Source organism: Epinephelus lanceolatus, chromosome 2 (assembly GCF_041903045.1).
Source record: "Epinephelus lanceolatus isolate andai-2023 chromosome 2, ASM4190304v1, whole genome shotgun sequence".
NCBI lineage: Eukaryota > Metazoa > Chordata > Actinopteri > Perciformes > Serranidae > Epinephelus > Epinephelus lanceolatus.
In genome coordinates, this window is record NC_135735.1 from 28,427,505 (window position 1) to 28,499,593 (window position 72,089).

Here is a 72,089-nt window from a genome sequence, read left to right on the forward strand (position 1 = left end):
CCATGTCTTAAAGGATCAGTGTGATTTGCATTCAGGAGAAACATTAGACAGATCCTTACCTCATCTTGTGACCCTAAAGCCAAGAGGAGACGAGGAACACTAACTATTATTTACCAGCAGACAAGGACGAGGAAGTGATTGTACAGGTGGAAGTAAGGAAAGAAGAAAAATCACAATCAATGACAACTGATTGATCATTTAAGCCTCAGTGAGTCTTTGGTCACTAAACTGCCGAACTGCCTTTCTGTAGCTGATTATATATCTGGCAAATTTACGTAAAAGGATAAACTCAGGTGCACTTAAATAAATCTACAGTTTTATGAGCATAAAGGAATACTTTACCCACAAAATTATCATCTGTATATCAATTAGTCACGCCTTGTTACCTTAAAACTATGAAGAAAACTGTATTATTCTCACACACCTCCACAAAATATGGCAAACATTTTGAGCAATTAATTGGGGACCACCAACAACAAAACTATATAAAAGAAAATTTGTTAAAAAAAAAAAAACTCAAACAGGTCTAATTTATCCAGCCATATGCCCAGTACTTCCCAAACACATGCATTTTTGCTAAAATCTTAGAATATAAAATTGAACAGAAAGTAACAGAAACATATCTTTGTCCTCTTCAAAGTCAGGCTCCAATACAAAGGATTTTTAGTGAAAATGCATGTGATGGGGAAATTTACGCCCGGTCTCACTCTGAAGTCGTTGAAATTTGGCACTTGGGCGGTGACTTGGGTCATCAGAAACCAATAGAAAAAGGCGTCCTTTAAGGTCGGCATGATGCACAGCTGGTTGCTGTAATAGTTTAACTGGGCCCGGCGGCATCAGGGGGAAACACGCGGGACAAGACAAAAGTTAAAGGAAATGGCCACTTTAGAATGAAAATACAGACAGTACTTACTCACCCTCATGCTGACAAGAAGTCCAGTATGGTTTTTTAATCCACAGAACTCGTTCAGGGTATCGGAGGATAACAGCTAGCCGGATTTTTCCATACATTTGAAGTGCATGGAACCCACGTCCAAAATCATTTTGAAAATGTAATAAAACTCTGCTAATGCATTTCAAAAACATCAGAACGGCTCGTCCGTCATAATCCAAGTGCCCTGAAGCTGCGGCATGCAAAATTGACTTGAAAAGATGTAATTTACTCAACTTTTATAGCATCATTTCTCACCGTGGTCAGTTAGCCTGCCCTGCAGGAGTGCTGTGTTTACATGGCAACTCGCGCGAGACTCGAGAACCTTCAGACGTTCTTGTTTGGATGTGGGTTCCATGCACTTAAAGTGTATGGAAAACTCCGGCTAGCTGTTATCCTCCGATACCCCGAACGAGTTTTGTGGATTAAAAAACTACACTGGACTTCTTGTCGGCATGAGGGTGAGTAAGTACTGTCTGTATTGGCCATTTCCTTTAAGGTGGCCAAAGTGCGTGTGTGGTGTTCACGTCCTGTAAGATTCTAAAGCCAAACCCTGTTCTTTTTTCCTAAACCTTACCATGTGTTTTTGTTGCTTAAACCCAACCATGTGCATTAGTTGTTGAAGGAAAATTTGTAGTGTTATACCGACATAGTGTGTTTATTTTGAAAGAGACTATGTTAACAGTTAATTTCCTGTGAAAATGGAAGTGTATTTTGAAAGAAGACGATGCATGTAACAGGCAGAACTTGACACGGCATCCCAGAACATCAGCAACCAATGTACCCAGGGTACCTTGCATGTCGTACGTGGAAAGTCCATGACCAAAAGTCGATATGTGATGAGGCCGGAGTGAGAATGTGCCGGAAACATTGAGCTTACAACCGGATAAATGAGACTTGAATTATACTGCATGAGTTGTGTGAGAGTTGCTGTTGTTAAATAAGGTCCCCAATCAATCAATGAGTCAATGTTTGCCACTTTCTTAACAAATTCAAGGTAACACAGCATGAGTAACGAATTTACAAATGGTCATCATGTGGGTGAAGTATTCCTTTAAGTTTTTTTTTTTTTTAATTATAGTAGTTTTTAAATAATTCATCAAACTATTAATCATACCCTGTAGTTAAATACAACAGATGACTGAAAATCAGTAAACAACACCATGGAACACTGACACTGAGTCTTATATACTTGAAATTGACAAATCTGAAATACAATAAAGATCATTTTATTGATCATCCATTCATACCTATACATATATATATATATAAATTATCTGACATGACTTTGATAATTTATGACAAAATAATTCATCTGTTAATGTCAGCTCAAGAGGTAAACATTCACGTGGGAATAGTGTTTACAGATTTTGAATTTGAAACTATATATGTATAAATGATCTGCCCCATTTTCTTCTTTAAAGTTTTTACGGAATAATTTAGAAAGAGTGATTGACAGAGTCGTGTGGGCGTCTGGAGCAAAGGAGACAACGGCAATGGCACTGCACATCCAAACAGTTATCTCAAATAAATACAAAAATAAACTGCACCATTTCTAACAATACTTACAATGTTTATACAAAAACATACCCTGAAATACCAGGTACTTCCACAGGCAACACATTCATATGTACAGTATATTACATGCAAATAGTTACACAAACAGTCCACATCATCTATATATTATCCTGTGCTGCATGTGTACCACTGCAAAAATGGACAAATATCTTCTGAGTTTTACAAAACAATTCTCACAGACCTACTTTTATTTTTTGGTAAAACAAAATAGATCCCTACATATAATACACATCGCGATATATAAAATGTCTGGAAATCTTGAATCATCACATGCAGGTAAGGACAAAGTCGACTCCGGCTACACGACTGTTGCATTTCCACGATATATAGATCACTGACAATTAGTGTAGTCACAACATGATTAACTGGAGGACCAACAATTATCATCTCTTTTTGTGTGCTCGCAAAAAAATACACAGCTAAGAAATGACTGTCGGGAAATATCAACATGATGATCACGCGTTTCACACAATAACTGGAAGCCATGTTGTACAGATGAACCACCACAGTACTGCATGTGTATGTAGCTCTAACTAAAGGGGATCAAATCCATGTGCCACCAGTTCAACCCCAAAACACCACTTTATTATTAACGGACATTTTGTATATTTAGTGCTGGCATTCCCATTAAGCTTCCACTGTTCTCTAATCCCACTCCAATTTGCATTTCAATTCCAACAAGTCCACCTTAAAAGAAAAATCCTGACCTCAGCTAGACTGTATTCGATAAATAAAAGTTAAATAAACGCTTGCCAGTTTGTTGCAGGAGAAAATACCTAAAGACAAATGGATGTTGACAATGTGACGATGATTTTTTTATGTACTTGTAATCACCAGACGGTTTCATTAGCACGTAAGCATTAATCTTGATTTCATGCAACAGGAGCAAATTTATGGTGATTACGATAATGATGACCAAATTACTGGCAAACACGATGCCTGTTCTGTGTAATGAAGACTTTAACAGTAAGAATAATGAATAATCATTAAAAAAAACAAAAAGTCTTTCGTGACGTTTCACCGCAGTCGCTGACTATGATCCGCTGACATGAACGAGCATGTGTGGCCAGTTCTCGTCTGTCCGTACAGAGAGGATGGAATGTGCATGTAAGGAGCAGGAAACAGTGTCCTCATGCAAATTTACACTTCAAAACAAAAAGCAACTAAAGCAAATCCTTATATTCAGAAAGCAACTCTTTTACACGCTTGAAATAAATATATATTAATATATATTATCACCTATTTATCATCCTGTGCTATCAGACACATACTGATTTCATACATCCTGATCATATCAAGTCTCTCATATGTACAAAACACTCTGTACCTCCCTGAAGAACCACCTTCAGTGTTTATGTGTTTAAGCAATGCACATTTGGCTCTTTGCCTCCGAGAGAACAAACATCTGGACAGCTGTGGGTTTAATAAATATAAAATATAAGTTGATTTACAAGAGAAGATGATGAAGTTGTTGGTGGTACACGTGGAAGCAAACAGGACTCCAGTGAATCCCCTCTGCTGATGGATGGAAACAAAAATCCTTTGCTTCAGTCTGAGATCACACCGTCATCATCCTGCACATCCCTCCGCAGGTAACCTTTGACCCCTTTGACCGATGGCTGTGGATGCTCACTTCTCATACGCTTTGTTCTGCAGGTAACTGAAGAGTGCCTCCAGTCCTTTGGTTGAACACCACAGCTGCTTCAGCATCTGACACTCCTTCTCATTCACCTCCTCCAGGACTGACATGAGGATACTCCTCACCAGGCATTTGGACTCTTCTAAAACCTTTCAGAACATACAGAGAGGGGAAAGGGTCACTCATTAGGGTCAGGTATATTCGGGAAAAAGCTTTGCCCTCTGAGTCGTCTAGATCAGGACCTACCACTGCATTGCATGACGCCATTTCCTTCACACGCAGCATCACCTCTTGGTTAAATGTGGTTGGCCAGAAGACCTGTGACACCAGACCTCGACTGCACGCCTCTTGTGCTGTGAGCTTTCTTCCACAGAACAGCATCTCATTGGCCTGCCGTTGGAGAAAGAAGGGGGGGGGGGGGGGGGGGGGTCACAAATGATTTTCAATATGTCAGGCAACCAAATTGGGTTTGATTTGGGTAAACAAAGGGGAATCAGGGAGTTTTAAGCAGTGACGCCCTGAAGGTGGGATGGGGGCACAGGGGGCAATCCACAGGCTCATCTTGTTAGTGGTATCTTATGAAACTAGACAACCTAAGGCATCCATTGGTACCAACCATGTCACAGCAGTAGAAAGGGGGCTAAATAACGCTTCTGCATTAGTTTAAAGTTTGCCAAGAAAAAAACTGGCATGGCTATTTTCAAAAGGGTCCCTTGACCTCTCACTACAAAATATCTGAATGAAAATGAGCTCTATGGGTGCCCACGAGCAGTGTCTGAAATTAACTTTTTAACTCACTGGCCAAGAGGACCAGTAGTTGAAAAAATCCACCAGCCAAGGATTTTTTTTTTTCATAATAATAATAAGTTGCCTTTTTTGTCACATATATGTCACATATAAAATGATTTTTAATACTTCAGCATGTGGATAAGTTCCCTCTGGTAAGTAGTGATGTAGTGTCTGTCTAGGGCTTTTATTGTGAAAGGTAAGGATGGAAGAAGTAAAGATAATTAGGGCTGGGTGATATGGACTAAAATTCATATCTTGGCATTTACAGGCTGAATGGCGATACACGAGATATATATATATATATATATATATATATATATATCTGTTTTTTTGTATAATATGGGCTGCATGTTCAGCTGCAAGTCAAGGTCACATTTGAGATGTCACAAGCATTTTTATATAAACACACTGATATAAATAAAATGCAAGGACAGGGATTTTTTCCCTTCTGTTTTTTCCCCAACTTCTACATGAAAAAAATTATGTAAAATTAAAAGCAGGGCTGTACGTTAATGTTTTTGCACACAGCACTGGAGCTACAGAGGTTTAAAGGTTTGCCGATGACTATACAAGTATCAAGGTGTCCTAAATCCATTGTAGTTTGAAACCATTAGAGTATTTTTGTGGGAGTTAAAAAGTCTTTTTCCACGGCCTTTAAATGAATCTAGTGCTGGAAAATTATTTAAATGTTTTTATTCATTTAGGCTATTAATCTTAGTTATGTTACACAGCATCACCAGAGAGGCCGAGGGAGGGAAGGAGCGAGAGACACTTTGTCCTTGTTATATACGTCTTGTATATGAAACGTCTGTGTTGTTGCTACATTATTTTTTTTAAACACATCGGTTGCCTGCATCCAGGCGCTGTCTCCATGTCACACAATGGACTGCAACTACCAAGAATAACAGCAACACGCTATGCGCTGGGTTGCACGTGTGCTACTGCGGTCATTTCATTCATCTCACAGACTGATTTAGCGTAGCATATGCAACATATAGGCCGAGTCCCATTGTAGACTAATTAACAGACAGATTAAACAGAGGAGCAGCTCTGTGTCTCTCCGAGTGTTGCTGGAGAACTTGTGAGTGAATGAGTGGGGCTGAAATGTGTGGAGAGGAGAGATGCACACTGGTTACATTATATAAGGCAACTTGACTCTATATTGATATAAACGGTGTTGTCTAAATTTATATCTTGCTTGAAAATATATCGATATATCATAAATAGTCATTATATCACCCAGCCCTGAAGCTAACATGCTGCTGCTGACACATATAGTTATGGCTTTCAGTTTAGGTGTGACACCCAAAGATTTTCAGTGGGCATCTGGCCACCCCAGTGAAAAATTTCTGGGGGCGCCACTGGTTATAAGGGGAATCAAATTACAACAAGCCTCGATATAGCTTTGACCCACCAGAGCTACACCCAGGATCTGTGGGAAGGTGTAAGAGGAGCATCCAGAGGGGGTGAGATGGAGGGCTGCACACGGAGTCTGAAACCAGGCCCTCTCACTGGCCCACACCACATCACACAGGGGCAGGATGGAGGCCCCTAAGCCCAGAGCAGGTCCATTTATTGCTGCCACAATGGGTTTCTTGAAGTGGATGAATGCCAACACAAACTCCCTAAAGGGGTCACAGAACGATCAGTGCCAGCTCTGTAAAGTGTAATAGCAAGTGAAAAGAGAGCCAGTGTTAAGAGCAGAAACATTTCTTCTTACCGCACAGCGTCAGAGATGCGGCTGCTCTCTTTTCTGCGGTCAGTGGACAGCCGACCTATCAGGTATGACGGCTCCAGGCCACTGCAGAAAACGGTCCCCACAGAGCTGAGCAACAATAATTTACTGTCATCAGCAGCTGCATTACCCAGAGCTCGACACACTTCCTTCATGATCTGCAGAGAAATAGGAGGAGATGCAAATTACAGTCTTACCTCACCTGACACACGAAGAAAGGTTTTAAAAAATAATAATATATAGAAGTTCAATCCTTAGAGCAAAGCTTGACATCCACTGAAAGATTCGGCAGACAGACATGTCTCAGAAATAATGATAAACACTGGGTATGAAAGAATGATTGCTTTTATTCCTACAATACTGACAGTGACAGCTAATGGGGAAAGTGCATTTACAATAGCACTACTCATCTAATGTACCAAGGCACCATATGATTAATATTTTCAATTTAGGGGCCACAGATTTGCAGGATCTAATTTTATAAGTGCTGCTGCTAAAGTTACTCATAATGTAGGCTTTCAGTCTCTTGTTACTGTTACAGGTGCAGTGGTGTGTGTGTGTGTGTGTGTGTGTGTGTGTGTGTGTGTGTGTGTGTGTGTGTGTCTCTTGTGTGTGTCAGCCTTCCCTCCTGCTTATGGTTTCTGTGGGTGACACACCGGTGTTCACTCACTGATTTAGGACCCCAACAGTTAAAAGACCAGGAGACACAAGCAGATGGTGAGCCATTTGGCGGTTTGGAAGCTGTGTATTGGTTGTATTACTAGTCAGAACTCCAGTTGTGGAGGGTCGGTAGTTCTCACACTGGAGAGAGCTTGTTTATTGGTTTGATACACTGTGTTGAAGCCTTTGTTTTATTAGTTCATTTTGTCATGTCTATTAATTTGTTCCGCTTTCTTCTTTTTTTTTTAGAAAGTAGTTTTTTAGTTCACATCACAGACTATATGAACTAATTGACATGACAGCTCCCTAAAAGTTTAGCCAATACGTCACGATCGCCCCCTGGTGGCTGGCCACAGTATAGGTCATAAGCCCTGCCCCCTCAATGTTCATGGATACAACATGGGCTGAATTTAATGTTCAATGTACAGGTTACATTTTTCCCAAAGACGGTTTCTGTCATTTTAGATTTTTTTAGTTTTTTTAGTTTTTATGATGTATGGTCAAGTGTTTATTTTTCTGATAACTTTGGTTGTAACTAGCCAATAGGTGTGCTCACATTCAGTAGGGCTGCCTGAGATTGGTCAGACAGGGGTTTGGACGGGAACGCCATACCGTGGAGATAGCTACTGTGCAGACTCCAGCTGAATCCAAGTATCCACCATGTTGACTTGCAGACTGAGCCCTTGCGGACTTCAGTTGTACATAGTGTGATGTATTTACTGTCATCACGTAAAGTCTGCAATGGCAGAGACTGCAAGCTGCTGATAGACAGCCCTTGAGATTGTTTTACTTGTTGCCCTGGAAACGTTCAACTATCGCTGCTGTCATATTCATATATATGTCATATGAGTTGATAATTAGTTCCTACTCATCTGTTCCTGAAGAGAACAAGATATAAATCCCATGTATTGCCTTTTTTGTGACTGAACAAAAATTATTAATACATCTCTATATAACAGGCTACAGGGGTTCAAAAACAGAAATGTTCTTAAATAAGGACAGGACTATGACTCAATAAATTGGGCATTACTTACATTAGAAACCTTCTTTAGTTTAGTAATTTTTTAACCTATTTCACTGCACAGCCGGAAAGGCTGCAATAATAAAATGCATTTTCATTCCCTCTATAGCCTATACTTCAACATATTTCTGCATCATGATGTGTTTGAATATTATTTCTGCCCTATGCAATTCAAATAGCATTTTAATAGACCTAACTATCAATAACTATTTTATGCATTAAACTGTTTTTTTTGGCACCTGAAAAAACCCCAACGTCATGTCCGTATTGCAGTGGACTGGGTTATTAAATCAGTGAAATCTGTTGAAGTCTGCACCCCAAGTGGACTCTCTGGAAGTCTGCAGAAAGTCAGCTTGAGGCCCCTTGTGGACTGGCTGAATTGTGGATTTGGACGGCCCTCAGCACTCCCAGACTTCCTGGGTACGCGCCTGCAAAATCCACGAGTCCGCAAGTGCGGTGAAGTCTGGACATTTGGATTCAGCCTCAGGCTCCAAATGATACTGCCAGTGCAAGATGGCCGCGGCTGTATCTGGGATATTTGGGTTTCAATTTCGTACAGTGGGAGTAAGAGGTGACGTGTTATCTGTCTTTCTATACGGTGTGTGTTTTATATCTTAGACCTTGTTTTAAGTCTTTATTTTCTAAGTATATTAAATTCTACATTTTTGGGTCATACCCTTCTGTTTGCCTTGTTTCTTTATCTATCTTGATCGATTTTACCATGACATCTACAAACAGCAAGTTCTTTCAGCAAAGTGGAATGAATAATAATTGAATTAAACAGAAGCAAACTTCAAAAGAAGCCACATTCCATTAAAAAATAGCTCCAGAGCACAGTGGGGTTTTAAAGGAGGCTTTGTCTAAAGTTACAATGTCTTTATCATGTCTGTTTTACAATTTAAAGTATCACAGACTCATGTGTTGTCAGCACAACGCATTGACTGCCAATGCTAGTTAAAATGGTACCTTTTCATGGAAGTCAATGGCTCATTTCTTAGATATAGTACATTTAAAGGAACAGGGTGGAGGATTTAGTGGCATCTAGCTGTGAGGACTGCAAATTGCAACCAGATGAAACTTCCAGCATGAACTCACGGTAAGAATTCCTTCACGGTTCTATGTTCAGGAGCTTTTCACCAGGAGCTGAATTATCTGCAGAGTTCTCGTCCTGTCCAAAACAACTGGGCCAATGATATAAAACGGTAGTGTTTTACCGGCACTGCTAGTCAGAGCTGATGCAAGAACACAAAAAATGCGATTGGCCCTATCTAGAAACAGTGTCACCGCACAATCTGACTTCCATATTTTGAAATTTATTTTATATACGAATACGATACCAACATTGTTTTCCAGTGAAAAGATGATACTAGCTATGGACATTGAATTAACATAGTTTCTACATCATCAGGGTCTTAAATGTCCAGTGTGAAGGATTTATGGGAATATGTATGCTGAAATGGAATATGATATAAGAAGTATATTTTTTTTAGTGTATAATCATCTGAAAGTGAGAATCTTTTTGTTTTTGTTACCTTAGAATGAGCCGTCTATATCTACATAGGAAGTGGGTCCTTGTCCAAGAAGTCCGCCATGTTGTTTCTGCAGTAGCCCAGAATGGACAAACTAAACACTGGCTCTAGCTAGTTAAGGTGACTTTCTGAGCAGCTCAGACTGCAGGTGAGAGGTTTACATGAAAACTTTCTGGGTAGCTTGTTTCCCTGACCAACCACCCACCAGCAGCAACTGACTTGACTGTAGCAGCTACTCCTGCTGGCTGCAGTTTTGGACCAATAGGAAGAAAAGTTGTTAATGTAGATGCGATGTAATGACTCAAATACAACTTCAGCTGTGAAAGAGTTGAGATGCTGTGTAAAACTTAAATAAAAACAGAATGCAATTATGTGCAAATCCTTTTTGACATATATTCAATTAAATACAGTCAAGACACAAGATATTTAATGTTTAAACTGATAACCTTGTTGTTTTTTTTGTTTGTTTTGGGGTTTTTTAAGCAAATTTTCACTCATTCTGAATTTGATACCTGCAACTTGTTCTAAAAAGGTTGGGACAGGGGCATGTTTGACACATCATCTTGTCTTTAAACAACACTCAGTGAGCGTTTGGGACCTGAGGTCAATAACTGTTGATGTTCTGAAAGTGAAATTGTTTCCCATTCTGGCCTGATATACAACTTCAGTTGCTCAACGGTCAGGGGACTCTGTTGTATCTTGTGCTTCCGCCATACATTTGTGATAATAGTCAGGTCTGGACAGCAGGAGGGCCAGTCTAGTACCTGTACTCTTTTACTGCGAAGTCACACTGTTGTAACATGTGCAGAATGTGGCTTGACATTGTCTTGTTAGAATAAGCAGGGACATCCCTAAAGAAGACATTGTCTGGATGGCAGTATATGTTGCTCCAAAACCTGTATGTATACCCTTCAGCATTCATGGTGTCCTCACAGATGTGAGAGTTATCCATGATGTCATGGGCACTAAAACACCCCCATACCATCACAGATGCTGGCTTTGTACTTTGTGCTGGTACCAGAATCTGGATGGTCCTTTTCCGCTTTAGCCCGGAGGACACAGCGTCTATGATTTCCAAAAATAATTTCAAATGTGGACTCATCAGACCACAGCACACTTTTCCACTTTTTGTCAGTCCATCTCAGAGGAGCTTGAGCACAGAGAAGTCAGCGTTGTTTCTGGATGTTGTTGATATGTGGCTTTTGCTTTGCACAGTAAAGTCTTAACTTGGATTTCTAAATGCAGCAACAAACTGTGTTTAATGTCAATGTTTTTCCAAAGTGTTCCCGAGCCAATGCAGTAATATCCTTTAAACAATCATGTTGGTTTTTAATGCAGTGCCGCCTGAGGGGTCAAAGGTCACAGGCATTCAGTGTTGATTTTCAGCCTTGCCCCTCATGTGCACAGCTTTCTCAAGATTCTCTGAATCTTCTGATGATTTTATGGATTGTAGATGATGAAATCCCTAAACTCCTTGCAGTTGTGCTTTGAGAAACATTCTTAAACTGTTGGACTATTTGCCCACGCATTTTTTTTTATAAAGTGTTGAACCTTGTGCTGTCCTTGCTTGACAACAACATAGCCTTTCGAGGATCCCCTTTCATACCCAATCCTTATACCATCATCTGTTACCAGTTCACCTATGGAATATTACAAACAGGTGTTTTTTGAACAGTCAATAATTTTCCCAATCTTTTGTTGCCCCTGTCACAATTTTTTCGCAACATATTGTAGGCATCACATTCAGAATGAGTGTATGTTTACAAAAAGTTCATCAGTGTGAACATTAAATATCTTGTCTTTGCACTGTATTCAACTGAATAAAGGTCAACGGGATTTGCAAATCATTGCATTCTATTTTTATTCACACTTTACACAGCAAAGCATCCCAACTTTTTTGGAATTGAGGTTGTACATTTTTCTCTTAAATAATCAATTAATCAATGATCAGCCTTCAGCTAAGTACACTTGCATTATTGTACTTCAACAAATGGGACCAATAAAGCATTCTGTGCAGAGAGTTTCAGCCTGCCAGCAGTGCATCATTCAGCATTAACCGACAAGCGTTTGGCCTTTGCCTCATGTGATGAAAAAGGGAGCAAGCCTACATCGTCAGACAGCCGACCTGATAAGAAGTCATCTGGAAACCCACACCGCCACATCACTGCCTGCAGTCAATCTGCCCACTCTGTTGCTGCATTTTAATCAGATTATCACCCTTGACCCATATTAACCATTCAACCTCAAAGTGAATTTAATTCTGAATTTAATTGTCTCACCAAGCGCATAATCTGTCCCCAGTTTTAACTGGGTGTGGTGTGTGTGTGACTGTGGGTGATGATATTCTAGCAAGGTGAATTAGAAATCCTGCTCAAATAAGAAGCAGAGATAGGCAGATTCTGGTTCCAGTCTGCGATACAGAGGAAGAAGAGAGCAGTCAAAGTGACATTCCTGTGTGGTGAGCAGACGCCTCGAGGACATTTGTAGACAAACAAAGTCTTGCAACAGCAAGCATCAACTCCTTTGAAATGAAATCACCACATCTAGGGGTCAATTAATCATATGTTTTAAAATTCAAGTAGGTCTGACAAACTTTTTTCATGTTTAGTTCTTTATAATTTCCTTATGCCTTTTTGATATTGTAAGCTAAAGATACTTTTGGGTTTTTCTGTTGGACAATTTTTGATTTCACAAAGCATAAATAGCTTGCATTTTTCTGGGCCTATATCCAAAACCACTCCCTTGTTCACTGAGGCCTTGGTCAGACTGCCAGCCCAAATCATGTTGTCTGGCATATCCACATTGTATCAAGACTGATTTTAGGAAGTCTGGCAAGAAAAAAACCACATGAAATGTGACTTTCAGTGTGAACACTCTGGCCGCCCAAATAGGATTTCAAAGTGTCTTTGAACGCAACACACAATGACTATGTCAAATCCAGAATGACGGAAGTGCTGAGCAGATCTTTGCTGCTACTAGTGGAGCACTAAAGAGGAGGACATAAGGGACAACAGCCCGTGGACAGACGCCAAAATAAATTGTTTGTAGGGCAAATTTACAGACCTCCATTTCTCATGCTTCTGTATTGGAAAACTGCATCACCAGCATTGCTACATAGCTACTGATGCCTATATTGTTACCACAGCAACCCATGCAGATAGATTAGTAATGTCTGGACACACAAAAACAATCTGATTACTTGCAAATAAGAGTGCGGTCAGTCTGTTTTCAAGATCTGATTTGAGAAACAAAACTGATTTGGCTGCAGTCTGAACGTAGCCTTATTCACTGCTCCCTACAGTGCAGACAATAGTTTACTCTAGAGAGCGGTAGACACCACAGACATACATAAACTCAGATAAAATTACAGACAGTAAATTTCATTCACTATGCGGTAAATGTTGAACAACTTAAGGCAGAGTCAAGTAGGGGTGTAACGATCAACATATCAAATCAATGATCAACGATCCAATATCATTGATGCAAAGTGAAAACATCGATTTATATCATCATCTCCAGGTTACACCTTTATTTTGAAAGTGTGTGTAACCGTCAAACAGCAGCAGGCAGATGGGTAGCAGCCAAGAGAAACATCTTGAGGATAATGTTATTTCCTCTACTCTACTACAGGTCAACAGACAGAGCACATGGCGTATGTAAACAATGCAGATATGAGATAAAACATGATGTAAGTGCCTGGATGGGCATCTAACTCTGCTAACTTCTTGAAGCAATACAGCTGCTCTGTTTCAACAATGTTCGGCTGAAAAAATATGCATGCAGGCTGAAATTCAGCCGTGCTATTCTATCAGGAGATGTAGAATTTAACAGCAGGTGGACAGATTGATTTACTCTCACCGCCAACGCTGCAAAGTTAAAATACCAAATAATCATAAACAGCCCATTGCAGAGGAGCCATCTTGTGGTAAAACAGATTTCTGAATGCTCATTTAGATCTATTTTTAATGTTGATAGGTTAATTTACAGTTGCAATCAAAATTATTCAACCCCCATTGCATATTAGGCTTATTGGCAAAATGTACAATTTTTCAGCTGTTTGCAATAAACAAAGTAGACAAGAACAGTTGAAATAGTTTAATAAAACTAATATTACCATGGTTTTTATCCAAATTCAACACAAAATGCTACTTTTAATCACTACTGCAGTCTCAAAATTATTCAACCCCCTGTCTCAAGCACACCTGATGCAACTAATCACAATTATTCAACCCCCTGTTTCAAGCACACCTGGTGCAACTAATCAAGGGCTTCATTAGTTCAGGTGTGCGTGAGACAGAACACATAAATACCTGGACTGGCTAGGGTTTTGTTGAGAGTGACGTTTGACTGCATGTTAGAAATATGGCTAAGTCAAAAGAATTGTCCAAAAAGTTCAGAGAAGAAATCATTGCCTTGCACAAACAAGGAAAAGGATACAAAACGATAGCAAAAGCCCTGAATGTTCCTAGAGATACAGTTGGAAGCATAGTTCGCAAGTTCAAAGTTAAAGGAACAGTGGCTACACTACCTGGACGTGGCAGAAAGAGGAAACTATCAGCGGCTGCCACCAGATTCCTGAGGAGGCAAGTCGTCAAAAACCCTCGAGTGACTGCAAAACACCTGCAGCAAGACTTGGTGGCAGCAGGCACTGAGGTTTCAGTTTGTACAATAAGGCGCATACTAAACACCGAAGGGCTCCATGCCCGGATTCCAAGATGTACACCACTACTGACCCAAAAGTACAAGAAAAGTCGGCTCCAATATGCTCAAAACCATATAAATAAGCCACAGAAGTTTTGGAATTCTGTTCTGTGGAGTGATGAAACAAAACTGGAACTTTTCGGGCCTATGGAACAGCGGTATGTCTGGAGGAAGAAGAATGAAGCATATGCTGAAAAGAACACCCTGCCTACAATGAAGCATGGCGGTGGCTCAGTGATGCTCTGGGGCTGCTTTGCTGCCTCTGGCACTGGAAACCTGCAGCGTGTGGAGGGCACGATGGATTCAGTCAAGTATCAGGAAATCTTAGGTAAAAACGTCGTGCCGTCTGTGAGGAAGCTGAAGCTTGGGCGTCATTGGACCTTCCAACAGGATAATGATCCCAAGCATACCTCAAAGTCCACCAAGGCTTGGTTTCAGAAGAAGAAATGGAAGATTCTAGAGCGGCCATCACAGTCGCCTGACTTGAACCCCATAGAAAATCTCTGGTGGGATTTGAAGAAGGCGGTTGCAAAACGCACACCCAAGAATATTACTGAACTGGAGGCCATTGCCCATGAGGAATGGGCTAAGATTCCTCAGGAACGCTGTCTGAAGCTGGTGTCTGGCTATGCATCACGTTTGCAGCAGGTCATAACAGCAAAAGGGTGCTCTACTAAGTACTGAAGATGCTTGTCATGAAGGGGTTGAATAATTTTGAGACTGCAGTAGTCATTAAAAGTAGCATTTTGTGTTGAATTTGGATCAAAACCCTTGTAATATTAGTTTCATTGAACTACTTAAACAGTTCTTGTGTAATTTTTTTTTTTGCAAACAACTGAGAATTTGTATATTTTGCCAATAAGCCTAATATGCAATGGGGGTTGAATAAATTTGATTGCAACTGTAGGCTTAAAACGCAGTGTTACAATAAGGCTCGGATATGTTTGGCAGATTGAATTATTTTTGGTCAAAAATGGCTCTTTTGATAGATAAGGTTGCAAAAACCTGCCTTGAAGGTTAACTTATCCAATGTGCTGTTTTATGTGTGGTAGTGGAGTCAATTAAAAGTAAACATTACTGCACTTAAGCAATTACAAGTATTTACATTGTGTATTTGTAGTTTTTATCTTTTATGGCCAAAGGCAAATAAGAAAGGTGTAGCAGCTTCTTCTGTAACATATTGTGTTAAATGGGCATATTATATTGACTCATATCGATCGCAGGCCCCTGAATCGCATCGCATCGTAATCGTATCGTGACAGACTTTGTAATATCACCAAATATCGTATCATTGTCCAAAGAATCAAAATAAAATTGGGATTTACACCTAAAGTCAAGGTGTCTCAGAGAGCTCCACTTAAGTCATTCATTTTTGAATCACTGTAAATTTCTAGACCTTCATTATATCAGAAGTCATTTTCTCATGTCACAGTAAGAAGATCACAAATGTAAATAATGACATTACTGATGGCTGAAGTGAATTCCATTTAGCTGCTTTAGTTTCAGGGTGCTGACATTGTGCACGCTCTCTGTCACACTGTCACGGCTCACTGGGACACTTAGAACAGAGCAAGGCGTCGTTAATGTTATTAGTAACACCTGTGCATTTCCTGTTATGACAAGTGGAAATGTCTGCTGTACAAAAGGCCTATTGGGACTCTTTCCCCCCCACCTAATTAGTGTTTATTAAAAGCAGGTGTGCAGGAATTTGGCTTTTTATATTCAAATAAACTAAGCACAAAAAGTAATGAGATTATTTCTTTGTTGTAACAATGCTTCTTGGCAATAAATCTTATACCACTGGGAAGCCTGTTTATTTCCCTTTTATATTGTGCCACATTTGTAAGGTACATTTGTGGGTTGCGCCCATGAAAAATTTGCCAAATCTTCTCTGCCAATGCCAAACAGCTTTTTTTTGCTGTTGACTCTTGTTTGGTGAATTGGATGATTGAAGTCTGAAGAAACAAGACATATTCGCAATTTAACAATTTATTCATTTAACAAACAGGAGCCTCAGTAGCGTGTGTAAGAACCATACACAGCCACAACAGCCTGGCACCTCCTCCTCATGCTGGTCACCAGCCTGGTCACCCACTGCTGTGGGATGGCATCCCATTCTTCAACCAGCATTTGTGGCGAGTCATCCAACGTGGTTGTGTTGGTCACTCTGGCACGAACAGCACGCCCAAGCTGATCCCACAAGTATTCAGTGGGGTTGAGGTCAGTACTGCTGGCAGACCATTCCATCCTCTCCACTCCCAAATTCTGGAGGTAGTCTCTGAAAAACCCCGCTCTGTGGGGGCGAGCGCTGTCATCTTGGAGGACAGAGTTTGGTCCCAGACTGTGGAGATATGGGATTGCCACTGGTTGCAGAATTTCATCTGGATATCTCTCTGCATTGAGATTGCCTCCAATGATGACAAGCCTTGCCGCCCACACCATCACACTGCCTCCACCAAAAGATGTTACTCTATTGGTGCAGCAATCAGCAAAGCGCTCGCCACGTCTCATCCACACTTTGACCCTACGGTCCAACTGCCGTAGACAGAATCTGGACTCATCGCTCAACATAACGTTCCTCCACATGTTCAGGTTCCAGTGCACATGTTGCCAACACCAGCGCAAACGGGCCTGACGGTGAAGGGAAGTCATGGTAGGCCTCCTGGCAGCCCTATGAGACTAGACATTGGCTGCATGCAGTCTGTTCTGGATTGTTTGAGCAGAAAGCCGTCAGCCATATCATCCTGCAAACCTTGACTGCAAATCTGAAGAAGACTGCCTGCGGTTCCTAAGTGCTGACAGGATGAGCAAACTGTCTTCTTTGGGTGCTGTCTTCTTGGGACGCCCACTTCGCGGCCTGGCTCTGACATCCCCCGTTATATGGAACTTGGCCTTCAGTTTGCAGATGGTACTAGGGCTCACTTCAAATAATGTCGCAACTTGGTTTTGCGGAACACCAGCTTGAAGTTGCCCTATCGTACGGGCTCTATCCACATCAGTCAAACGTGGCATGCAGATTCTTGGAGCAGACACTCAATAGCTATGTTTCCATCCAAAAGTGATTCGAATCATTGGGAAATGCGCATTAAAAGAAATACGAATCCTGTGCATTTCTATTAAATGTACGGAAAGTACGGTTCGTAGTTTTGGTGAAAACTACGAACTCGCCCAAGTTTTCCACAGAACCAGAAACAAAACAAGTCTTGCATTCTTTTTCTTTCTACGTTTTCTGGTGGTTGGCAACCAGCTTGTAAATGCATTACCGCCTTCCCGACCCGATATCACCATGGAGAGAGGTGCGTTACAGCAGATTTAATGCGGACATAACTGTTTCCATCCCCCGTTTTGTGAATCAACATTTTTTCGAATCAACCAAAACCCGGCTAAAGTGAACGTATTTTAGTTTATGCGAATCAGGGGATTTTAATTTGAATTTTGGCATTTCCATCATAATTTTCCAATGCGATACTTCTAGATGTGCTTCTAAACAGGCTGATGGAAACATGGCTACTGACCACTGTAGCAGGACCCATGCTCACGGGTGCTGACAATCAGGTACCAGTCAGACACCTGATTGTCAGCACCTGGGGGTACCAGGAGCTCAAAACAAGAGTCAATAGCAACAGCAAAAAAAAAAAAAGCTGTTTGGCATTGGCAGAGAAGATCTGGCAAATTTTTAATGGAGCGCAACCCACATACTCAGCTCTGCTGCTCATCCCACAAATGCATGTTCCTTAAAAATGTGGCACCATTTAAAAGGGAAATAAACAGGCTTTCCAACAGTATACGACAAAGAAATAATCTACCAAACGCAAATTTCCTTACTTTTTGTGCTTAGGTTACATCATAAGCTATAAATTATAGAATCAAGTAGATTTAGACCATTTATCTACAAAAAGAAAAAGTCAAATAATTCTTTGTTAACTTCTATGGGGAAATATAATGTCAGATTAGTGGTGGACAGTAACAAAGTACATTTACTTAAGTACTGTACTTAAATCCAGTTTTTGAGTATCTGTACTTTACTCGAGTATCATTTTTTTGAAGATTTATTACTTTGAACTTCTAAAATGCAAAAGTCCATTAACTGTGATCATGCAGTTCTCTGTGTGGTTTAGTCTCGCCACCAGACAATCAGAGATCTCCGCCTTCTGATAGTCTGGGGACACTCCTTTCTAAAGTGTGTTTAACACACCGGCGAAAACGGCCAGCAACAAAACAACGCCTCTTGCATTTTTGAAAAGGACACACCTTCTTGGAAATGTGTGCTCCCCCTTTTCTCGTCCACAAGGAAACAAACACACAGAGAGCTTGAAAATGGATGCCGAGAGATTTAACTCCGTTTTATCAAACGTGTGCTATCCATGAAGAATGGACGGATGTCTTAGTTACAACATAATTGAGCTAACTGAAGTAGTTTCATGTCGTATCCGACAACGGGAGGCTTTTAACAGATGACATCCTGATGTTAGCTTTGCTGCTAGTGTTAGCTGTTCCTGTCAGCTGCAGCCACTGATGCTTTCTAGACATCGTGATTTCCCGAAACTGAATAAATACCAAACACAGCAACACAAAACTGCTTTGCTAGCTCAATCATGTTGTAACTAAGATATCCGCTGGAAAAAATATTTTTTTCACGGACCGTTTAATGAGTTATTACCTATTACAGACACTGCTAACGGCTAAGAAATAGTAATGTTTGTTCAATCATTGTGTTTATAGACTTTACAAACATCGGATTAGTCCAAACGGTGATACAGTGATGTGAAAAATGTGACATATACATATATGTATATATATATATACAGTACAGGCCAAAAGTTTGGACACACCTTCTCATTCAATGCGTTTTCTTTATTTTCATGACTATTTACATTGTAGATTCTCACTGAAGGCATCAAAACTATGAATGAACACATGTGGAGTTATGTACTTAACAAAAAAAGGTGAAATAACTGAAAACATGTTTTATATTCTAGTTTCTTCAAAATAGCCACCCTTTGCTCTGATTACTGCTTTGCACACTCTTGGCATTCTCTCCATGAGCTTCAAGAGGTAGTCACCTGAAATGGTTTTCCAACAGTCTTGAAGGAGTTCCCAGAGGTGTTTAGCATTTGTTGGCCCCTTTGCCTTCACTCTGCGGTCCAGCTCACCCCAAACCATCTCAATTGGGTTCAGGTCCGGTGACTGTGGAGGCCAGGTCATCTGCCGCAGCACTCCATCACTCTCCTTCTTGGTCAAATAGCCCTTACACAGCCTGGAGGTGTGTTTGGGGTCATTGTCCTGTTGAAAAATAAATGATCGTCCAACTAAACGCAAACCGGATGGGATGGCATGTCGCTGCAGGATGCTGTGGTAGCCATGCTGGTTCAGTGTGCCTTCAATTTTGAATAAATCCCCAACAGTGTCACCAGCAAAACACCCCCACACCATCACACCTCCTCCTCCATGCTTCACAGTGGGAACCAGGCATGTGGAATCCATCCGTTCACCTTTTCTGCGTCTCACAAAGACACGGCGGTTGGAACCAAAGATCTCAAATTTGGACTCATCAGACCAAAGCACAGATTTCCACTGGTCTAATGTCCATTCCTTGTGTTTCTTGGCCCAAACAAATCTCTTCTGCTTGTTGCCTCTCCTTAGCAGTGGTTTCCTAGCAGCTATTTGACCATGAAGGCCTGATTGGCGCAGTCTCCTCTTAACAGTTGTTCTAGAGATGGGTCTGCTGCTAGAACTCTGTGTGGCATTCATCTGGTCTCTGATCTGAGCTGCTGTTAACTTGCAATTTCTGAGGCTGGTGACTCGGATGAACTTATCCTCAGAAGCAGAGGTGACTCTTGGTCTTCCTTTCCTGGGTCGGTCCTCATGTGTGCCAGTTTCGTTGTAGCGCTTGATGGTTTTTGCGACTCCACTTGGGGACACATTTAAAGTTTTTGCAATTTTCCGGACTGACTGACCTTCATTTCTTAAAGTAATGATGGCCACTCGTTTTTCTTTAGTTAGCTGATTGGTTCTTGCCATAATATGAATTTTAACAGTTGTCCAATAGGGCTGTCGGCTGTGTATTAACCTGACTTCTGCACAACACAACTGATGGTCCCAACCCCATTGATAAAGCAAGAAATTCCACTAATTAACCCTGATAAGGCACACCTGTGAAGTGGAAACCATTTCAGGTGACTACCTCTTGAAGCTCATGGAGAGAATGCCAAGAGTGTGCAAAGCAGTAATCAGAGCAAAGGGTGGCTATTTTGAAGAAACTAGAATATAAAACATGTTTTCAGTTATTTCACCTTTTTTTGTTAAGTACATAACTCCACATGTGTTCATTCATAGTTTTGATGCCTTCAGTGAGAATCTACAATGTAAATAGTCATGAAAATAAAGAAAACGCATTGAATGAGAAGGTGTGTCCAAACTTTTGGCCTGTACTGTATATATATATATATATATATACACATATACATATATGCATATGTGTATATATATATATATATATACACATATACATATATGTATATGTATATATATATATATATAGTTAAAAGCTCTGCTGGTTTTCTACCCGGACGTATTTGTAAACAAGGCGATTGCCTCTATAGTCCGGCCGGACAGATGAGTCATGGCCTTGTAAAAGATTATGTTTGTTTCTTTTAGTTGGCGAGAATGTGTCGCCGCAAACGCGACAAACATACACTAACTTTGACGGCGTTTTCTGCGAGCGCGGCTGAGCCATTTTGTACCGCTACACGTGTTTCTAGTGGGACTATGTTTACAAGCACAAGAGTTCAGCGAGCCACCGAAGGACCGCCCTGCAGATTTACTATTGGCTCTGCAACGTAGGGAGTTTTTTTAAACTCTGAAATTGTATCCGCCCATCTAAACACAAAATCAGGGTGAAAGTCATCAGTCTTTAGTTAAGCAAAGGTCTAAAGACTGACTTGTGAGTCTATGTGTGGTTAGTTAAGCGAAGTGGTGTTTCCGTAACTAACTTGTGTGTGTATTACTCAGATTGGGTAACTCATCGGTAGAGATAGGCAGAGGAAGAGGTCATCAGCAGCCAGTTGTATTTAGTTTTGCAGTGTTACTATGGCTACGGCAGCAGATGGAGATAAAGAGTTCCCACCAGATCACCAGTGACCATACCTCAAGTCCACGTTTGAAGTTTTTGAGATGAAGAATGATTCGTATCACTGTAAAAGTTTGCTCTGTTTACAGCGCACAAACTTCATCACGGCCTACGAGAGTTTGCTAGACAACCTGAGAAATAATGTCAAGGTCAGTAAACATTGGCTTAATTCTAGATGAAAATTTTAAACAAAGTTGTCTAAGAATGCAGTACATGCCGTTTTTGTGCTATGTTTGGTCAAATGAACTTGCCCATGAAGGTGTCGTACACTGAAATATTTGTACTGGGTGTTTTCACTTAAGCTGTGCATTCATATAGTACCCAGTGTTGTGTGTGCGTGTAAAAAGTACTTTAAAAACTCAAGTAATTTTAAAAGCAAGTACTCCAGTACTTTAACTCATGTAATAATTTGACTCAACTTTCGCTTGTATTGGTGTAATACACTGCCTGGCCAAAAAAAAAGTCACCACCAAAAAAAAAGGTCATACACTCTAATATTTCGTTGGACCGCCTTTAGCTTTGATTACGGCACGCATTCGCTGTGGCATTGTTTCGATAAGCTTCTGCAATGTCACAAGATTTATTTCCATCCAGTGTTGCATTAATTTTTCACCAAGATCTTGCATTGATGATGGTAGAGTCTGACTGCTGCGCAAAGCCTTCTCCAGCACATCCCAAAGATTCTCAGTGGGGTTAAGGTCTGGACTCTGTGGTGGCCAATCCATGTGTGAAAATGATGTCTCATGCTCCCTGAACCAGTCTTTCACAATTTGAGCCCGATGAATCCTGGCATTGTAAGCTTGGAATATGCCCGTGCCATCAGGAAAGAAAAAATCCATTGATGGAATAACCTGGTCATTCAGTATATTCAGGTAGTCAGCTGACCTCATTCTTTGAGCACATACTGTTGCTGAACGTAGACCTGACCAACTGCAGCAACCCCAGATCATAACACTGCCCCCACAGGCTTGTACAGTAGGCACTAGGCATGATGGGTGCATCACTTCATCTGCCTCTCTTCTTACCCTGATGCGCCCATCACTCTGGAACAGGGTAAATCTGGACTCATCAGACCACATGACCTTCTTCCATTGCTCCAGAGTCCAATCTTTATGCTCCCTAGCAAATTGAAGCCTTTTTTTCCGGTTAGCCTCACTGATTAGTGGTTTTCTTAAGGCTACACAGCTGTTCAGTCCCAATCCCTTGAGTTCCCTTCATATTGTGCGTGTGGAAATGCTCTTACTTTCACTATTAAACATAGCCCTGAGTTCTACTGTTGTTTTTCTTCGATTTGATCTCACCAAACGTTTAAGTGATCGCCGATCACGATCATTGAGGATTTTTTTCCGGCCACATTTCTTCCTCGAAGACGATGGGTCCCCACTATCCTTCCAGTTTTTAATAATGCGTTGGACAGTTCTTAACCCAATTTTAGTAGTTTCTGCAATCTCCTTAGATGTTTTCTCTGCTTGATGCATGCCAATGATTTGACCCTTCTCAAACAGACTAACATCTTTTCCACGACCACGGGATGTGTCTTTCGACATGGTTGTTTAGGAAATGAGAAGCAACTCATTGCACCAGTTGGGGTTAAATAACTTGTTGCCAGCTGAAAGATAATCGCCCATGCAATAATTATCCAATAGGAGGCTCGTACCTATTTGCTTAGTTAAATCCAGGTGGCGACTTTTTTTTTGGCCAGGCAGTGTATTTGACCAGGAGTGTCTATATTTTGACTCAAGTAACAGAGTTGTGTACTTAATCCACCAATGCAGATCCTTGTAGTCAGTATGTTGCTTGATAAAACTGTCAAAAAGTCATAACACACAGGATGTTCAAAAAAAACATAAATAGCAGTATAGAACAGCACGCAGCAAGCTACAGTGTATTAAGCCAGAGAGGTGAGAGAAAGAGAACCAGCTAACAGCTCGGGGGACTTTCTCACCTAAAGCAAGCACCGAGTGTTTGGATAAAAAATGTTCAGGGATATTTTTGAAGATTTTCGAAAAGCCATTCAATAGGCACATCCGCAGACTCTCTTGTTCCTGTAGCTTCAAAGACTGAGCGACAGAGAGGGAGCTATCAGAGCTGTTTGATAAGCCCACAGCTTACGGGCTTACTGTCACACATGAAAGTACACACACACACACACACACACACACACACACACACACACACAGTTTAGGCCACTTCAGTGCCTGTGAAGTACAGGCTGCCGTGCACACGGCGCCATATCAAAGCGAGAACCACCCTCTGTGGAAGATCTAAGACGCATCCTTCAATCTGAGGGGAGGAAAATCCTGTTTACTTAGATTTATGATCCAGAGGTGGATGATTGTGACACATGCCTTTATCCGTGGCTCAACTCTATATTTAAGGACCTCTAAGGAATCTTTTTTTTAAAAATCAGTTTTCATTTCTTTAAATTGTTTTCTAAGTGTCAATTCAAATTAGATAAAGTTTTAAAATGTTTCCTAAATTAACATTTTCTTTATGGCATGCTTAATTAGTATATAAGCAAGTTGTAAATATGTACACCTGAATGAAATACGGCCTCTCCACTGTACAAGGTCAACATTAGTAAGTGCTGAGTAAATGTCACAAAGGCGTGTTTTAAAAGCATTCATGGAAAATTTCAAAAACGATTTGTCATATTGACAGGTTAAAACCTAACTGCTGGTACAACAACATGATAATTCATAAATTATAAATTTCTAAAATCAAACAGAGGGTTACAAAATGTCACAACAGTCTGTACAAAGAAGAGGGGGAAAAGCATCTACTGAACTGTGAGAGCAAGTCACTGAATATTTCCAGTGGAAAATTTTAATGGAGCAGCTTGTCGTTGATTGGAGTGTGGGAACAAGCAGCCAATCACAGGCTGGTACTTTCGTGCAGGCAGCCAATTCTGCAAGTGGATCATCACAATGCAAGAAGCTACAGCATCCGAACAGAGAGCCAATAAACCACAGTCAGTGTTGCAGATGCCCCAGCATTATTAAGCTGTCATTTTTTTAACCTCTTCATTGAGAATGGCTCGTGTAAAGCAGTACACTGTGACAGTAGCAATCATACACAGAAACACCCCCAAAATAGGTACAGTGTTGGATCCAATGTTATAATTACAGTCTTTGATAGAACTCATCCATCACTGTGACAGGTTATAGTGAACCACAGTGCAACTCCTGAATTAAAATGCAGTTTGTTCTGCTACTGGATGTTTGATTGACATGGACTTTGCAGGTGATCGACAAATTGCTGAGGAGAAAGCACAGCATGTAGATTATGCACCCTAAATGCCTGAAGAGACGACTCAGCTGGTATATCATCAGACCAAATCAACAGCGCTTCTAAAATAGCAAGATCCTGTTTACATGTGTTCAGTGTAACGGAAAATCAGCAATCTATTAATAATTTACCAAAAATCTTTTGTTGTTTTAGGGTCTAAATTTCATCAGGCACAGACATCTGTTTTCAGTCACCATGAAATTTTGTCATTGCAAAAGCAAGACCAATCTTTTTTTTTTACATTTTTGACAGCTGCTTCTATATTGAAGTATCTGAATAACACTGAAAGTGGAGCAAACAAGTTGTCCAATTGTTTAGGTTACTACACTGAATAAAATTTAACACTTTTGTTTTGGCTCCCATTCACAGGTTTCAGTTAAAGATCCAAGACTTTTTTCATGCACTGAACAGAAACATTTCTCTTAAATTTTGGCCATAAATCTGTTAAAATCCATGTAAATGAGCACTTCTCCTTTTCCAAAAATAATCCATCCACCTGACAGCTGTGGAATATTAAAATACTGATAAAACAGCATCATTACTACACAGGTGTGCCTCAGGATGGTCATAATAAAAGACCACTCTAAAATGTGCAGGTTGACCACACACACACACACACACACACACACACAATGCCACAGATGTCCCAAGTTTCAAGAGAGTGTGCCATTGGCATACTGTCTGCAGAAAAGTCCAACACAGCTGTTGCCTGTGAACTGAATGTTCATTTCACTACCACAAGCCCTCTCTAATGTCCTGATTTGGCAGTACATCCAACCAATACAGTGAAGAACTGCTGTCAGGTCAAGAACCTGGGGTCTCATTTATAATTATTGTGTATGCATAAAACGCAGCCTAAAAGAGGCATATGCTACCTTCCACACAAAAGTTGTGATCTATAAAAACAGACTTGATGGGAGAAAGTTTGACCCATGCTTACAAACACTGGAGACAGGAAACTGACGACGCAGACGGTGAGGTGGAAGCCTGATTGTAGAAATTGTCCAATATTTTTTGGCACAAGCCATTTTTGGCTTTTGTCCATACGTACATTTTTAGTATGGATCCTACACACTGTTTTATAAATGAGATCGATGATGAGCATGCAAATGAGCATCCCTAAGATGGTTTCTGACGGTTTGTGCGAAGTTTTTCAGTTGTGAAAACCAATTGTTGCATCAGCTGTTTGGGTAGCTGCCCTACGATAATCTGGTGTGGCTACTGACGGGCTGTTGTGGTTTCTTGTGGTCTGCAGTTGTGAGGCTGGTTGGATGTACTGCCAAATTCACAGAAATGATACTGGGAATGGCTTATGGTCGTGAAATGAACATTCAGTTCATGAACAACAGTTGTGGTGGACATGCCAGTGGCACACTCCCTCAAAACTTGTGCCATCTGTGGCATTGTGTGTGTGTGTGTGATCAACCTGCATATTTTAGAGTGGCCTTTTACTGCAACCATCCCAAAGCACACCTGTGTAGTAATGATGCTGTTTGATCAGTATTTTGATATTCCACACATGTCAGGTGGATGGATTATTTTGGGAAAGGAGAAGTACTCATTTACACAGACTTTAACAGATTTGTGGCCAAAATTTGAGACAAACATATCTATTAAGTGCATGAAAAAAGTCTTACATCTTTGACTTAAACCCGGGAAAAATGGGAGCAGAGAAGAAGTGTGCGTTTAAATTTTGGTTCATTATGTTTTGATTATTCTCCCGATCTTAATGATCACCATGCCGTCTTGCAAACAGCCCATTTAGACTAAATTATCTGACACTAATTGGACAAAACATAAAAGTTAGCGTTGACATTGCAATCTCTGGCAGAGATGTCAGTGTTATTTCTTAACAGCAAGCAGTGGACACATTGGAAATCTTGCCATCTCTAGGGTCTCCTAGTATAATTACACAATGCTCACCTCTATGAACTCCCTGCATAATTTTCTCTCCACTTCATCTGACATTTTGCTGCAATAACAACAGATGGCATAACGCTGGATTGTATGTACCCCTAATTACTTTACTTGTAGAAATCTTGTTTGGCAGGAGGCAGTTTTGAGGAAATTCTGTGTCAGTACTGGGGACAGAGCCCAAGAGCTATTCCCTAACCTTTATGCTGAGTATACACGCTCTTTTTCGGAAATGGCCTGAGTAAGATTCATGCAGCTTTACATATTCACACCTGGCAGCTGTCAAATAAAACCACACTTTTCTAAAGTTGTCTCTTGAAAAGCTCCCCTGGAGCAGTTGGAGAGTAAATGCATAGCTCCAGGGAATCTGTACAGCCGTTAATGAGGAAACTTTCCTCATTTATATTTCTCAAACAGAGCTCCATGGCAACTGGGATACAATCAAAAAGTTACATAATTAAATGCAGTTCCTGAAACACTGAAATACACCAGAGAAACACAGAAACACAGGAGATGAAAGCACATTCCCGCTCTCACCTCTGGTGTCAGAGAGTTGTTGTCTGTCGTTTGGCTGGAGAGCAGGACGTGCGTGAAGCCTTCCTCCTTCCTGACAACGATGTCTCGGAATCGACAGTTGCTCTCGTTCTGTCGCACGTTGTACCTGAGCCTCTTGTCAAACACGTAGCCTTTCTCCTCGGCCAGCTTCCGCTTTACTGAGCTGTGTAGATGCATCTTCCCATTGGCCAGAGGGGAGCCTGACACAGAGAGGGAATGACAAACAAGTCAATGTGTCTTCTTAGACTTGTGTAGCTTTTAGACACTTGCTGATAGCATTGATAAAATAACACACCCCCATGACAGAAAATGATCAATAATAATTACCCTTCATCCAGTGAAATATTTACAGATAATGTGGTTAAACTGGAGAGTTTTTAAAAGCTCTGTGACTGAGTGACTTGTTTTTTTAGACAGCCTTGTGGGCTGCAGAACTCTATGGAGTTTGATTTGAACTGGTATACAACAGATTTGCATATCTGCTGTAGAAAAGTGGACAGTCTGTCTGTGTAATTTCTCACTGACTGTCCGCTGAGGAAAACTGCTGCACAAGCTTTGAACAGGTTTTCTTCCCAGCTACCATAAGGCAGTAGTGTGGACTCAAGCCACAAGACTTGGACTTGAGTCAGATTCCAGTCACAAATTTGATGACTCAAAAAGACTGGCAACTTGATTTGAAGTTTAGCACCAATGACTCATGACTTGACTTGGTTTTGACTCTGAAGTGCTTGATATTTTAGCCCACAGATTAAAGAGTATGTTGTTTAAAAACTGTGCCACGAATTATTTTATTTCTCTTTATCTTCTGAGTCATCTAATATTAACACTATTCATTCCCAGCAAGTACACATTTGTTTCTCTAGATCCTCTTTGAACCAATTCAACATCATCTAGTCAACTTGCAGGGTAGAAGCATGAGAAACTAATGTTACATTACTGAGTGTCAGTTGCAACAACACTAGGCCAAAACCTAGCATATGGCTGGACCATGTATAAAACGCTAGAGGGCTTTTAATTAGAAACGAGAACTTTTAATTTGAAACGGGAAGTAGCTGGCATATGCCCAGTCACAGACCTTTGTTCACCATGTATTTCACTTACAGTGCTGGCCCCCATGATGCGAGCCGGCCCAAATGTTCACGTAAATACATGTTAAGATGAAGAACAGTACACTTAGACAATCAAACAGCAGAGGGGACCTGCTTTCTCTGGAGCTGTAGCCACTGATCATCTAACCCAACCCTCCTCTCTTCAGCTCCAGTCAGGGATGTATGTCCCTATGTGACTGGTGGAGGCCCCTATTAGAGCCAAGTTCCACCAATAACAGCAGCTTCAAAAACATCCTATTGGCGACAATTACAAAAAGGGCACCCATTCCAACATTTTAACATGTAATAGTCATTCATGTTTAAATAAATTTAAGGCTTGTGTTTTACAGACATGGCTTGTTCTCAAACAAATTGATGAGTTGATCCTCTTTGCCATTTTGTCGGCGGGTGGCTGGCTAGTTAGCTAGCTATCTTGCTAATTCCACCGTGCTTGTATGCTAACATTAGAGTGGTTCCAGAAAATGAGACGAACAAAGTTTTGTCACTCATCTGATGATAGCATTGTGTTTTCCTACACTGTGACAAGAGGCACGATGGGATTTTGCCAAGTAGGACATGCTCCTGGATTAACATCCCACATTGCATTCCTGGACCATCATTGCAGTCAACCAATCACAGCCCTCTGACATCATCACTGTGCTGCTCCTGTGCTTCTTTCAAAATTCCTTTGTGCTTCTTCAGAGCTAAGATAGTTTTCCAAATTGAAGTTGAACAAAATCCTCAATAACACTCAACAAAAACCTTGTTAGCTACTGCAGGGTTAGCGAGTTAGCTTGCTAACTAGAAAGGCTATGCTAATGAGTAAGCTTATAGGCTAAAATATTGTTCATCAACATTGAGAGTAAGCACAGTAACATTTTGCAGTTGCAAAGACCTGTGAAGGACACATGTTCCCTCTTTTTTAATAGCTTATTCATTTGAAATCATTATTATTATCATATCTCTTTTTTTTTTCTTTTTCTTTTTTTTTTCTCAAGATTACAGCGCTTGTGTGGATCCAGGACCATCACTGCCATGTTGACCCTGGATAATCTGTTCATTCATCCAGAACTATCGCCATTGTCTTTATCCCGGATAACTTGCTTATGTTGATCCAGGACCATCATCACCATGTTGACTTTGGATAATTTGTTTCTGTAAATCTTGACCATCATTGCCATGTTGATTCTGAAAAGAATCACTGATGTTGATCCAGGACCACCACTGCTATGTTGACATATACAAATATACAAGAATCAGCGTGGTGATGATGATGGCCCTGGATAAACCTAACAAAATATATCCAGGATCAACATGAAAGAAAGGAGGGCAATGTGTTAACTGCAGGAATTTGCAGTTGAAAAATGATATTATCCTTACTCTTTGTAAGTGAACAATATTCTAGCCTATTGGCAAGTTTACTCCTTAGCATAGCATACTTACTTTGCAAGCTAATTCGCTAATCCTGCAGTAGCTTACAAGGTTTTTGTTCAGGCTTACTGAGGATTTTGTTCAATTGTCTAAACTTCAATTTGGAAAACTAGCTCAGCTCTGAAGAGGCACAAAGGGATTTCAAAAGAATCACAGCAGCAGCGCAGTGATGATGTCAGAGGGCTGTGACTGGTTCATTACAATGTTGGTCAGGAACACATGATGCGATGTTTATCCAGAAGCATGTCCTGCTTGGCAGAATCACTTCGTGCGTGACGCAAGTGTGTTAACAAAGCATTAAGTTGTTAGATTGTACTCATGTAGCAGCTGGCTAGTTAGTTATCTAGCTTGATAATTCTACTATGCTATGATGCTACACTGGTTACAGTAAAAGAGGAATACACTAATACAAGACTGTCGGCGTCCACGGCTCTGTCAGCCTGTCAGTACCTATTCATTTCGAAAGAGCAACTGCCAGCAGGGAAACACCATCTCTCACAGCATCAGTATCTCCAAACCAGTGGCGTAACATCATCACTCACTCATTCAGCTCACTCACTCACGGACAAACTTTCATTTTTATAGGGCTGGCCTTGCCTCTGTGGTCCAGCTAAAGAAGTATACTAAAGATGACTCAGTTTGTATACAAAAACTACACAATGGTCAACAAAAACATGGAAATGGTATTACATTTGGCAAAGAGCGCATTATGACTAATTTAGGACTCGAAAATCAAAGTTTATCATTTAGGGCTTGTGGCAGGACTTGCCTGTCTTGACTTGGACAGTGACTTGGGACTTGAGTGCAAAGACTTGAAACTTACTTGTGTCACCAAAATGATGACTTATTCTCACCTCTGCCACAGCATTTTCTGGCTAGATGACACAGATATACGTATATACACACCAAGTGTAGATTGTTTGTCAGAATTTTATTGTGAGTCTGTTGTTTTTTTGGGGATGTTAATTATTTTGAATGTGTTAGTGATTTTCCTTATTACGTTTGTTTTTGTACGACATTTACAACTGAGGCATAATCTGCCAAGATAGCAATCACCTATTTCTGTGTCATCCAACAGTATATTCTCTGCATGATATCTGAGCTGTCTCTGCGGGACTCATTGAAATTTAACTTTTGTTGATTGCATTAAAATTTCTAGTTTGAATAGCCTAACCGCACGCAGAGCTGAATTTTATTGTGGTTTTACTAAACTTTCACATTAGAAAAGTAGTCTCATTACTGTCCATCTTTTCCAGGCCTTTTCACCCAGAGAAACCTTGACTTAAGGGAGCAGCTGTTGATGAAAAGGTTTCTGTGACAGCTGAGTAACACAATCTCAGTTGTGCACTTTTCATCTGCTGAATGGATGAAAGGAAAAAAGAACCAGTAGTTAGGCGGAGCATGAGTCTTTTATCTAAGATCTAGTGATGCAGCAGTAGGAGACAATGAGACACAAATAAGTCATATATCATTCAGCAACACATGCACAGTTTTTCTCACCACAGCGAGTGGTTTGCTGCTTTTTTCAAAACATTCCAGCTAACAACATCAATGATGAAAATACTAATACAAGAACTAGGTTTTTAACACAAATGTGGGTTTGATATATGAAAAAAAAAAAAAAACACAGTGGAGACTTTGAAACAACCTGAAAGCCCTCATTGAAAGCCTCAGTCTGTGTTTTTAACCATGAGTGATTTCAAGATGAATAATGCAGTGAAGCTAGAGACCCAGCCTCCGCTTCAAAAATCACTAAAACTCGACCTTTGAGTGGGTCACCGTCGCTGATAGAGGCAGCAACAGCAAACTAAATGAAAAATGCAGCCTGGAATATTTTCTAAGGTATTACAACAACAAATGTAGGTAATAGTTGAGACCCTTTAAGCTGAACATATGAGAAAGGTTTACAATGAATCATTCCTCCAAGGTTTCTCAAACTCTGACCCAACATAAAACAACTCAAATTACACTTAACCGTAATATATGTAGTGCTGCAGCAATGAATCCTAAAGGACAGGATTTAGCATTTTAGCACTCCTGATTCCCTTGTCTCAAACTCAATGGGTTTTTGGTTTGATGCCTGAAGTAAGGTCTGTGGTTAAAACAAGCTTAAGAGGACTTTCACATGTTGTTTTTCAACATAAAATCCATCTGCAAATGCCCCACTCATCAATTCGAAGACTTGTGTGTCTTATCAAAGACTATTGCTAGCAAGTAGCCAAGTGAGACTATCGAATGTCATCACGCTGAACACAGCTTTATGGCCTCGTTGTGGTGGCAATATTAAAGTCATGCTAGCGTGGTGTAGTCCATTTATTGACCAACGTTAGCGTCTTAGTTCTGACAATTGCATTTACTCTTGATCATTTGTAAAGATTTATCTTACAAAACAAAACACACATATCATAAAATTTTGTGTGCCACAGAATTGTATTTCTGCGATAATCCAAATTTCAATAGAGAACTGGTCTAACTGGCTATTTGTTAAGAGAACCGAAGCGATGTTAACTTCCAGGTCAGCCTATAAATAAACATCATGCCTGCAGCACTAAATTAGGGTCAGTTCCTCTAACAAACAGAGTTATCTGGAGTTTGACTCTGCAATACAAAATTTAATTAACCGTGATGAAGAGTCTGCTTCGAACAGAGGAAGACCATAAACAGAGATTAGCCGGGATACAAGGGATTCCTAATGGCAGCAGTGATTTAAAGTGATTGTGGGACAAGAGGCTGAGACTCTCACTGCCATCTCACTGATGGCACTCCAGACACATGGCAACACTATGCTTTACATTTCAAGACAATTAAGAGGTGATGTCCAAATGCTACCACTGACTTGCTGTTTGTTGAGGAGATGCCAGCATCTCAGTCACTGTGGTAAAATCAATGACATTTGCAACATCCTGTCTTTGCTCCCATGTTTTATTAAAAGGCATTGGTATAATAGCAGTACGAACTGCTATCTCCCCTAGGCTACAGCAATTGCAGGCATTGTTTCATGAAGAAAGGTCAATCAAACCAGCATCTAGAACACCACTGACAGTGGCTTGTTGCAGCTATGCAAGAAAAAGTATGGCACTCTTTTTCTTGCAATTCTCTGCAAAGAAAAATTAAAATTACATGACCTTGTGTACACACTTTGTTATTAGTCGACAGTCACAGAGACACCCTCTGCCAGCGTAGCAGATTAATGGGTGGAGCTGAGGGTGCTGAATGAGGTGAGCGGCTAGCCTATGGAGGATTAGGTAATTAGGATCCATAATGGCGTGCCAGACCAATAGCCATTAGGTTAGGTTGGTAGCCCTAATGTTCTCACACAGAGAGGATGAGATTTCACTGTCAAGTTGTGGTGTTTTGAAAAGAGTGAACCACTGACACACTACATATACAACACAAAATTTAATATTTTTAAGTTCACATTCTGGTGTGCCTACCTAGAATTGGTGATGTAGCCCCAAAAGGACACTAGCCATTGGTTTAATATACTGAATAACATGACTGAAGTTGATGGGAACTGGGTGATAACAAAAAGCTAGATCAATAATCATCAAGAGAGTGCAACAAATGCATAAAGTACATACCAATACGCACTTCCTGTATGTTCTGTGTATCTGAACAGAAGGCTAAATGTACCCAGCACCCACAGCAGACGACAAAACAATCCTTTAACAAGTATTATGGACAAACTCCAAATAAATTCTCGCATTGATACGCTGCTCAAATATGGTAAAAAGCTCATCCATTCTGATGTGGATTTTCTGCGAAACAAGCCGAGATGACTTTTTTAAAACTTATGTAATGATTAACTCTGGTGGTACAGGCCCTGGACTGTGACCCAGGAGTGAAATTCAAAGGTGTTATCAGCTGCTCCTGTAGTAAAGAACCATGGTGGTGACTTTAAGAGCTGTGTGTCAGCGCAAGTCTCTACAGAATAAATGTGTCAAATGTGACAAATCTGCTTAAATATACTCTTAATTATCTTTGTAAGCTATGCGATCTATCATGAAACAGGAAATAATCATCATGGAAATATATATACATTTCAAATCTCTATGTGTGTAGTTGCTTGGTATGTGAGGAGCTTTTCAGCATCCGTATCATTTATATCCATTAAGAAAGGTCCACCCTCCATTTACTATTAGAAACGAGCCAGTACATCTGCATGGCTGATATTGGCCATTAGCTATTTTAAGCTTGTCACAGCCAATGTATATCAGCATGAGTCTATGCATGTATATCAGTCAATAAGCAACGATTAATTGCAGTACAGACAGGTCAAATATGTATATGAGGTCATTTTAAAACCAGTCTCACCATTAATTATTCACAACCTGAACTGCCATTTTGTTTCACTTACTAATTGGAATCAGCAATTGGAACAGCCATCAAGAACATAATGGAGGAAGTAGAGGTGTGTCGACGTCTGAGCAACCTAGGCTTGTGGGTAAAGTTGTCTGGTGTTGAAAAGACACGAAACAGCCAATGACCCCAAGTTACATCACTGATGGTGTGTTCAGGAGCATCACAGGGATGTATTCTATCAGTATGAATCGCTGAAATGGCGTCAGATGGTGGTAGCAATTCAAAGGTTTGAAACCATACTAAGAGGGCACTGACCAGTTTATTTGTCATGACTGTAATATGTCCCATTCATATCTTCAAAATTCACAGTTCTTTAATAACTAAATTTAAGACCACAGTTTGGATAAAAAGATGTTTCTTAATGCAACTTATTTATGTTAATACATGCATACACACACATCCGTATACAGGTGTGTAACACAACATGAAAACATACCATTAGACAAACTGGCATCCACCACAGCAGTTAGAGCTATCAGAGATCCAACCATTGTGTTTTAAAACGGAAAACGACAATTCATGCTTGCACGTGAAGAACTACAGCATGGGTACTTGGTACTTGGTACCTGGAATATCCACCAACACTCTTTTCTTTTTGTCAACTTTTTAGCTATGATCTCTGAAACCTAAAAGCTCCATCATTCAGTCCTCTCTGTCACACTATCATTACATCATTTTGTTGACTTTATCACTCTATTTTCTTTTCTTTGCTACTGTTACCATTATCCTTTACTGTTACAGACACTTGAGGTCAAGGTGGCCTGTGTTCAGCAAAAGTTAGAGTCTTGTTTTAAACCCTGATGGTCTAAACTACTTGAGATACTGTTGGGTAATGTTTTGCTCCAAAGCTGGATTGATGGCTATTTGCACTAATATAAATGTACTGGAGGTTTGAATGATATTCTCCTACTTTCTTATATATTGTTATCTTTGTTTTTTAACTGTCATATTACAATATCAATATCAGCTGAACTCTATTTTCCATTTCATTTAATTTCTGAACATCTTACCTAGCTCAGATGTAAACTGCTGTCCAGTGGTATCCACGTCTCCCATCTCTCCATCTGCTCTGTCCGAGGGCAGTCTATGTGACCTTGCTGCTGTCCTGTACACGAGAGGATCCATCTCTCCATTCTGGAGTCCATTGTGAGGAACTCTCACTGGATGAACAAAGTGAGGCCCTCCCGGTGGAGGAGCCTTGTATGTCATGGCTTTGCCAACTTTGTCCCCTAAAGCATGTTTCCCAGGTCCAACACCCACCTTCCTCTGCTTCTGAGTGGGTCCTGACCCTCCACTTCCAACCCCTAGAACAGCTCCTACTCTGACCCCAACAGCTGGGCCACAAGTCCTTTTCTTCTTTCGGGCTTCAGACCGAGCTCTGGAGTTTTCCGTAGCAGATGGCTGGCTGGCGATGAGGGGCTCTTGACGATTTTTAGGAACTTTGGGTCGTTTGTGTGAGTGCAGTCTCAAGCTGTTGAACTGGTCAATGAATTCCTCGCAGTGCAGTAGGTGGTGCTCTGGCTCCCACGTGTCCTCCTTACTGCCATAACCTTTCCACCTTATCAAGTACTCCCACTTACCCTTTTTGTTCCGCCTCTTGTCCACGATCCGCTCCACCTGAGGACAGCACACAGAAAGGTCGGAAATCAGACAGCATATTCCTAACTAAAGACATTCTTAATATACAGATTTAATAGTTCTTCCACTCCCAAAATACTGCTGCATTTAAGAGATGAAGAAAATTAAACTGCTCTGCACTAAAGTTCTCAGTGAGCTGAAAAGACAAAAAGATTTTACATATCAAATCAGTCTTTAAAAATACAATTTCAAACAGAATATAAAAATAAGAGCAGTTCATAAGAAGATTTTATGTTGCTGAAAAGCAGGGCCCTGTGGGAGTGTGTGGCCCCCTTGTGGGTGTACTTCATTGCCAAGCACCATACACAGCTGCATTGTGGGTCTAGCAGCCACAACAGTGGAATTTGCTGTGAATATTCATGATCCCCCGAAGAGGATGAATCCTCTTGTTTGCTGTAATGACACCATCAGGCCCAAATCTCTACTTAATAATGTATTAAAAACTGTTTTAAAACCTTGTGGTCAGGTTTCCACAAAAGTGACTAAGAACATTCACATGTCCCAGAGCATTAACCCTTCAATTACTGATGTATATAGGACGATGATGTATGTTCGAATGCTTAATTATATTTCTGTTACAACGCATGTGAGGTGTCAAATCTTAAAAAAAAAAGGATACATTTTGTGACATATGTCTAGTTTAAGATAAGGGCTAATTCCCTGCAGAAGAAAGATAAGAGGCCAGAGCAGAGCTGAGATGAGCTGCAGGCTGCTGTCATAAAGAAACCTTAAACATCAGCTTTTCGAGGTCAAACCAAGACTAGAAAAGCCTGTGTATCTTACAATTATTTAACACCAGCAAAAACCACAGCCCATCAACAAATATATATTTCTATTTGACACAGGCGCTTACTTATGTGCAGTAACTGAATAAACCCAGTGTAAAAAGTGACACTATTCAGACACTAATGATGCACCAATCCAACTTTTTCAGCCCTGATACCAATACTGTGACACCTGGGCTCTGGGTATCAGCCAATACAGAGCAGTGATCCAATACCAATGTTTAATTAATATGCTGTATGCCTCACTGTGTGGAAGTGACTGGGATCATGCGTTTTTTTGTAAGGCGACTGGGGATGGGCTTTTTAAGTAACTTCCATATTTAAAGGGCTCACATTAAGATATCATAAAGAACTTAAGTACTCATGAAAAAATAAAAGGAATGTAAATTGCTAGACAATGGAAATCAGATACAATTTGATTGAACAACCAGCCCTGGTAGCCAAAATGACTTGGCCCAGCCATCGGCCCAAACTCACCATGCCGGATTAAATTGGCTGGGCCACATGCAGTAGCCTGATTCAGCTGAGATTTAGCATGAATGACACCCCAGAATGGGGCCAACTCAACTGGCCAGGTTTCTGCTGCCGTCACTGAAAAAACGAGCCAATGCTGGCTCATATTTGGCACCATGGAGATGGAACACAGCCGAGTCAGCCGGAACTCAGCCGTTATTGGGCCGAGTCCTATGGCTACCTGGGAGGCTTCAATTAACCATAAATTCAAAGTGATCATGACAAAATCAGCAAACTTTCTGTCGCTGCAATGTCAAAGGTTAGACGCGTCGCTGTAGAACCATCTCTGGAGTCTGGTGCTGCTCTCCTCAGTTTAATGTCTGTCCGGTTAGCTTTAGCTAACACAACAGCAGATGCTAACATCAGACACCAAGCCACCTAACAATCCCAACAAACTCATACAGATATCAAAGCTTGACACAGACATTAAAACCGTCAGTATCTAATGCTAACAGTTAGTCCTATTACTGTGTGTGTGCAGGTGGACTCTCACTGACTGCTTGCCAGTGAGGAGCTCACAGTTCTGCAGCAAAAGTCTCATGATATCAAAATGAGAGCAAAGCTGGGGCAGGGAGATGCTGAGCAAAGCAATACACTGCATGCAGCTCTACAGTGAAATAAGACTTTAGCCATTTTGAATAGTTAAAGAATATAAAAAAGGCATGTTCACATGTGGGAGGAGGAGGGAGCGGTGATTACTTTATATGCTGAATTAATACTGATGTTCAAATCGAGTATTCTTGCCCATCAGTAAAGTCAACATCAGGCTTGACTCAAACATTGCTTCCTTTTCTTAACTTCAGATCAGATTTCAGGTCAGATTTATCTGTGGACTTATTTTACAAAGTCTCCAAAAGACACCACAGTTCAAGGCTGGATTACAGAGCTTCTGAGAGGAAATACGATCAAACTGGAGCCCCTGTTGGAACAGCATGACACTTAGCTTCTGAGCATTGTTTCAGAGATATTTAACATTGGTAACGTTATGTCGAGTATGACATCATCAGCCCTGGAGTTAGTGTGCAGAACGTCAGATTTTTCTCATCAGTCCAGCGACAGACTCAGATAACATTGGATTGGACACCACATTTATTTTTCAATTGCCCAATCAGACAAACTGCCTGAGGCATTTCCCTTGCGCACAGAGTCGAGCCCTGTATAACGCACTCATTAAATCAGATGTAAACATGGAATTCAATTGTCCCCATTGTCACCGACACTTGATCCAGCTATCTGAGTCAGTACTAGCCAGATATATGATATCAGTGCAGGATCAGAGAATCCCTATCAGAAACTACACAAAGTCTTTGCTAAATACAAAGCATGAAATAAAGAAAGAAAAAAAATGAACCTAAGATCTTCAGTTAAGTGAAAAAAACAGTGACTATAGAACAGATGTCTTCCTCTGTCAACATAGCCAGTGAAATTACTTCAATTAGATAAGTTATGGGCTGTAAAACACCAACATATGTTTTAATTTAAAGACTATCTTGTTGTTGTTGCATAAACAAAAGAGCTCAAACACTATGACAGTGTTGTCTACAAAACTTCACACAATGTGTGTGACCAAGCACTCAAATAATCAGAGTGAATCATTACTTTGCAAATCACTTTGATTGCATTCAACTTGATTTGCAATTTAGAAGGTGCTGACACACTGACAGAGTGTGCCGTGGGAGCTGCCACAAAAAGGTTGTGGGGACAAAAACAGGACTAACTAAAGGCTTTAATCAGAGTACTTTGTGTCAGGCCATTCGGCCATTGTGAAAATGACAACAGTTCAAGCACACACACATCATCCTATCACACAAAATATACATGGCACACGGAACATATCATATCGAACAGTCACACAGACACACCACAATTAAACATCACAGTCGACTGTCAGCATCGCCCATCTTTAAAAATCAAAACCTGCATCGTTGTTGACACATCTCAGATGTAGAACACACAGGTTTTGGTTGGATGTCTATACTTAAGGTTCCTTATCCCTGACTGATATTGTGGTACATTTATACTGACAAATATATGATTTACACTATAAAAATCACAGACAATAGCATCCTCAGGCATCATGTAAGGCTCTTCTTTTTTTATAGTCTCTTACAGTTACTCTGCAGATAAATGCTGAATCCAGCTTTTTGTTCCCTGACACTCCAGGCATACAGGTAAGAACAAGAAAAAGTTTTAGTTACTCTATGTTACTCATAGGGCGTTAAGACATGGTTTTGGGCCATGGAGAATGGTTGGAAGGTTTCATCAGAGCCTTTAGTGCAGCTGTGGTAATAACTGCTCATCATGTTCTCAGATGTGCTGCGCACATTAACAGGAGTAAACAGCCTTTGATGGGTGAGCCGCAGGGGTGTCACAGAAATGAACAGACGATTAGGTTGCTTACAGTCCCAAACAATGTCACACTTAACGGCATTGCAGAGAGAGACTCACGCAGAGAAAAGAAGAGAAACCAGGAGAAAGCGTGGGGTAAACTTGTGTACACAGACCGCAGAGGTTTAGAGACACTTGATGCTTTAGTATGAGCTGGCAGGGAATGAGTAAATGTGGGGCACTGGCATCCTCCAACACCAACTATACACTGTGCTGTTTTCATCACATGGTGTGTATATAAACTCTGACAAACCATCAGCAGTGATGCTGACATGAGGAACAAACAGAAAGACTCTGTCTACATTGAGCCATCTTATTTTTAAAACACTATTTTCGTGTAGAACAACTTGTCAGCAGATGTGCTTCCGGGTCATTTTCATCAATACCTCTCCCCACAGTGAAACGCCTGACAAATAGAAAATGGCAAAATCCTTTCTCCTTCATGATATTTTTAAACTGTCAAACAAGACTAAGCATCACAGCTAACATATGGTAAGTGGGACAGAAAACACAGTCCTTACTAGAGGAAAACATTGATCGAAGGGGGAACAGACCTACACGAGACCAATATAAACAAACTGTTATCAGCTTAAACACAGGTTATGACAACATCTGTGCTGTGTTAAACTATATTGACATCTAAAAGAAACGTTCACAGAGAGAGTTAGAGACGACTAAAGGTTGTCTTATTAACTTCACTGCGTATATACACCCCAACCCTTACTGGGCAGCTTACATAATTGTTATGCAGTACGGTTAGTGTTCCCCATACACCAAGCCCACATTTTATGATTAAATAACTCTGGAAATGTTTTTTGAAAATCTCAGTTTCTGGGTGAAAACACTGTTTGTGTGGACAGGGGGTTGAAAAGGAGAGCAAAAGATGAAAAACTGAACTGCCATTTTGTGAACGTACTCATCTGCCACTCACCTCAACAAGTCCAGAAAATTACACCACTCCAGTCCAGTGACATCCAAGCTACACTGACAACCTACAGTAAACTACAAGCAAAAGCAATTAAGCATGAAGTAAAAGGTAAGTGAAAACAAAATATGATTATTCAAATTCCCCAGTGTAAAATCTTGCATTGCTACTTCCTGTTTAAACTTTGGCCAATGGTAGTACCATAGTTGTGTACACACACGGTTTTACAATGCAATTGTAAATTCATTATAGACATTTTAATTGTGTTCACTTATGGTTTCATAACTTCACTGTTTTCATTCAGTGTCACCATTCTCATAGTGTTGCTATTGGCCTCAGCAGGCAGCTGTTTTCAGTGAAAAAGCTCCAATAAAGTGAGTGTATGCTACCCGTCCAGTGCCCAGTGACAGACAAAGTTAGGTGAATAGGGTGAAGCATCGAGCAGCTTTTGGAAGAGCCAGCTGTTTCCCTTAGGAGTCAATGAATAACAACAAGGAGCTAATAGAAAGGTGAATATTGAACCGATACCCATCAGATGGCCAGAAACACCAAATGAATGCTAACGTTTCTTTGTAACTGCTGGGTGTGTAAATAGGTCACTTGATTTGGGGGTGAACTGTCCCTCTAAGCATAAGAACTTCATAGGGTGATAATATGTTAATGTTGTGTTAACAGCTTGTTAGGTTGACCTCAAGTGACCAAATCATGAATGATCTTTAATGTTTTAACTTCGCGTTGCGACTGACCAATGAATCCTTTTTCGAACACAGTCATTTTGTCTTCTCTCTTATGTTTATACTCAAATGTCCAGTGCCCATTTCTATTATGATCAAAGCTTCTCTTCTTCGCAGCAGGGTCCAATATCACCATCCTCTCTACCATTTAAGGAAATCTTTTGGAGTCAGGCAGATAAATTTGCAGGTAGAGATTAAAGTAAAGTTGCTATAAACTGAAACTGTATATCATGATGCTTACAGGTTGCCACTTTAAAACTATAGGCTAATGCAGAAAGAACAATGTGTATAGTGCTGTTGGTTAACAATGGTTGCACTAGAAACAGACAACAAAATGGACATAGCAGGAGGAAGACCTTGGTGTTAAGATGAAACAACACACACCCAAGTTTGAAATCCCTTTACAACAGGAAAATTCACTTATAATTTTCTCACAGCCAACACTCTTTCTACTTATGTATGTTGAATTTTCCTCACAATAATAACAACACAAAGATCACTGTTAGTGTTTGTTTAAGGGAAGAAATGTACTTTATCCGTATTAGAGTGTGTATGTAATGGTTTCATTGATAATCCACTGATGTCATATTTGATGAAACTGTCACTGTATCCAAACAGTAACACATGAGACAGATAATCTGTGAAAAAAAATCACGTTCCTCCTCCTCCTCCTCCCCCACATAATGCTTTAAATGTTGTCATGAGGCACGGCTAAATTTAGGCTTTTATGTCTATTTTACAAGTCTAGGTGGTGCTTCTTATGGTTGGTGTTGGATGGTGGTGGCATGTGGCTGCAGATTGTTGTTGGGATGGGGAGGTAAGCTCACTAAGCTGTAAACTCTTTTCCTGCCAACTTCTGGCTAGATAGCTGCTAGCAAGCGAGGTCAAGGTTTTCAAATGTAAATGTCGGTAAACATCAAGAAAGATGGAGAGGAAATGGGCACCAGCTGAACTTGCACCCTGCTAGCCATTTTCCAGGCACTGGAAAATAAATTGGATGACCTCTGTGCCGCAAGAGCTTCCATCGGGATTTCGGGAACTGTGATATCCTTTGTTTCACCGAAACTTGACAAAAAGTCAACCAGGTGACTCTTTCTCTATAAGCCAATCGGACAGAGCCGAGGACTTTGACATGATATGGAGAGGAATAATGTGTTTTTATGGCGAATAAGGACTTTTGTAACGGTGGGAATATGAAGTGCCATCCCGGCTGGTCCTGCTGTGGATTACTGCACGGTGGCTGCATTGTGGCAGTGCCATTTCTGGAAAAGCGACCATGTGGCTCTCTTGTTGGGGTCCGGATGTGTGGACAGTTAAATCATTCCACAACCAGAAACCATGGATAACCAGAGCCATCTGGAAACATGGACAATTATAAAGCAGCAGCCATCAATGTAAGATGACGCAAAAAGGACTACATTACAGTGCACAAATTTAAGGAGCTGATGGAATCACATTTCACTGGAGTTGTACCTTGTATAATTTCCATGTGACAAAGAAATGATTGACTGATTGATAATGGCATTCGCACGAATCCACTGTAAGTGAACGCCGGCAACCAATCAGTGCTGAGAAGTCTGTAATGCAGCTGTCAATCACATCAATCAAAGCACTGGCCAAAGCAAACTTTCTCATTTTATAGATAAACAGTGCACTAAATTATGTTTCTGAAAACATCTGAAGTGAGAGATATGCAATGTAGTAACAGAATCTTGATGTAAAGACAGTTTCAGCAAATCTGACAAAAAAGTTTTGTCGAACTTGTTGCTTTATAAAAGTTGCCAGCTATAGCTTTAATTTTGATACATGTCACACTACTTTCAGAGGTAAAATAATTGCCAGTGATTCATCAGAATGCCATCATCTCATTGGTCCATCAGTTTAACCTCTGCTAATTGGGCAACGTTAGTCTTATGAGTTTATATTTAAGTGGTTACTGCATAGCTTCAGAGCCTGCACACATAGCTGCCATAGCTGATGTAGCTGACATGCACCTCCTCAAAAATGTAACTATGCATCAGATCTAAGGTGGCTTTAGAATTAGCTCATACAAGAACTGTGACTGATCAGCTTTGGCTGCTTGTGTTTTCTCCTGCAAAACAAAAATTGCGTACAAAAATTGCACATAGTTAGTTCAGGCAGGACATGATGTCAAGCTCAGCTCACATCCCAGCTACATCAGCTGATCTCAAACAGCCAATCAACTGATGGAGCAGCTGATTGATGGAGGGGACTCAGCTGATAGATCACATGATTGCTTTCTATGCAAGCAATTGGCGAATCTCATTCAGGGCTCCCTATTTAAACTGCTGTGGCCTGCCTACTGTTGCTGCTTCCTCTGCAAGCTGCTTTGCAACCCGCCTCCACCCCAGCTCCTCCTTTTCATGTTGTGTCTGACTTATCAATGTTATTTCTGTTTGTCACTGATGCTGCTCTATTCTGTTCCCGTAGGGTCTTTGCTGCTGCCCTCCCTGCTTTAGGTTTTCCATGTAGGTGCATGGAAGGGCAGGGAGGTTTGCTCTCTCTGCCTCAGGCTTTCCTTGTTTGCACGTGGAAGGGCAGAGAGGTGTGCTCTTTCTGCCTTAGGCTTTCCAACTAGGTGTGTGGAAGAGGTTTTCTGTGTGGGAAAGGCAGAGAGGCCCCAGAACAGAGCCATACCACCAAATATAATACTGCAATGGAAATAAAGTTTTCTTTGACAAAAGTGGTCCTGACTGAACAAAGGATGTTGAAGAAATGAGTCATTTTCTATTCAGTAACACACAGCTATTAAAGACATGTCAACTTTAAACCTTCAGTTCATATCAACCCAACACTGCATAAATTGAAAGCAATGCTATGAGTATCTACAGTGAGACTCCTTTAACTTTTTGTGTCTACTACAAATCAAGCTTTAGGGGAAGATTTTCAATATTTTCTACTACGCTAGATTCCATCAAAAGCCTGCTTGTTTGTATGAAGGTACACAAGCGTGAAAATTCATAAGATGAGGCATTATGTGTCCTCTTGCAGGCAGTCGATCGGTGAATATTCACTCCAGTAGAACTGGAGGGGACCTGACATCGCTTTGTGTTTGTTAACCAGAAATGGAGGATGGTTGGAGAGTTTTAGAAAAGGTTCAATGCAGCTGTGGTTATAACTGCTCATCATTCCCCCAGAAGTGTTGAGCACATTAACAGGAGTAAACAGCCTTTGATGGGTGAGCTGCAGGGGTGTCAGTGAACAGGAGATTTGAATGCTTACGGTCCCTGACAATGTGACACTTAACCATATAACAGCGTAGCAGAGACACATGCCAAAAAAAGGACAAGTAAAGTGGAGGAGGCAGATAGAAAGGCCCAGTTGAATACACAGACCAGACAGGTTTACAAACACTTGGTGCTTCAATACAAGCTGGAAGAATGGAGGTGGGCATGTCCTCCCTCAGCTGTCAAATGCCTCCATCCAACCCAAAGCATCGTAAGAAGAACATACAAAGGTCTGTCAGAGATGTCAAGACAGGTGTGCATTGTACACCCTGACATCACTCTTGGGTGTGGTTGAAGGTGCAGCAGAGCACATGTCTGACCACACTCATCAGTCATGCTGGGTCTGCACCAAAGCACAATATTCACCACTCAACTGCTGTGAAACTCACAAGACCAAGACTCTATACCCAAGCTACCACCAGGTTCAACAACAACAACTAAAGTCCCTGGAAACGTCAAGAAAATGCCTTGACAGTTGACATCAGTGAGGTATTACCAAACTAATTAACCAATTACAAAAAAAATACTGCATGGGGGAAAAAATGAAAATTAAATATTGTAAAAAATAATTACAAAATCAATTAATTAAAAAAAGGTGTATTTATCAAACAGACACATCTGGCTGGAGTCACAGTTTGCATGTCATTTTAGTGTCTGCAACGTGAGCCTCTCTCCTCATTGTAAATGCATTTAAGGGAGGATCGCACAAAAAAGGGAGAAAATGGGATTACATTTTCCACTAGATTTACTAAGGTTACATAATTTGCAACTGTGTATATATACCTAATGTTTATTTGAAAAAAATAGAGCTTCCCCTGTAAGTGGAAGATTCAAATCATCAGTCGGAGAACCCTTACTCGACTGAGATTCTTCAAGTTGAGCTGTTGTTTTTTGTTTGTCAATCAGTGTGCAGCTTCTGCCCCCAGATGTAGCGGCAGAGTGAGTGCTGATTGCTTTTACATAGTTCTCCAGTGCAGGCAGCTACAGACCTAGACCCAGGGCAAGTCTGAGTGAGACAGAAACAGCTGACCAGAGGAAGAGAAGTTTTGCCCAGTGAGGCTTCAAGATAACTTTAGAGGGGATGAAGTTTCAGCTCACAGCAACTTAATACGATACTGTCACTGGCTTTTGTTTGATATTTAGTGTCAGCGAAACTGCTGTTGTACATTTCCAATCTATTACTAGCATAGTTAACAGCCCTCAAAGGGCTAACTTGGCTTGTGTACTATATTACATGAGCGTTGCTGTCACCCTGAACATCCTGCCGAATGCCATTCAAACTCTCAAACAAGACAAGATGTCAATATGTTGCTAAATAACGCCACAAGCTAGTTTACATATCTGTGACATGATTATGTAACTGTTTTACATACAGTTAAAACATTTTTTAAAAAATGGAAGTAAAAATTAAGGTCTATCTAAACTTAACTGACTCTAACTAGCTTTCTAATTAGCTATTATTATTTTCAAGCTGTAATCATCTCATTAATACACATCTAAAGCCCTGTTTACACCGGGTATTGACACGCGTCTTGGGTGATTGGATCAGAATTAGACAGCTCTAAGATTTGAGATACACTGGATCTGTTGACGTATGTGGAGGCTGATGGATCCTATGCAATTTCTATGGAGGGCAGGAGATCCAGCTGCTTGGATACAGCCGACCATTTGAGTTGACCGACCATTTGGCGAATCTGAATTTACATAATCATGACTCAACCTCAACTTTATGCAAATGAGGTCCATCCAAGGTAATGCAAAACTCAGGTCAAACTGTCAAACTAGGCAGCAAGCATCGATCAAATATGAATCTAGATTCTGTTTCCACTAGTGTATTGTTTAACTATACAATGAGAAAGTTTGTGCCGTGATCGCCATCTTAAAAACAGTTAAGCAATACCGCCCAACAGCTGGTGCAAGCCGGACTATTTGAGGTTGAGGCACGTCTTTCCATGTGTTCAACGGATTTGGTGTATAACTACCATTAGTACAGGTGTGAAAGCACCCAGTGCATTCTTAATGCCTCTTGACATCTGATCCCTCAGACCACATTCAGAGGTTTTGCTGGCCACGTATTGCCACATTCTTTCAGCACACTTACGTGTCTTGGGCCAAATTGAAGGACCACCACTCAGGTAAAACCCTTGCTTATCTGGCTCCCCACTGGATAAGAAAACTTTCTGTTGCTGCTGTGACACAGGTTAGACAAAGCACTGTGGTCCATCCCTGGAGCCATGTTCCCTTCCCGTGAATGGTCAGTTCAACATCTGGTCAGTTAGCATGAGCTAACACAGCAACAGCTGTTAAACGGTCCCAACAAATTCAGACCGACACTGAAACTGCTCGACTCTGTTGTTTAAGCCATTTATATACCATTATGGTTATTAATGGTAATGTTAGCCATGTAATGTCAAGTTAGCACTGTCACTATGTGCGTGTGCGGGCGGAATCTCACCAACTGTCCCCAGTCTGGAACTCACACTCCCACAGCAGTAGTCTCCTCGCAGCAGGGAGGCAGAGGAACCATGGGTGTGCTAGCTGGTCTCATGATAAACAGAGGGATAGAGCAAAAGCAGAGCAAGGAGGTGCTGAGCGAATCAAGTCGCTGCATGCTGCTCTTCAATGAAATAAGATTTTACCCTTTTTAAATGGTGAAAAGAATATCAAATCAATATTTGGCTGTCGATGATGATATTGTGGCAGGTCACAGAAAATAAATCAGTGTATGGGAAACATATCACAGACTCCCGCAGTATGTCCACTCGAGGCAAACGAATAAATATGTGCTGAAGTGTACATATTGCACAACATACCTCCTGCCGTGTCAATTCATCAACACATTTGGTCTTCGCAAAAGGAAATGATGTTTGAGTTTATCTGCATATAGAGCTGGCAAGTGAGATCCAATCAAAAGTGGTCACTTGAGACACATGGGGGCGCATTCTAATGCCGGACATGAACAGACTTCGAGGTGTCCACCTGTGATCGAATCATCCAGGACACATGTTAATACCAGGTGTAAACAGGCTCTATATCTACCATGATTTTTTTTTATCTACCAAAACCATTTTATGAAGGCTGTTATATAGACATCATGAATAGAGATTATGCAGACCCCTGGAACAAACTCAGTCTTTGTCTGCAGGGGAACTCCTTTAGTTGCAAACAACAGGGATAAGTGATTGAGACATTCACTGACTCTCTTAAAGAGAGAAGAGTTAAGGTATGGAGTCCCTAGATTTGTCGCTAGGCATTTTTTTAAATTAAGTCTCTAACACTCCATAAATCAAGAGAGAATGTTGTTAAGTTGGCAACACCAGTATAACCAAAATCATTAGGACTCCCCTGTGCAAACATTTTGTGCTATTCTTTAAAGTAGATGTTGAGATAGTCTACTGGAAAAATTAAAACTTTGACCTGCTGTTGCCACTAGAAGAAAAGTCAAGGAGGATCACCAACATCATTGGGATGAATCCTCTGGGCACCATGGATATTTGTACCAAATTTCAGCATCTAAAGAACATGTACCTTCAAGCAGAGCCTCAGAGTGTCTGTAATAGAGAAAGAACTAAGCAGTGTCTCTAGTCTTTAATCTATGTCTGTTTGTACAGGAGACAAGTTTGAATCTATTTCTAAACTCTCCTTGTTGATGATGTTTACAATCTGTTGCAATCTTTTGTTCTTCATGAATACAAAACAAACTTTTGACAGCCAATTTTTAGGCTTTTTGATGCTCAAAGGCCAAATTTTGAGTGGAGATTCATTTTAATATTTAGTTCCTCTGATAGATATAAGATGTTGGCTGTAAACAAAAAGTGCTGATGAGAAAGGAAAAAAAATTAACTTGTATACATTTCATTAAACAGGAAGTTAGGCTCTCTATGGATAATTCTGTTCTTCTGTGTGCATCTATGATTGTGTATCTAAGTGTTGAATGGGCTTGGTAAATTAAGAGGGAGCAGGGAGTATATCTGAACAGGAACTGTTGTTTTCTTAACTTTGCTGTAGCATTGACATTGACTCAATGCATTTCACAAAGTTGTTAAAAAGCCTGACATTTTTCTGTGACTTTGCAAAAAAATGCTTTCACACTTTACTTCTGAGATGGTTTGATGTCATGACATCTGCTCAAAACAACTTGCTAGATTACCATTTTTCCACTATGAAGCAGAACAATGGCCTAGTTTATGGATGGGTCTGTGAAGCATGCAATAGATCAGAGTGACAGTGCATTTTAGGAACGCCCACAACTGGAGGGCTCACAGACTGAATGTTAAATTCACACAGATCATTACAGGTCAAATATGAAATTCTTCCCCATTTCCCAACGGTACAAGAACAGTACAGAATTTTACTCAGTCAATCTCATATAGTCCTGGAAGTCACTGCTTGTTCATCCCAAAGACTTTAAGCTCAGGCTCCTGATCCTTGACTCCCCAACCAATATACAGTACAGGCCAAAAGTTTGGACACACCTTCTCATTCAATGCGTTTTCTTTATTTTCATGACTATTTACATTGTAGATTCTCACTGAAGGCATCAAAACTATGAATGAACACATGTGGAGTTATGTACTTAACAAAAAAAGGTGAAATAACTGAAAACATGTTTTATATTCTAGTTTCTTCAAAATAGCCACCCTTTGCTCTGATTACTGCTTTGCACACTCTTGGCATTCTCTCGATGAGCTTCAAGAGGTAGTCACCTGAAATGGTTTTCCAACAGTCTTGAAGGAGTTCCCAGAGGTGTTTAGCACTTGTTGGCCCCTTTGCCTTCACTCTGCGGTCCAGCTCACCCCAAACCATCTCGATTGGGTTCAGGTCCGGTGACTGTGGAGGCCAGGTCATCTGCCGCAGCACTCCATCACTCTCCTTCTTGGTCAAATAGCCCTTACACAGCCTGGAGGTGTGTTTGGGGTCATTGTCCTGTTGAAAAATAAATGATCGTCCAACTAAACGCAAACCGGATGGGATGGCATGTCGCTGCAGGATGCTGTGGTAGCCATGCTGGTTCAGTGTGCCTTCAATTTTGAATAAATCCCCAACAGTGTCACCAGCAAAACACCCCCACACCATCACACCTCCTCCTCCATGCTTCACAGTGGGAACCAGGCATGTGGAATCCATCCGTTCACCTTTTCTGCGTCTCACAAAGACACGGCGGTTGGAACCAAAGATCTCAAATTTGGACTCATCAGACCAAAGCACAGATTTCCACTGGTCTAATGTCCATTCCTTGTGTTTCTTGGCCCAAACAAATCTCTTCTGCTTGTTGCCTCTCCTTAGCAGTGGTTTCCTAGCAGCTATTTGACTATGAAGGCCTGATTGGCGCAGTCTCCTCTTAACAGTTGTTCTAGAGATGGGTCTGCTGCTAGAACTCTGTGTGGCATTCATCTGGTCTCTGATCTGAGCTGCTGTTAACTTGCGATTTCTGAGGCTGGTGACTCAGATGAACTTATCCTCAGAAGCAGAGGTGACTCTTGGTCTTCCTTTCCTGGGTCGGTCCTCATGTGTGCCAGTTTCGTTGTAGCGCTTGATGGTTTTTGCGACTCCACTTGGGGACACATTTAAATTTTTTGCAATTTTCCGGACTGACTGACCTTCATTTCTTAAAGTAATGATGGCCACTCGTTTTTCTTTAGTTAGCTGATTGGTTCTTGCCATAATATGAATTTTAACAGTTGTTCAATAGGGCTGTCGGCTGTGTATTAACCTGACTTCTGCACAACACAACTGATGGTCCCAACCCCATTGATAAAGCAAGAAATTCCACTAATTAACCCTGATAAGGCACACCTGTGAAGTGGAAACCATTTCAGGTGACTACCTCTTGAAGCTCATGGAGAGAATGCCAAGAGTGTGCAAAGCAGTAATCAGAGCAAAGGGTGGCTATTTTGAAGAAACTAGAATATAAAACATGTTTTCAGTCATTTCACCTTTTTTTGTTAAGTACATAACTCCACATGTGTTCATTCATAGTTTTGATGCCTTCAGTGAGAATCTACAATGTAAATAGTCATGAAAATAAAGAAAACGCATTGAATGAGAAGGTGTGTCCAAACTTTTGGCCTGTACTGTATGTATCTTCTAACTTCCACTTTTCAAACAATCTCTTACAGCTCCGTCAAACAAACCACTTTTACATAGCATTATTAGCTATTTTATTGGTGCATGTAACTCCAACAAGCTCAGACTCCTCAAAGCAATTACTTGCCATAAACCCCAACCACAGAACACAGTGTTCTCCATATTATAAATGTTGTTTCTGAATGACAGTTGTACGATACCTGCAAACTCTGGCCAGCTTCTCAATTTTTGTTGCCATGCAACCCCATCCCTAGTAAAAATGTCTGAACCATGGATATGTTACATTTGCAAGCCATTATGTAGCAGACAGGCTGAAACTTAACGCTTCAGCAACACTGTGGTTAACAGGTGGTTACATTTAGACACAAAAACCATTTAGTTATGGTGAGGAGAAGATTGTGTTCTGGCTTAAAATATCCTGTTCAGGGGGCCACAATCTCTGCAGGAAAACAGCGATGTCTCGGTACAAAACAACCACTTTTCGGGCCTAAAAGCTGCTGGCAACACAGCAAAGATTTGCTAAATCACAACCGCAGGCTTTTCGCCTTGGTGACATGCCATCCCCCATCCATTCCACCTCCTGATGAGAAATTCAGGGTCTATATTTTGTCACTTTGCAAACATTGATAAGATACATATCAAACATACATATGTAATGTATTCTTGGTTCGCATAACCGTACAATGCCAACATTTTCTTCTGGCGACTGAGCTGTCACCATGTTAGCAGGGAAACAACCCAAAGACTCAACTGACTGTCGATGGCAAATGCCTGTCAACACCTTGTTACATTCAAAAATAAATTATATTTTGTGTGCGATAACCCAGTAACCTGTTCAACAATGATCAGTCAACAATGCAGCTCCACAGGAAATTAATCAACCTTGAGTGACCACAGGCTGACACATGTAACCAACAACCTGTGTGGAATAAACAGCATTTTTAATCAAGTAGTCTCATTTAAAAACAAAAGTACAGTAATGTTTGGGTGCCCTCGAGCTCACCTGTGCCCCATACAGGCTGAGCCCTTTGCAATTGCATGGGTTCGATTTCAACCTGCGGCCCTTTGCTGAGTGTAATTCCCATTTTCTCTCCCACATGTGGACCTGCACTTTTATAGCTCCTTTCTAGTCTTCCAACCACTCAAAGCGCTTTTTACACTACTAGTCACCCATTCACACACTAGTGGCTGAGGGTGCCATACAAGGTGCCGCGTGCTACTGAGTTTTTAACACACTCACACGCCAGCAGGAGCAATTTGGGGTTCAGCATCTTGCCCAAGGATACTTCGACATGTGGACTGGAGGAGCCAGGGATAGAACCACTGAGCCTCTGATCAGTGGACGACCTGCATTACCTTCTGAGCACTAATATTATCCTGTCCATCTTCAGCTATGCTGTCATTAGAAGCAAAAACTACCCAAAAAATACTACTTTCACTCTGTTGTGTTCAGCTGCTGGTAACTACTAAACAATGTGACTTGAAAGCAGCATAAAACAATCAAGGTTTTGCAGCTCAGTAACAGTATGTATAAATGCATGAAGCTTTATCCAACTCAAGGAGGCATAATTAATAGAGCTGAAAATATGCAATTAAAATCCATATTATAAAAGGGAGGAAAAATGAAAGTGAATAAAGCTGACAATAGCCGAAACACACAAACACATGGGGTGCAGATGCATTAATACGTGTCAGGATAAAGAGCAGTAATAATAAAAATATTACAGTCAGCAGGGCTAACTGTAACACTTTGTGAAAAAGAGAATTACCAACTGCTTCTCACTTAATCTATTGTCTCCTAACAGATGTCCTGTTTGAGTCATACATTGTTCACCAGTGCTGTGTGGAGATAATGTTATCTACTTAACCACTCATGAGAGGATCCCAAAGTTTCTCATCAGACAGACATTTTCTGTGGCATGTTTAAAGTGTGTAGTTTATTTTAAAAAACAAAAACAAACTTGCTTTAAAATAAAACTATAGGCTTTTTGTTTGTCCCTGGAAGTCATCAGACATTCACTGTCCCCCCATCTCTCTCTGTCACCACCACCAACTGAAACATATGACACCATGTCAGCCTCACAAAGGCTAATGACAGTAAGTGCCTGAATCAGTGAGGCTGATGCAGAAACCAGGCTTCATGCAAATTCTGGCACCGGTTCCAGAGTGATGTTGCACACGAGGGCAGCGTGACCTTCCTGTCACCCATTTGGGGCAACTTTTACGCCCCGAAAAAAACTATCGGAGTCATGATTTCACCAAATCGCCCCTTCAAACCGGAGGAGAAGAAGCTCACGCAGACCTGTTTACACGGCTCGATAAAAATAAATTGGTGTCTCATCTTATGTGCCTGCGAAAACAGTCACAGTGCAGTATAAAGGCTGTGATGACAAAATATCTTTTGGCATGTATGCGCACCTTCACAACCATCACTCCGTCTGTAGCTATTCACCATGCCCGTCCGCTCCGCTCCGCGCTGCTGTCACTTTACCACGACTTTCAACTCGGCGACAGACTGAGGAGTTCAGCTCGTAAATGACATCTTATCTATTTACAACAGCCGCCAAGAATTATGGCAAAGTATATCAGAAGCGACACAAAGTCCGAGCATAAATTAAGCAACCTTGTGTTCGCAAAGCTTGAGAAGGGTTAGTTTCGCCTGTTAAAGGGCTTAGTACACCGCTTTTTACATACGCGACGCCCTCCCCTTTACTTCCTAATTCCATTATTCGTCAATATTACAGAGCATTTTCCAGGGACATGGCTTTATCTTACCTCGTAAAGGTCTCCTGAAGCCATTCTGGGGTGCGGACTCCGGCGGCGCGGCGGTCTTGCCTGCCTTGTTGGCTTTTTTTGGACCCTACTCTCTCGGTGTTTCGGCGAAAGCCCCGATAGACGGGAATTAGCGAGCAGCCGTGTTATTCTGAGCAATCCGCAGTAGCAGATCAGCAGACAGTGTCAATCGAGCCCGGCGCTGTGCGATGGATCGCTCCACACTTAAAACAAACAACCATCGGGGCGGTGCTGTTTACCCAGACCCAAGTGGAGGACTGGAAATTAGTCCCCAGCTAAGAATGCGCAGCCCTGATGGTCTGCACGCGCCCTGCTCCTCGGAGATCTGTTGCAATCCAACTACTCAACGGGAGATGATATGCTAGATGTCTTGTGTTCAGAGACACCGGCTGAGACACTTCCCTCTCTGTGACCCTGCTCTACCTGTCCACCTTCATTTAGACTCATTAGGAAACATCCAGAACAAATTCACTGGAACTATTTATAATGAGTGATGACTTAGTGGAGGCTGCTTAAGTGTGCTTATTGATGTTCATGCGTGTTACCTTTCATTGACCTGTGCCACCACACAACTGCTATCATTTGGACAATATTTCTACACACATGATTAAAATGTAGGCTTATTATCATTAACATAAACAATGTGCTGGAATGCAGAAATATACAATAAAAAAAAAAAAATATATATATATATATCTTTTTCCATTTTACAATCACCCTGTTGCAACTAATAAAATGACCAGATCCAACAAGGACACAACTGGGCTGCTCATCAGCATGGGCAGACTGTGAAACTTTGGGCCCCTGGGCACAGATATGCAAAGGACCCCAACACCTCTCCTATATATGGAGCAATACACAGACTTTGTCGAGTTTTTGCGACTCTTTGAAGTCATTATGCATCTTTTTATGGTTTGTGTCTGTGGGTATTTTGGTCACTCTTAAAAACAATTTACTTCAACTTAAAGAAACTAAGGTAACAATTTGCGTGCATCTTTTTAAGTAGTTCCAACTATGGCATTATTGAGTCAATCCAATAAGTCTTTTATAATCTGACAAAATCAATTCATTTAGCACAACCATTATGATTTGCTTTGACCTTGAAAAACTTAATTAAGTTGAACCAACTTAATATTTATCCAAACGATGTGGTGATGTTTTGTGGTCAAAGTATTTTTTAGATTTTCTAACTTTCTAACTCTAACTTTCTAACTTCTAATTTTAATTCCATCCAACTCAAAAATGTAAAAGTTGTTTTTGACCAAGTTCTTGAAATAATAAACCAAATAAAATGACCTGATCCAACAAGGTCACAGTTGGGCTGCTCATCAACATGGGCGCATTGTGAAACCTTGAGCCCCCAGGCACAGATATGCAAAGGACCCCACCACCTCTCCTACAGAGAAGCAATACATGCTCTTTGTAGTCATTATGCATCTTTTTGTGGTTTTGTGTCTGCTAACAGTATTTTGTGCACTCTAGAAAACAAACTACTTGTACAACTTACAGAAATTAAGGTGACAATTTGCGTGCATCTTTTTAAGTTGTTCCAGCTGTGGCGCTATTGAGTCAATCCCATGAGTCTTTTGTTTGACAAATTCAATTAATTTAGCACAACCACCATGATTTGCTTTGACCTTGAAAAACTTAATTAAGTTGAACCAACTTATTTATTCAAATTCCATCCAACTCAAAAATGTCTTGATATTGACCAACTCCTTAAAATAATAGAACATCAACATCATTTTTTATGCCAAGAAACTTATTTCGTGTCTTTTTTGTCATTTTGCATGTCCTTGTGTTTTTGTGTGTGCGTGTGTTTATAGTTGTTTGGGACTCTTTGTGGTAATTTTGTGTGTTTTTTTGGTTATTATATATAGATACCTTATAACTATTGAATGTTAAAACACAACAAAATTTGGTTGTCATCAATCCACTCAATGTACAACAAGGGGAGACATTACAAAAAAGTTATATATACATTATATATAGGTCTGCATTTGTATATTATATGTCACTTTTTAGTCACTTTTTGTCTCCTTTGAGGTACATCTGTGTCTTTATGGAGTCTTTGTGTCTCTTTGAGGTACATCTGTGTCTTTCTTGGTCCTTTTGTGTCACCTTGTAGTCATTGTTTTGTCACCTTGTGGTTGTTTTGGGTCTCTTTGTGGTCATTTTGAGTCTCCTCCTGGCTGGTATAAGGTTTAATTTGACATTTGACATTTTGCAAATAAAGGCCAGAGGCCCCCCTGACACTTTGGGCTCCTGGGCCTGGCCCTTTCAATGATCCATCCGTGCTCATCATCACAACATTATCAGTGTTGCAGTCCACAGCTTTAAGGTAGGCTTTATGGTGAAGATTCATGTGTTAAAACACCACGTCAATTAGCATGTCATTATGAATTATTGATTATTTGTGACTGTGAAATGATGTGTGTCAAACTGAAATGTTGAGAAGTTCAGCATCAGTGAAGGTTAAGTACAGACTGATACTCAATGTAAATATAGTCTACTAATAATCATTATGAGCTGATTTATATCTCATTCATTGTAGGCCTATTTCACTCTCATCCTATCTAGAATGTTCAGAGAAACACACAAGATCAACGGCTGTGTGGAAAGCCAACAATTATATTGATTTTTCATTAATTTTCTTTCTGTCATTCAGTTATTCCTTTTAAATTTTAAAAGCTGACCACACATGCCTCTGCACACATGATCAAAATCAACAAACAGTGAAGTATTCTGGTGTTCAACTCTGTGTCGCATATCTATATGAAAACAAATTTGGGGAAAGGAGCTAAATGCAGATATTATGTGCAACTGTTCTCCAAGCCACACTAGATTTAGAGCATTACTGTTCCTGTGAGTGTGCTCCAATGTAAAAATATCTCACCGTGCTGCTTAAATAGGAAGACATATCATCATTGATAAAACAAATACCGAAGAAAACAAGCACATCATTTCTGCTGAAAACGCTGAACGGGCCCCGTTGATATCACAGCAGAGGTGTAAACTGGCACCTTTATTTTGCCTTTCATTTAATATTAATGTGAATTGTGCTTGGTAGGAAGAGAGATACTGCACAGAATGACTTTTAGCATAATAACAGAGGTCAGGTTTTATTTTCAGGAAGTTCAAGGGCATTTCATGGGTCTAAACGAGTTGCTGGAGTTGTTGAACCTGAAGATATGCTTTAGAATATATTAACTTCACCAACAGGAATGGAGCAGTTTTGTCTGTGATGCTGGAAATAACTGCTTCCTTTCCATGAATATCATGATGGAGCTTGCAAATTATTTTTTATGATTTACTGATATTCCATCATATCATGGAGTATATGAACATTGTTTAGTTTAGTTTAGTTTAAGCAGGGTGTCTACAGGTATCAGACACTTAAATTTAATGCTTTCAAGACTCTTAACCAAATTTATGAGTGATTTTTGGACAGATCATCTTTTTATTATTCAAGCGTTGCAGGTCAGTATAAAGGTAAGTAAATGTAGTCCTGTGCAGAGGTAGATGTTATGTAGGAATAGTAATTAGAGTCAGTTAGGTCAATCTATACTGCTCAAAAACATTAAGGGAACACTTAATTGTTACAGTGTAACACCAAGTCAGTTAAACTTCAGGGATATTAATCTGTCCGTTTAGGAAGCACAAGTGATTATAAATCAGTTTCACCTGCTTTGGTGCAAATGAAAGTGACAACAGGTGCATTGGAGAGGCAAAAGCAAGACAACCCCCAAAAGGGAATGGTTTTACATGTGGTGGCCACAGACAGTTGCTCTCTCCTTATCCTTCCTCACTGATTCTTCTCTAGTTTTGTGTTCTCCTAGTGTCCTTGTCACTACTGGTAGTATGAGGCAGTACCTGCAGCCCAATCGGGTTGCACAGGTAGTCCAGCTCCTCCAGAGTGGCACATCCATACGTGCAGTCGCAAGAAGGTTTGCTGTGTCTCCCAGCACAGTCTCAACAGCATGAGGGAGATACCAGGAGACACAAGGAGAGCTGGACAGGGCTGTAGAAGGGCATCAACCCAGCAGCAGGACCAATATCTGCTCCTTTGTGATAGCAGGAACAGGAGGAGCACTGTCAGGACCCTACAAAATGACCTCCAGCAGGCTACTGGTGTGCATGTTTCTGACCAAACTGTCAGAAACAGACTCCATGAGGGTGGCGTGAGGGCCTGACAGCCTCTAGTCGATGATTTTAGTTTCCATTGAACACTGTTAAGTCATTTTGTTCTCAACAAATTATACAGTGTGCATCAGTAAAGATTTCCAAGGTAAATAATTCGTGATGTGTGATTTAAGTTTTCCCTTAATTGTTTTGAGCAGTACATTTAGCCAACAGGTAAGTGCAAGTATAAAGTAAGAAGACTATGTTTGACAAAAAGAAAGATGGATGAATTATTATAGGACCAATAAGATCATCAGTGATTGGACTTACTCAAGATTCACTTGAGGTCACTGAAGCAAAGAGAGCAAGGACCAAACAAAAAATGGTTCTGTATTCTAGGACCATCCATTGCACTGTGTTTTTAACAGACTCAGATGCTCAGTTCAATCAGGAGAGACAGAAAAATGAAATAAAGATAATATTTAATACAGAATATGAGTGTACAGATTAACTGATGATTTGTGCTAATTAAGATTTAGCAGAAGTCTGGCACCAGAGGGAGATAGATCCCTCCATGGAGTCCAGACACTGGTGGTGGTGGTGGCTGATGACTCTGAGGCTGATGGCTGCTGAGGCATATGAGGCTGATGAGTCCGTAAAGACTTGGTGGTGATGGGGAGGTGGAGGGCGCTGATGGTAGCAAGAAAGAACTACGGCAGAGAAAGAACCATATTTAAACTGAGGAGCAGTAAGATGATAGGCTGACAGAGAAGGTGTGTTGCTGTGCCATTGGCTGCTTGTGAATCAGCTGATGACTCAATTGACAGACCCAGACAATGACACCTAGAGACAGTGAGTGAGCATATGTGCAAGGAGTGAATGGCAGGGTGAAGAAGAAACTTACAGCCTGAGCATGAAAAGTGTTGTCCTTCAGACTGAACTTTGCTAAAGCTTCATTTAGTGAACAACTCAGGATGCCTCTGTGTTCTTCTCAACAACTCAGGATGCCTCTGTGTTCTTCTCAACAACTCAGGAGGCCTCTGTTCCAGCATTTTTAAAGAACACTTTTGGATGTGGTGTTTAAATGCAGCACCTCTCAGCTGTTGATTATGTTTCCAATGGCTTCTTATGGTGTGATTTATTCACTGTATTGTACATTTGTATTTGTAAGCCTTTCTTAGGACCTGCAGACACCCTGTAAAGGTTAGAGCAGGGTTAGGTTCAGTTTAGGGAAGATGTTGGAGGTTAGACACATAGTTGAAATGGTTAACATTAGGGAATGCATAATGTCACTTGAGGTCCTAACAAGTAGCCCACACAAGGTCAAAGGTATGTGTGTCTTTGTGTGACAACGTAAAAAGGTTTCCTGGGATCCTGTGACACCATGTATTGTGGCGAGTGAGGTATCTGTTATAGTGCACTCCATGTGACACTCTCCATATGATTTTTTTTCTTTGTAAGCTATTGTAGACTTTCCCTTGTGTTCTGCTAAGCTGAGGAGGGAAATGTACTTGAATAGGAGGAAAAAGAAACATAGCACTTTCCTTACAGGAGTCACAATGATGGGGGAAAAACTGTTGCAGAAGGCAAGATTGTGCCATTTCAGGGCATTTTAAACCATGCTGTTGTGTTTCACACATCTTTGATAAATGAAAAGCAGTTTAAATTGTAGGTACAGACGGGCCAAGGAAATGGCAAAACAGGAAGTGTTGTCTGGATAGACTTCTATTAGCTGTGTATCAGGAGACAGCTATAGACTTTCTGCATTTGGAAAAAATATGCTGTGTATCATAAAAGAAGACAATGGATTTAAGATTTCCTGAACATATTTCACAGTGTTGCATCTTATCACACGTTACAAGTCAACACTTATATCTGCTCGTGGCAGCACTGCACTATATTTGAATAAATCATGCAGGTACGGTACATCTGTGAGAAAAGGGGAAATGAACACTTTCTTTTCCTATGTTCACAGATATGTTATTTCCTCTGTCATTAGCGTTGAGTCAGTTGCTATTTTCTGTCATGTAAGGTGTAATTGTAATTGTCTGTCATTCTTAATAATAAATAATTCTATTCCCAGCTGACCTCTTCAGTGATGGTACGGTGTTAAAGGGAAATTAAGAATTAAGCTTATAAAATCAGTAGAATATCCTAGTTATCACAACAGTATAACAAGTACTTAAACTTTGAATATTTACCTCGCAATGAATGACACATCTGTTACAAACTGAGGCATATTTGTTGTTTTTGGCTTTTGCTTTTACTTTTAAATTTTTAGTATTCATTAATAAATGTGCTAAATGTTTATAGCCGTTGTGTAATGCCCATTCATGCTAATGTTACAACCCAGTGCTCAGATGTTGTGTTTAGTGCATTAAAGAAGCTGTGTGTCCTCTGTGTGTACTCTGATGCAAACTGAAAATCTTCATGAATAAGTGATGACATGAAATGCAATTCATTATTTACATTATGTTTATATTTTATTGTTTGTAGAGTTCCCTGGAGATTCTTACAAATCAAATGATACTTCATGATAAACAAACAAGAGAACACTTGTTTGATAATCATAATTTTTAAATGAGCTAAACTTGCAACCATTTAGCCATGGTCATATTAAAGGTACCCTGTAAAGTGTTTGACCACTAATACAACTACAGAGCAATGCTTTTATTAGCAGGTTCCCCTGTTGTGTTTTTATCTTGCAGACAAGTAATAAAACACTTGGTTAAGCTCAGGGAGAAATCATAGTCATCGTTAAAAAAAACTGTCGTTGACTGTTATACATTCACTCATTTATATGTCTAAATTTGCAAACTGGCAAATGTGGCAAATAGTAAGCTTAGTTTATATATCCAACAGAACTTTCAAAATTTTGGACCAATTATGGACCAAGAAGACATGAAAAAAAAAAAAAAATCCTTTCACAACAGCATGATGGCTGGTCATCATTACTGTTAAATGGCGCCTGGCAGCATCAGGGGGAAACACGGTAGGACAGTAATGAAAGTTAAGATGGTGGAAGTCCAAGTAGGACAGGCGAGCAGGAGGGGTGGTGGATGGGTCAAACAACCACGGACTTTAACTCAGGAGGCCGGTGTTTGCCTCCCATTAGATTGTAAAGTCAAAGTCGCTGATGTAGTGTGTTTAATTTGAAAGTGACTGTATGCAAACTGTACATTTCCTGTGAAAACGAAAGTGTATTTTGAAAACAGACAGTGCATGTGACGGGCTGAATTTGACATGGTGTCCCAGAACGTCAACAACCAACGCACCAGGATACCATGCATGTAAAATCTCGACTTGGAAACTCCATGACCAAACGTCTACATATGACAAGGTCAGAGTGAGAATGTGTTGACCAAATAACCTCGTGGTTAAGAAGTTCGTACTCAGCCACACAACACTATCGTGCTCGTGCACAGAACAGGGGAAAAGCCATGGATGTATAACGAAATAAGAAAAGTAAATCCAGCACATGACTGGAGTGTTGTATAGGTTTGGGTGTTGTTCAGTTATCAACAATCCTTCTCTAGAATCACTGACTGCACCTCAAAGTCAACAAGGTTTCAATTGCATACCTCATTTCTTCATAACTATGTGTTGAGAGAGAAACATCACTAGTGCATATAAGAGCTAATATTGCTGTCCTGACACCCTCCCTCTAAACAACTCCCACAAGTCTGACAACCACCACTGGCCTCATACAGTCCTTATACACTTGTGCTTTACACTGCTGCAGCTGCTTGTCTCTCACATGTTCTCTTTTTCAGTTTTTCTTGCTAGTTGGCATTAAGGACATCTGGACTCCTGTGGTTTACCTCCCATGTTGCCAACCATTCTCTACAGGTGGTGTAAGAAATACTCTGCGTTTTCTGTGCACACTGTCAACGTACCTAAAACTCATTATTGGGCGTGTCTGCTCAGCTGTTTGCATGTAGTGTTGATTTAATCATCGGCAGCCTACAATCATGTAAGGCCAATCACAGTGAGAATGTTATACTGCACATTTCTACTCAGAAACATAACTGAACCAGCTCCTTCACATGTATATCAACTACCCAGCAGTGGAAGCTTAAACATACCTCAGTCCCCATGAACTACTACTGTATACTGGTGTTTAAGCCTACACCTTTTACAAAGACTGGCCATGTAGCATGAGCTAATGCAGTGGAATTAGTATAATGACCTTTACTGTGGTTTAAACAAGGTTCATCCTCTAGAGTTATAGCCTGTAGGACAGAAGATATCTTGCAGTGTTGCATAGCTTTCATACTGCTGTCAGTTAAAACCATATTGGAAGTTCATCCTATCAATCATCCTGACAAACTCCAGTCCGGCCATAAGCAAGACAAGTTGACAGAAGCTGACTAATGCTGCATTTATGAGAATCACTGATCAACAGCCAATTAAACTCCCCTTTTCTTTCAGCATGACAACTCTGTCAATTTGCATTTGAATTTGAATTCCACTCAGTTGTCCAGCCACTGTCTATCTGCACTTACTAATAACCGTTAGTCCGTACATTTTAGTCCTGTGTTGTCTGATCAATGAAAACAAAAATACATATCTCTTATAGATTTTCTAATCAATTATCTATTTTAGTTCGTCATTGTCCTCTCCTTATCATGGAAAAAATGTTGTTGACGAACATCTTGTCAATGAAAACAAACAAAAAGAAAACATTCATTTATGCCATGTCATAGTTTTTATTATCAATGATCTTTTTTTAGCTCATCAAAGTCTCATTGATGTCATAGAAGAAAGGTTGCTGACAAACATTTTTGTCATAGTTTTAGTGAACGAAATTAACTTAGCATGTCTGATAGCCCACCGCTAACATTTTAGTCCTGTCTCATCTTGTCAACAAAAACAAAGCATCAATTCAATCAAAGAGTTTATTATCAATTATCTATTTTTAGCTTGTCAACATCATGCCTTTGTCATGGAAATAAAGGTAATTGATAAATGTTTTTTTTGTTGTAGTTTTTGCTAACGAAATTGCCACTGTATGTCTGATAGCCCACCACTAACATCTTAGTCCTGTCTCATCTCGTCAACAAAAACAAACCATACATTTCATGTGTTTATTTTCAATGGTCTATTTTTAGCTCGTCAACATCTCATCTTCATTATGGAATGAAAGGTTGTTAAAGAACATTTTTCGTCGTAGTGTCATTAGCCAAATATTAGCCACACCTTCGGTATGAGGTCAATGAATTATACCCCTTGACCTTTCATCCAAAAAAAGGAACATGGTTTCAGTGTGAAGTGTGTGAGTGTAAGAATGCAGGTAAGTCAGAGAAATCAGGTGGACACCCTCCACCCTCCCTTTTGTCTACAACATCACTAGCTACCATCCTCAGCTAACAGCATGCTAGCTAACAACAACAACAACCAGCTAGCACAATGTCATTATCACAGATGCATAACAATAACTGGACGCCAAGATGGTGCATATTTAGGCCAGTGGAATTGCTTGCCTGGCACATACACCAAAAAAAATTTCTAGCTTCCGGATTGACTTTTGTGGTATGCAGGCCACTGAGCATGAGTGGTAGTGTTTCTCCTGCTGGCTCCACTTACAAGTTTCCTTGTCTCGTAGACTTGACATTGTGATGCCAGATTTTAAAATTGGTTTTCTCAGCTCAAGGAAAGGTTTACAAATGTAAATCCTCCATGGATCAAAAATACATAATAGGAACAAGTCGTACTTGACCTTGTCTGCAGTTCGAGGTGTCCTGTCAACAGCTTTACAGATGCAACTTTTACAAAAGTGGCTTACAGAGAAAATGCCTGATGGGCTGCAAGTGGCCACTGGGAAAAATTTGAAGCAAGACTGAGCAATGCTTCTGGGGATCTGGTCGATATACAGTAACCAGCTACTCAACCTAACAAGCACCAACCAGTGATCCTGAGCTACCATGCTATGCTTACTAGAATGCTAACAGCATGCTAAGCTGCTAAACCCACTCTTGAGCCACCTCATCCTGGCAAGCAGCACACCATAAAGTGTACTAAATTTATCAAGAGTCTAGATTTCTTACATGTACAATACAGACAAGAGGAAAAAGCTGGTCAGCTGCTGGCAAGTGAATGCAACCTTTTACTCTGTTCACTGCCTTTACAGTTCTATTAATTATTTATTGGTTAACTCTACCATGAGCAAGGTCTTGAAAGAGACAGACCTGCAATTTAAAGCACACACATACACACACACTTTTTACCCCTTTAAGTAAATATAACTATGAATTTCGAGTTGTTGTGGCATTGCTTACTGTGACAAGGGAGTCCAAGGACAACAATAACTGCTGATGACAATAAAGCTTTTCAGTGTAAAACCTGTGGAATGCTGTTGTAAGCCCACTTGGTAAGGTCGCTCCCACAGTTTATGCTTACAGCTTAACCGTGATCATATCTTACCTCAGTGCACATGTAAGAGACCTTGAGAGTGCAGCACCCATGTACCCCCCTGCAGAAAACATGTTCCTGCAGCCATGGACTTTGAAGCCAATTTTCATAGTGACCAAACAGTTGTGCTGCAATTTATGGGGTCCGTCACATGTTGCCCTGTGGCGTTAAAAGACTTTATCCCATTGACAAGCAACGTCTGTAAATGAGTGGATATACCTCAAAACCTCATAGACCCCCATGACTCATTTCACCATCATTCAGTCCGATAACATTTGACAGTCTAGAAGAGCCACAAGATTAAATCACTTGCTAAAGTGCTAAATCGGAAGTTAGCTGTGTGGCTGACCGAAGTAGGATGCTCGCCCACACTCGGTCATGTTCCGTAGCCATAAGTCTCGAGTGCACCTGCTCTATGGAAGGATCCCTGGATCATCCGGGTAATTTTATACATGGCAGTTAAACCATTTTGGCTTCATGCGCCACTGAGCAATTCTCACAGGAATGAATGGGGTCCCTCAATCAAGGCAGTATCCAGGTCTCTTACGATATCCATGACTTGAAAACACTAAATCTTAGGCTCAGTGTGGGGGATTATATATTAAATGTTAACTGTTTTAGAAATCACTATATGGTTTTAAGATATGTAACACTTCAACATGCTACAAAAATAGCAAAGTCTATATATGCTACTGGATCTTCATCTAGTCAGGCTGATCATATGGAGCCACAGCAGGAGCAGCCTGGACTCAGGCCAAAGTCAGAGTCAGTGCAACTGCATCAGCAACACTCAGACCTAACAGAAGCTGCAGCCATCTACCTTGGATGACGGCAACAACAAAGCCATCTCCCTCAGACAAATCCCCTCCATCATTCGCCACCAACTCTACCCTGGCGAGCTGTGTCCGTGTTACTACAAATTACACAATGACATCTCACTTGCTGCTGTGGAGCTAATAAAGGGCAGCTGAGGAGGATGGACTGGAGTCTGATGCAGGAAAGAAAAACAGACCTGGAGGGGGATTTTATGAAATTCACCAAATCAGAATTACTTGTAGTGAACAAGGACAGATCAACAATTATAAAAATAATATAACCTAGATAAAATAATAAATAACTGTTTACATAAATAATTTCATATTTTGTAGTTATTATAATTAAGAGTAGCCTATACTCCAAGCCACCAAAAAACTACACTTAATGATCTCCATTCATCCTAATGTATAAGGTGCTTATTGGAACATGAATGCAAAAGGTTTGTATGGTAATTTCTAATGTACAGATAACACAAAAGTGGCAGATAAAACAAGGCCCAAACAGTGTGATTTCGATGTCTTATATACAGCATTTTTAATAGTGGTTGGGGAAAATTGGATACATAACATATCCTGATATTTTGTGTGGCAGTATTGTATCGATTTTGGATGCTAAGTATTGATTTTTCCATATATAAATAATTAATATTGCAAACTTTTGGTAGCCTGCAAGAATAATAAAATCTGTTGTCTTGTCTCAGTCCACTTGATACATTTTGCTGCAATGAATATGACTGAAGTGAGATGAACAGACTGAGAACTTTATCTTATTACGTAAAACAGATGTTGACAAAGTTTTCCTTCAGGGATGCAATTTGCAGTTAAAAAAAGCTGTTATAAACTGCAATATATGGCAACATATGTTACTGCAGAACTGCAGTATGGAATCAGTACATGTAGAGTTGTCTCTCTGTTCAGCTTAAAGCTAAACTGGCTAGACTGCTTTGTATGTGCTCAAAGACTGTGGGTCAAGTACTTGAGTCAATATTTCAAACTGCGTACACTATAAGAAAATTGTCTCTGGCTGGTAATTTTTGTCCGACCCCTCTCAAACTTTATTTGAAAAATATAAGCTTTTGCCATCACACAGAAGATTTACAGTCCCACAGGCTCAACTGAACAAGTTGAGGAACTCATTTTTTTCTCAGTCTGTCGAAGTATTAGATCAGAGTAAGGCTTCTAAGTAGCCTGGGTCAAACACTGAATCTAATATGTTGCACTATTCACTTTTCTCAATGTCTGTTGTGATTTCTTTGTCGTATGATTTCCTTGTTTGGTTAAATGTTGTTTTGTATTTTTGTATTTATGTGTAGGGTAAGATGGGAGAAGATGTCCCCCTTGGGAACAGAGTCAATTTACTGTAAAATTAAAAATGAAGTTAGAATTAAATTAAATTTGGATATGACTTTAGTATATGCAAGATGATAATGATGAGTAAACCAACACACTGCTGGGAGAGATAAATTGGTAGAATAGCAAGTTTTGTTGTAATAACATAAAAATGAAAATCCTTTAAAGAGATCTAGCCCCCTGCTTGGATCAAGAACCTCCCCCAGGCTCAAAACAAGCTATCTAACTAAATAAAACAAACTAAAATCCCAATCCTGACCAATTATTCGATTATCTGGAAGCCTTGTAGTCTTTCCTTCAGGCTAATTGTTTTTATTTTAGGATGTCTTCCCCCAGCAAGCTTGATAAAAACGCTGACTAATTTTAGATAGCTGGCAATGAAAATAGCTGCTGGCCAGCCAGCCAATACCACTAGCAAGTTGTTGAAACTACAATACTATACTAACACAATATGTAGATATGAACTATATTAAGTCACATATGACTATATACTAGATAATCTACGTTAATAATATTTTGATGCAGGATGCCCCTAAGGTGTCTGCCCTCTTTCTGTGGGGGCCTCTTGCCTCAAAAGGTCTAACGTTACATTTTGCTCTAAAACAGGGGTTCCCAAATGGTCCAGCCACAGAGCCCAGATCTCTCCCTAGTCTTTTGTTCAAGGTCCACACAATTAGATACATTCAGCATTGTACTTGTGTTCGGCCATGTTTTCGAGCTGGTTTGCTGTCTCTGTCAAGTAGCTGTTCCTGTCTACAGCAGGAAACAGCACCTCAAAATAAAAGCTCTGCTAGAAATTCACTGTACTTAACAAAAAGTGTGTTTTTCTTACAAACCTGACACATGTGCGAGTCACTTTTCCATTCAGAATGGACCTGCGACCCACTTTTGGACCATGACCCACTGACTGGGAACCACTATTCTAATGGACAACCATCTTTTTTTTCTTTCAAAATGAATTGAATGACTCTCCCCACAAATCCCCCATCATCACATATATACATTAAAGCTTTTTATGTACAACCTTATATTAAATATATAGATCACTGTTTTCCAGTGACAAAAGATTTGACCTGTTTACCCTAAAACAGTTCTGGTGGAGTAAATCTCAAGAATGCAGCAGTTCAGATGAAATGTCACAATTCACTGTAGCATAACCATTCAGTACATGTGTTGAGAGAAGACTAAGTGCCATATATTGGTTAGGAGAGGAATTAAGGGAGTGGGGGCATCTTCCACCATCTTCCTCTATTCATGTTAAACAGTTAACGTCCTGGGACGCAAGACAAATTACAGAATTATTTTCAGACAATAAAGTGAAATCAAAACAAATCATGTTTAAAATTGCAATACATTGTGGGGCCTCAGAGATACCCAGCCCTGAGCGTGCATTCTGAATCTTAGTAGGTATTGCAGCTGCCCTATTGCATGTAGTATGCACACAATCAGTACATACTACTTTCTCACAACATTGCGCCCTGAACTTTGACCCTCTTGCTTTTATATCCGTTGCCTTGGTGATAAAACAAATGCCACTTACCGAGCTTGCCAGAGACAGAGATCAACCCGAGAGCTCTGCAGTTGTTACTTTGCAATGATGAAGTTAAACTATAACTGCATAGCATGTAGAGTCTAACATATATGCGACAGTGAAATTACATCTGCAGTTCTCTGTCACTGTTATTTTTATAGTTATGTCCTATAGTAATACTTATGAATATTTTGTTTACTTAATTAATATTCCCAATATTACATGTGTTTGCAGCTCAGATGATGAGATGTACAGAGGATTGTGGGTCAGAATAGCCTGAAGAGCATGCTGGCTTACATACTAAAAGATCATAACAGATGTAGTAGAACAACATACTAGAACTGGTATTTTTGGCATACTGCATTTGACATACTATATACTGGGACATACTAAATCTTGTTCTGGCATACTATATAGCATGGTAGTATGGGTATTGGAACGCACAGTAATTTTTAATAGAACTTGGGCTGGTTTGAGATAAGCCAGGACTGCGCAGATTCGATCACTGGCGATCACTGCATAATGCATGCCAGTTAGATTTGTGTCCGACTTCATCCCAACTTGCTCTGATGTCATGCAAAAGTGGACAACAATATTCTCGAGGTAACTGCAGATTTTAGAGCCATGAGCTGCAGTTGCTCTCCACAGACTGCAAGACCCAGGGCATGATGGGAAATGCCTGGCTTTCACCTGATCTAACAGCTGATTGGTTTAGATGTTGACTCAACAATATGATGTTTTAGATAAACTTTTCATTTTTTATTTATTTATTTATTTTTTTACTTTCAGAGATTTATTTGTTATTTGTCTGATTTGGTGGTTTATTCTGTTAACATAATATATGCTGTGTTAGTGATGGGGATGTTTTGTAGTCAGACATGCATCATAAAATGTACAAAGTCTACTGTGTATTAATATTGGACTGTTTTCTGAGGTTAACATCACAGAGACTTGTGGAAAGTGGGATGCTATGATTCTTAAAATAACATCTGTACAGATGTGAAACCCTGACTATGTCTGACTGATCTTTGATGATAGCTGTTGTTTTGTATTTTATTTTGTATTTCTCCTCTGAAAACATTAACCCTAATAGTCAAACACGATTTATTTAGCCTGTGTAGATGCTGTTTTACATGATGTAAAATGGGCGTTAAACTTTGAACATAAATTACAGATAGCCTCTAAATCATTTTAATAGGTTAATCATCATAATTAAAACAATTGAAGACTGCAAACACACTGATATATGCGTCTGATAACATTTAAATTAACCAGAATCATATCTGACAGGATGTGAGTGTTTCCGTGACTTCCTGTACAAACTGCTGGAAACTGTCAGGTAACTATTCGACTTCATCTCGCCTTTTGACACCGCCCCCTGCTCTTGTTCACTTTCCAAGTGAAGCGCAGCTCATCTCCAACGAACCTCTGTTTTCACGGCAGCCATTTTGACTTGCTCCTCTTGAAAAAAGCACAGGTGTGAGTTAATTAATTAGGGCCCCACCCTTTTCAAGAGTCCGTTAGCCATGCAAGTGATAAGACACGCCGACCACTGAAAATCAAAGACTAGTTATTATTAATGTTACTACCACATCTTGCCCTACCGTGATGGGCTACGACTAAATGCTGCATAAACGCAGAATTCAAACAGTTTCAGTTGGAAACAAGCTTCACTGGATGCAACACCTGTCAATCAACCTGACCTGTTGATGGACACCAGCTACATTTTTTTCGTCCAAAATCAAAAGAAGAATCAGATAATTGCAGCAATTACTCTGAAGAGGACGGTAAAACCACATATTTTGAGGACAACCCGGAGGATAAAAACTGTGAGGCCGTGAGTAACGTTAGCTTGCTAAAGCTAAAGTTGATGCTAGCTAACGTTAGCCTTGCTCGTGACAGCGGGCCAACAGAAACGTCTCTGAGTTAACTAGCATTAGCAACCAGCTGCTAACCAACAAGTTCACCCATGGCAGCGACCTTCTCAAGTTTGGATACATGGTTTGAAGACTGTTTTGGAGTATCTCATGGCGGTGAAAACATCTGCGTGGAGGAGAAGGTGCAAAGAACAGCAAACACCTGGTGTAAGGTAGGACTGCTGGTTTTGATAATGTTTATTGCTGGTTCAATGCGCAGTGGACACTAAGGTTTGCGCTCAATGCTCTGTAAACAGAAGCTATGTGTTGGTTCAGTGTGAGTTTGGAGGTGTCAGTTGTTGTAATTCAGGTTTGATAAATGTGACTGAGACACATTTTTCTTTTTCTCCAGCAGTCTTTTTTTGTGAGTGACTGGTGTGCATAGAGTTGGCAAATTAGTGTCTCCCCATCTATGTTCACCTGCAGCTGATTGAGTTTTATACATGAAGCATTGGCACATGACCTCCGGATGTTTGGATGATGGTTGTCTAGATGCAGTGCAGTCATGTAATATTGCCACATTTAGGATGTCTGATATCACAGGTTTGGGAGTTTGTGTGTTGGTCCACAGGCCTCCATGTTCTTCATTTGTTGAAGTGGACATTAGAGGAGCTGGAGTGTGTGTCTCACGTGTGTGCATGTTGTTCACTAATCTGTAGTTGTGTTTGTGAAAGAAGAATTTTAACACATTTTCATTGCTGCAAAATTTAATGATGCCGATTTCTTTCTGCTGTGTATGTGGTTAAGCTCTACAGTTTAATGTTTTGAAATCTGCTGTGTCATTGGTGTGCTTTTTTGAAAGAGTATGAGCTACTTTATCATTTTAATAACCTTGATGATGTTGTGAGTGCTAAAAAAAAGTCCAGTAGTGGCTTTTGAGTGTCATTTTCTGAATTATGGCTGTTTATTTTCTCAGATCTTCAAATGACTGAATCAGTGCAGCTGCAGCAGTACATCTTCGCATTTCTAAATTTTCTCTGCTCCTTGTTTTGCTGGACACTTTATTAATGCTGAAACCACATTTGTTGTTTTCTGACTTTATGTGAATGTATATACACATATAATAGAATCAGAATCAGAACTAAATGGAAAAAAAGAGCTTTAAATCGCTGTCTGAGACCTTAATTGCCCCTAAAACCAGGGTAAGGGCCGTATTTTGTATATGCATACGTCTGGCAAAGCTGCAGGTCAGCAAAAACTAAGTGTAATTATCCTAACTCAAAGGAGATGCTGGTATTAATAATATACTATGTTATAGCCTGTTTTCCTTCTTGCAAGACCCAATCTCACTCACTTCTGTCGCTGATGCAGCAAAAATAGCCTTCATCAACAAACACATCCCAACAGACTACACAAACATCCTCTCCAGACAGAGATAGCACCCTTTTACCCATCACAAAATGCACCCTCAAAGCACATCATCGCCTGAAATGATTACGGGCGGGATCTATTGTTAATTTCTTTATTATATGAGCTTACATTATGTTTATTTACGTCATTATAAATCATGTCAGTTTTAAATCCATTGAATAAGGGGGAAAAAGCCTTTATTTGACAAAGTCATGTGCACCTTAAAACAGAGAAACTAAATCAATCTCACCCCTAATTCTGGTTTACTTGTCATAACACAGTTTGTCCTCTAGATCATGCCCCAAGCTTACATTGACTGATTGCCTCAGTCATGGTTCAGGTTAAAAAACTGAAGAACCAAATGTCAGAAAAGCTATGCAGTCAGTTTTGTGGCTTCTTGTCTCCGTTGGATACGTCAAAACATGGTGAATATGCACTTTACCTGAAGGTGAGTCGGTGTGAGATGTGGATTAAAAAACAAAGTCTCTCAGTTGTTAGTTTGATAATTCTCATGTATAAACTTGCTGGATGCTGCTGGTTAGATTAAGCAGTGATGCTAGGTTTAAATTCACAGTGTCTTGTTGGCTTGGTTTCAGCTACAGTATTTATGTTGAATTTTACTGCATGTCTCTTTGAACCTGTCTCTGTGTGCCGTCTACTGACTCAGTCAACAACACAGATAGGGCTGAATGAACTTGGAATTCCCCCAGTGTTGCATGTCACCCATTCTTGAGAATTGGGACGAATTATGTCCTACCCCAAAAAAAAAGCTTTAAAATTACAAGTTATCAACACACTAATTGTGTTTCTGCAGTGAAATATTATTGAAATGATTTATTTATATGAAATAATATGATTTATAAATATTTTTTTCACAACTTCAAACAAAAGATAAATTAAAAGCCTTCAACATCTAAAACTAACAGTGCATATTGGTAACATTGGTGTAAAAATGTACTGCTATAATCATCTTTGTTTTTAAACATATTTATTAATGAAAATGTTAGCCCTTAAAGATGTATCCCTAGTTTCTTGTCAACTTGTCAGATTTCTACAAAACATAATTTAATCGGGCATAATTTAATCGGGTTAAAATGAGTATTTTTATAAGCAGTAAGAGAACTCTTAACAAC

At 40.3% G+C, this 72,089-nt stretch overlaps 1 protein-coding gene across 2 annotated transcripts; it reads right to left on the bottom strand.

Moving 5' to 3' along the window:
• Positions 1-2,144: 2,144 nt before the first annotated feature.
• Positions 2,145-53,785, bottom strand: LOC117251872 (chromodomain Y-like protein 2). 2 transcript variants are annotated; one of them, XM_033618455.2, is made up of 7 exons: positions 53,444-53,785; positions 35,361-35,967; positions 27,452-27,669; positions 6,658-6,830; positions 6,352-6,562; positions 4,395-4,538; positions 2,145-4,297 (listed from the first exon to the last, which is right to left on the bottom strand). In XM_033618455.2, the coding sequence occupies exons 1-7, from the start codon at positions 53,465-53,467 to the stop codon at positions 4,139-4,141; spliced, it is 1,536 nt and encodes a 511-aa protein (XP_033474346.2). In that variant the 5' UTR covers positions 53,468-53,785; the 3' UTR covers positions 2,145-4,138. The 2 variants fall into 2 exon arrangements, with proteins under 2 accessions (XP_033474346.2, XP_078032273.1); XM_078176147.1 differs by lacking the exon at positions 53,444-53,785 and adding an exon at positions 53,087-53,170.
• Positions 53,786-72,089: the final 18,304 nt, after the last annotated feature.

Coding starts and splice junctions, on each gene's coding strand:
- LOC117251872 (XM_033618455.2), bottom strand. CDS start 53,467: ATGGCTTCAGGAGACCTTTACGAG. Junction 6,831..27,451: donor ACAACTCTCTGACACCAGAG/GTGAGAGCGGGA, acceptor ATTTCTCTGCAG/ATCATGAAGGAAGTGTGTCG. Junction 4,539..6,351: donor AGATCCTGGGTGTAGCTCTG/GTGGGTCAAAGC, acceptor CTCCAACGGCAG/GCCAATGAGATGCTGTTCTG.